At 34.9% G+C, this 72,089-nt stretch overlaps 2 non-coding genes across 2 annotated transcripts; one reads left to right on the forward strand and one right to left on the reverse strand.

Annotated features, from left to right (window-relative positions):
* Positions 1-3,866: 3,866 nt before the first annotated feature.
* Positions 3,867-3,972, forward strand: LOC121219762 (small nucleolar RNA R71). Its single transcript, XR_005916653.1, has one exon. It is a non-coding gene; the product is annotated as a small nucleolar RNA R71 (small nucleolar RNA).
* A 20,621-nt stretch (positions 3,973-24,593) lies between these two features.
* Positions 24,594-24,700, reverse strand: LOC121219721 (small nucleolar RNA R71). The gene has a single exon (XR_005916612.1). It is a non-coding gene; the product is annotated as a small nucleolar RNA R71 (small nucleolar RNA).
* Positions 24,701-72,089: the final 47,389 nt, after the last annotated feature.

Consider the following 72,089-nt stretch of genomic DNA (forward strand, 5'->3'; position numbering starts at 1 on the left):
AACCTTTTGACATCGATCACAACTCTTTACGTAAGCATATGCGTCTTTGAATAGTGTTGGCCAAAAGAATCCAACTTGCAATACTTTGGCTGTAGTACATGTACCTCCGAAGTGTCCCCCACTCGGAGCTGAGTGGCAATGATATAGAATCTTATGTACTTCATCTTCTGCCATGCATCTCCTGATCATTTGATCTGTACACTATTTAAACAAGTACGGTTCTTCCAAAAAATAACACTTCACATCGTGAAGAAAATTTTTCTTTTGATGATACATCTTATCAATCGACATCAAACCACAAGCTAAATAGTTAGCAATATCAGCAAACCAATGGGTATTATGGACATGATTTACCTTCAGTATGTGTTCATTTGGAAATGTCTCCTGAATGGGTATAAGTGGATAATTCCCTTCTTGCAGCACCATTCTGGACAAGTGGTCTACTACTTGGTTTTCTACCCTTTTTCAATCTTAAATTTCTAGATCAAACTCTTGAATAGAAGTACCCATTGAATCAGTCTCGGCTTAGCATCTTTCTTGGCAAGTAAATACTTAATTGCCGAATAGTCCATATAGATAGTAACTTTGGTACCTACAAGATAGGATCGAAACTTGTCAAAAGCAAACGCAATAGCAAGTAACTCTTTCTCTGTTACCATATAATTCAACTGAGCTCCCATCAGAGTCCTACTTGCATAATAGCTGGGATGAAAAAATTTGTTCCTTCGCTGGCCTATGACAGCCCTTATCATGAAGTCACTTGCGTCTCACATCAATTCAAATGGCAAATCGCAATCTGATGTGACGATTATCGGTGCCAAAACTAACCAAATCTTCAAATCTTTGAAAGCTCTTAAGCACTCTTCATCAAATTTGAACGTCGTGTCCTTCTCCAATAATTTGCATAAGGGTTTAGCAATTTTGGAGAAGTCCTTGATAAATTTTCGATAGAAACTGGCATGGCCCAAAAAGCTCCTGACACTCTTTACAGATGTTGGAGGTGGGAGTTTCTCAATAATGTCTACCTTTTCTTTATTTAGCTCGATTCCATGTCTCGTTATGTGATGCCCTAGAACAATACCTTCTCGTACCATGAAATGACACTTTTCCAAGTTGAGTACGAGGTTTGTCTCTTTGCATCGCCTTAGTACTTTGGCTAGGTTGGCTAGGCAATCATCATATGTATCTCCGAATACTGAAAAATCATCCATAAAGACTTCCAAGTGTTTCTCAACCATGTCAGCAAAAATAGACATATACATATTTGAAATGTAGTAGGTGCATTACATAAACCAAATGGCATGCTTCTAAATGCAAATGTACCGTACGGACAGGTAAATGTTGTTTTGTGTTGATCATTCGGTGCTACTGTAATCTGATTATACATCGAGTATCCATCGAGAAAATAGTAATAGTCTCGCCTTGCGAGTCTATCCAGCATCTGTTCCAAAAACGACAAAGGAAAGTGATCTTTCCTAGTCGCCTTGTTCAGCTTCCGGAAATCGATATAAATTCTCCATCCCGTAACTATTCTAGTTGGTATCAACTCATAATTCTCATTTTCAATGACTGTAATACCTCCTTTCTTCGGCACGTACTGGACCAGAATTACCCACAAACTGTCTAAGATGGGGTAAATTATGCCCACACCTAACCACTTGATGATATCTTTCTTTACCATGTCCTTCATGATGGGGTTCAGTCTTCGTTGTCCTTCAATCATCCCTTTTTTGCCATCTTCCAGAATGATATTGTGCATGCATACAGATGGGCTAATATTGCGAATATCGATTATGGTCCATCTAATAGCCTTTTTGAGTTGCTTCAATACTAGGATGAGTTTTTCTTCTTGCTCAACAGTTAATTCCGCTGAAACAATCACATGCAAAATAGAAGCGTTACCTAAATAAACATTTTTTAAATGTGAGGGAAGTACCTTTAGTTCTAATTTAGGTGGCTCTTTGACTGACGCTTTTGGTTGGGCATAATCTCTATTTTCTAACTCCAAAGATTCAAAACGGGATTACAGATTAAATCCCTTTTGATTAGCTTCTAGCAAAGCTAAGTATTCATCCTCCTCTTCATCATTTGGAAGGTCTAATGTCAAAATTTGTTCCAATAGGTCCTCAACATAGTTGAGTTCCTTTTCCATGATTAATTCCTCTAAATCAGACACTACAGAACAATCATCAATTGTGTGAGGAAATTACATAGACTTAAAAACATTTAATGTTACTTGATCGTCCTGAACACACATAGTAAGCTCGCCCTTCTGCACATCAATAAGGGTCCTTCCAGTTGCTAGGAAAGGCCTTCCTAGGATGATTGGCACTTCTTTGTTTGCTTCAAAGTCTAGAATAACAAAGACAGTAGGAAAAATAAATTTGTCTACACGTGCCAATAAGTCCTCGATTTTTCCTTCTGAATGTGCTAAGGATAGATCTGCTAATTGAAGTGTAATCATAGTAGGTCTAACTTCACCTATCCCCAACTTCCTAAATATTGACATCGGCATCAAGTTGATACTTGCAACCAAATCACCTAGTGCCTTACCACAATATGTTGCTCCAATGTTGCAAGGTATGGTAAAACATCCAGGATCCTTCAACTTTGGGGATAGTTTTTCTTGAAGATAAGCACTGCATTCCTTTGTTAGGGCTACCGTATCAAATTCTCCAAGTCTTCGTTTTTTAGGCAGGATATCCTTCATGAATTTGACGTAGTTCAGCATTTTTTCAACTGCTTCAACCAACGGAATATTGATATGAAGTTGCTTGAGTATGTCTAGGAACTTCTTGAATTGAACTTTCTGCTTCTACTTCTAAAGTCTTTGAAGGTAGGGCGGTGGAGGCTTCTTTACTGGAATGGGTTGATTCATCTTTTGCGACAACTCTACATCTATCGAAGTTGTTAGTTTATCAGAATTAGCTGGTTCAGAAGTTACCTTATTGGATTTTGTAGATTCAGATTCCAGTGAAATAGAAATTTCAACACACGGTTGAACTTCCTTTGAGTCCTGAGCATTAGTTGGCTCCTCTTCAAATTTGACGGTGTTGGGCTCTAATGTCTTTCTACTCCTCAACGTCAACGCTTTGCAATACTCTTTCCTAAGATTCCTCGGATTCTCCATATCATTAGGTAAAACACCTTGTGGTCGGTTTCTGAGTTCAGCTGCAAGCTGGCCCATTTGGTTTTCCAGGTTTTTAAATGTAGCTGCTTGGCTTTGGATTAAGACATCACTCTTGACTATGTATGCCTTCAACAAGTTTTCTAAGCCATTGGATGGTTCAACTTGAGGTTTTTTCTAAACTTTTTGGGAAAAAAATAAGTGGTTGGGTCGATCTAGGTTAGGTGTATGTGTTACTAGGTCCAGCCCCTTGGTTACTCTAGAAGAAATTTAGGTGGTTTCGCCATGATAGGTTATAGGAATTAGATTATAGTACTTGCCTTCCTTTGTTTTTGTTCTGGTTACCCATGTAATACATGAATTCTAGGTTTGATGGACATTATTTGAATAGATGTGCACCCCCAGAATAGGCACAAGCTACATTTTCAAATTGATTCGGTGGTTGTGATGCAAAACTATTAAACCCATCAGTGGCAAAATTTTTAAGCATTGAGGAATTCGATGATACCTGAGATTTGATTAAAGTGAGAGCGTCTACTTCATGTATTCCAGCGACTCGTCTTTCTGACGTTACTCGATTGGTTGGCGATTGATAATTATTGCTGACAATCCTCTTAATGATTTATAAGCCTCATTATAAGACTTAGAAAGGAGAGCACCCTTAGCAGAAGCGTCCACTGCCATCCTTGTGTGAGCATTGAGACCATTATAAAACGTCTCAAGTTGGATGCAATGTAGGATTCCATGATGAGGGCACTTTTATAATAATTCTTTGTACCTTTCCCATGTCTCATACAAGGACTCATCATTCATTTGTTGGAAAGTAGTGATCTGATTCCTCAACTCAGCATTCTTGCTAGGCGGGAAATACTTCATGGGGAATATTTCTCCTAACTCTTACCATGTGGAAATTGAATTTGGTGGCAATGAGTTCAACCAAGCTTAAGCTCAGTTCTTTAGCGAATATGGGAACAACTTCAATCATAGTGCATCTTTGGGTACTCTGGCTAACTTGAAAGAATTGCTCACCTCCATGAACTGTTTGAAGCATCTGGAACATAACGGGCTTTAGCTCTAACTGTTGTGCCTCGATTTCGAGTCTCCTAATATCCGAATTAAGATCATGAAACACTGGCATGACATACTGTCTTATAGCTCTATCCCTATCATCAGTGATAATGATAGGGTTTTGAGCAGGGTTTGCTCCGTTTCCTTGATTTAGAGTTTTGAAGTTCGTCTCTTCGGTCCTTCTTTGACTTCCTTGTCTTCTTCGTTGTCGAAAAGTTTTTTCTATCTCAGGGTCTACGGGGAGTAAATCAATGGTTCAATCAATACTCATAAACACCTCAAATAAACACATAAACATTAATTAAGTTAAAATTGAATAGAAAAATAAACCAAAATGCAAAATTAACAAATTCACAAATAATGACTTTTAAAATAGTCCCTGGCAACGACGCCAAAAACTTGGAATGAAGAAAATTTGCAAGTGTACACAATCGTAACAAGTAATAAACTTACAGGTAAATGTCGAGTTATCGTACCCACAAGGACTGTGAAAAGAATTATTCATGAATGCAATTAAAAACACTTTGGTGAAGAAAAATATTTTGATTCGAGGAGGGGATTAAAAACTAAGATTTTAACTAAGTGAAATAAATAAATATAAAATAAAAAGCACCAATGCACGATTTCAAAAGATGATTTTAATCAAGATGACATAATTGTGCTATATTACTTACATTTCTTAACATAGAATTATTAAACTCATGTTTATGTTGTTACAAATAAATTCACGGCAACTCGATAATTTGCTAACTTATGAACATACTTACCTACTAAAATCCATTTATCTATTGGCTATATCTCTATGTCAATTCAACCGATTAAACAAATTTTAATAAGCAAATGTGTTAACGCACACACATACTTATGAAATTAAAATAATCTCTTGTACATATCACTATGCCAATTCAAACAATTAATTAAATCTCAGAAGCACATAAAAGATTACGTGAGGTAACAATGTATTTATACCTTGAAACAGTTTAATCACAATAATCTTGCAAGTTATGCAAGGCTACTGTATCGTTAGATACCGTTGCTAATTTAACCCTCAGCTACCTTAGATGATTAAACATGCACTGATTAAGTATCATGTCAATTAATTACAATTTCAATCCGTTTAAATAATTAATTCATTAGTTACCTTACAATTGTAATGCAAGAATAACATAGTCATGATTTTACTTAATCAAACATCTTTTTGAGGCCTATAACAACACAAACACAATTTTAATAACTCAAGTAGATGAAATGCAATCAACCTAAAACGAATTAAATTTAAGCCATATTAATTAAATTAAACATATCAACATCACAAATATTCATAGACATGTTCATAACAACAACAATAAAATTAAGATGATAAGGAACAAGAATAAAATCCGGTGTTTCTCCGAGGCTTGACTAGTTTGCTCGACTCCTCCTTCTCAGCTTGTTCTTGTTGACATGAGGCTTCCACGAGCATTTGAATGCTGCTCCAGATGGTGGTTGAAGGACTCTTTTTCAAGAGGTGAAATCGGAAAAGGAATAAGGGAAGAAAATGAAGAACAATGGAAGGGAATGAAGAGAGAGAAGTGAAGAATTAATGGGTTTGAGATGTGTTTGAAGTGAGCAGTTGTAACGCTTAGGTTTGTGCAAGTGTACACAGTCGTTATAAGTAATAAGTAAGTATCAAATTATCGTCTCCACAAGGATTGTATTTGTGCTAAGTCACTTAATTTGTAAAATTATATTAACAATTTGGTAAATAAAAACACAATATAGTTGAGAACTGGTGATTAAAATATATTAAACTAAATGCAATGATGCCTAATGCAAATTATCCTAAGTATGCAAGCTATATGAATGAAATAGATTTTAGTAAAATTAAACACAATTTGCAACAATTATAACATAAATAAACTAGGACAATTACTTTAATTAAACTCAATTTATTATCAACATGCTTAATAACATTCTAAAAAAACATTCTATGACAACTCGATCTTTCATTACTTAGTAAATACGCATTTTAATGATCCTTATTTACTAAGGGTTTCTTAGCATTCGTGTGAGGTAACAGGGACGTGTTAGGTTTGAAACAATTTAATCACACAAATCTAAAAACTATGCAGATAACAGAGCTTGGTTAGAGTTGTTATGCAACCTACAATTTAATCGTGTTAGGATCTAAATTGAGCATGAACATTTCAATTATACGTCCATTAGTCGTCATCTGGTTAGGATCGCTCAGCTAATTCAGGTGTATTTCAATCACGTATGAACGAAATACATACTTGATTTCAACTGAAAACATGATCGATTGAGGCACAAACATTATAAGCATGAATCAAATAAATATTATTTAATCAAAGCAACCATCCTAGCTTAAATAAAATTAAGCTAACATTGTTGTAAACAAGAACAAAGAACACGTAGCAAACATCTTTATATTAAGTTAAAGAAAAGAAACATTAAACCCAATTCAGAGTGGCTGTCACCCAAGACTCTAACTGACGAGACTCCTTCATTCCTTTGCATTGCTCTTTTGCTGATGGTTCTCCAAGGTGGTCGACCAAGGGTTCTTTAAGAGGCTTATTTGCTAAAATATCTATGAAGAGATGATGCTAGGCGTGGGAATGGAAAAGGCTAAGAGAAAAAGAGAGAATGATGATTGATGGATGCTTGAGGGATGATTGAGGGATGAGAGGGTCTTATTTATAGGTGAGGAGAGAGAGATAGTTTGTTAAAAATAGGAGTTTCCATCTTTTGAAGCATCTTCCATGGGTGACCGGCCATAATTTTAGTAAGTTGAGCTAATTTTTCCTTGATTTTTGGTCAATTTGAGTGCCACAACAACTCAGGACTGAGACTCGGTCAAGTGCAAATCTATAGGTAAATCTCTAATTTATTCAAATCTTCAAGGACCTTGTGTAATTAAACTAAAAAATGGCTTATGGACAGCCATGTGCAGCCGCATTTTGGGTTGACTTGATCTCCAATTTGGACGGTTTTGTAATCCAGCAAAGATATCAGACCTGTCCAAAATACATCAACAAGTTAGAGGACCAAAGAATTAAATTTATCCAATTTAATTAATTAATTAAAACCCAAATTATTAATGAAATATTTTAAAATGAATTATTACATGTAATTTTATATTTTATTTTTTAATTTAATCATGCATGGCCCACTTTATGTCTTAAAAAATATAATATATTCAAATTAATATAAAATAAGTCATTTATTGCATGAAAACTATATAATAAAGCATAAAATCACATTTTAATAATTTCTATGTCCTAATTTCATATTTTCACATATTTATTAATTTATTAAACAATTATTTAGTTTTAACAATGGTTTTATGTAAAAAGGTGATAAATTACATAGGAAAAATCCTATATATTTTTCCGTTTACAACACCCAATGGGAATATTTATAGGTTGAGAAGGCTGCTAAAAATAGCCAAAATCAGTAGCCAAAGACTCCCCCCATGGCCGACCACCCATGTGGCATGTTTGAAGATTCCAAACATGCTATTTTTAGGTAGAGAAAAATCTTGAAAGACATGAATAGTGGAAGGGTTTGAATGCAATTTGAAGGAGTTTTGAAGGGACATTTTGCAAGACAAATAATCAGTCAAACAAGCTGATTGGGTCAGCATGTGGGACGGTCTTATGCTGCACAGTGCTCGGTTGGATCGATTTTCTCGATTCAGCTCAACTGGGCCCCTTTTCATAATTAATTAACAATAATTTATTTAACCCAAATTAAATTGGATTAAAATTAAAATTAATTATATTATGAATTAATACACATAATTTGGATCGTCTTAGGCTAAAAAATTGGTTCGCCTTGATGCTTCAAAATTGCTTCTCAGTTTTGTGCTTCTAGCAGTATTTGTTGAGTCGTTTTTCCCCCTTTGTGCAAATCTGTCGAAAATAATAAAAATTAATTATAAAATTAATTAAAATTCAACATGTTAATAATTTAAATAAAATTAATTTTTTTTATAATAATTATATTTTTCGACAAGAATTTTACTAAAACTACATGAATTTGAGTTAAAAAGGGTATGAAAAAGTGTGCATATTTTCGTGTTTTCAGAACCTCAGATCTCTGTTCGAAATAATGGATACTGGCACCCCGTGTAATTTGACAATTTCAGAAACATATAACTCATCTAATCTGTCAAGTGAGAAAACTTTATGTACCGAAATAAAATGTGCAGACTTCGTCAAACGATCAATAATAACCCATATAACATCTTTCCTTTTCGGAGATAAAGGTAACCCCGATACGAAATCCATAGTAACTCTATCCCATTTCTACTTCGGTATCATCACTGGCTGTAACAGTCTTAAAGGTACCTGATGTTCAGCTTTAAGTTGTTGACATATCAAACATCTGGATACAAAGTCAGAAATCTCGAGTTTTATTCCCGGCCACCAGTACTTCTGTCTCAAATCACTGTACATTTTATTGCTCCCTGGATGAATAGACAAGCTACCGCTATGAGCTTCATGCAAAATTTTCTGTATAGCTCTGGATTATTCGGTACACAAACTCTACTCTGAATAACAAACAATCATTAGGTCCTATCTAAAATTCCGAGTCAAAAGTCGACTCACATTGTACGCTTTTAGCTTGCAACTCATGAAACACCAATTTAGCTTTTAACTCAGCTAAGATCAAGCCCTCATCGGATAATGTCAATCGTGTATTCATCGCCTGCAGAGCAAAAAAAGACTTTCTACTCAGAGCATCCGCAACTACGTTTGCTTTTTCCGGATGATAATCAATAACTAAGTCATAACCTTTCAACAGTTCAAGCCATCTACGCTGTCTCAGATTTAGATCTTTCTGCGACATCAGATACTTTAAACTCTTGTGATCGGTAAATATGTGACATTTTTCACCAAACAAATGGTGTCACCAAATTTTCAATGCAAACACAATAGCTGCCAATTCTAAGTCATGTGTCGGAGAGTTTTTCTCATGTGGCTTTAACTGTCTTGAGGCATAAGCTATTACTTTAACTTCCTACATTAAAACACAGCTTAAACCGTTCAGTGATGCATCACTAAAAATCACAAATCTTTTACTCGATTTATGCTGAACTAGAACTGGTGCTTCGATCAACAGTGCTTTTAACTGGTTAAAACTTTGCTGACATTCATCAGACCATTCAAACTTTACGTCTTTCTATAATAATCTCATCATCGGTGTAGCTATCATCGAGAACCCTTTTACAAATTTTCGATAATAACCAGCTAATCCCAGAAAACTTCTTACTTCAGATACATTTCTTGATGGTTTCCAGTCAATAACCGCTGAAATTTTACTCGGATCAACTCTAATGCCTTCAGCTGGTACTATATGTACTAGAAAATCGACTTCTTGGAGCCAGAACTTGCATTTGCTAAATTTAGAAACATTTGTTTATCTCATAGAGTTTGTAGAACAATTCTCAAGTGCTCGGCATGTTCAGACTCGTCTCGAGAATATATGAGAATATCATCAATAAATACTACAACAAATCTGTCTAAATACGGTCTAAAGATTCTATTCATCAAATCCATAAATATTGTAGGTGCATTAGTTAAACCAAATGGCATCACAAGAAATTCATAGTGTCCGTACCTAGTTCTAAATGCAATTTTTGGCACATCCGAATCTTTCACTCATAGCTGATAATAGCCAGAACGAATATCAATCTTCGAGAACACTGTGGCACCTTTCAACTGGTCAAACAAATCGTCAATACGAGGTAGTGGATATTTGTTCTTGATTGTAACTTTGTTGAGTTGACGATAATCAATGCATAATCTCATCAATCTGTCCTTTTTCTTAACAAACAGAACTGGCTCACCCCAAGTTGAAAAACTACGTTGAGCAAAACCCCTATCAGTCAACCCTTGCAACTGTGCTTTCAACTCTTTTAACTCTGTAGGAGCCATTTTGTAAGGTACTATCGATATCGGAGTTGTTCCCGGTACAAGTTCTATAGCAAATTCAACTTGTCTGACTGGTAGTAATCCAGGCAACTCCTTTAGTAACACATCAAAATACTCGCAAACTACTAGCATTAATTCCAGCTTCAGCTCGGACACTTTAGTATCCAATACATAAGCAAGGTAAGCATTACAACCTTTTCTCACATATTTCTGTGCTGACATAGTTGATATCATAATAGGCAACCCATTTGAATTATCTGATTCAATAAGAAGCATCTCACCATGCTGACATTTTAATACGGTAAGCTTTTTTCTACAGTTTACAACAGCATCATGTATAGTTAGCCAATCCTTACATAGAATCACATCGAATTCATCGAACGGTAATAACATCAGATCAGCCGAAAAGTTGTAACCTCGAGTCATCAACGGACAGTTCTTGTAAACCTTATGAACTATAACATATTGACCTAGGGGATTCGATACTTTAACCACGAATTTAGTGGACTCAACAACTAAATTCTTAATAGACACTAAATTTCTGCAAACATATGAATGGGTCGATCTGAGATCAATCAAAGTAGTTACATCAGTATCATAAAGAGAGAAAGTACCGGTAATAACATCTAGTGCAGAAGCATCTTCGTGTGCGCGAATAGCATAGGCCCTACCTGGTGCTCATGCCTCGGATCTCATAGTAGAGTATTTCGTCACACCATGGCTACAACTCATATTTCTAGGATTACGAGGTGGTCTACCTCTCACGGCAGTATTGCTCGGCCTCATGGTCTGAGCTTTCTCTTTCTCGGATTTCCCTGGGCAATCTCAAAGATAGTGGTCAAAAGAACCACATCTGAAACACGCTTCGCTCTTCATTCGGCACTCACCATAATGTGGTTTGTTACAGTGCTTGCACTCTGGTCTGGTGTTTCTAACACTACCTACACTCACTACAGATGTAGCCTGAGGTTTAGTATTGGAGAGTCTGGTATCTCTATCTCTATTAGAATGTCCCATAGGAGTAGTAGAATGGTAGTGATGTTCTTTAAATTTCTTTGATGCTGACTGATGCGACTTTTCTCTCAATTTCTTTCTCGAATCTCTAGCTTCAAATTCAGTGTCTTTTTTCTTTGCTCAGCTCTTCAACTTTATGTGCCCAATCAACTAGTACAACAAGCTCTTTCAACTCAAGGATCTCGAAAAAAATCTTTATATCCTCATTTAAGCTATCTTCAAACCACTTACACATTGTAGTCTCGGTCAGAATACACTCTCGAGCATATTTACTTAATCGAACAAATTCTCGTTCAGATTCAGACACTAACATACGGCCCTGCTTGAGCTCTAGAAATTCTTTACGTTTCTGATTGAGAAACCTTTAACTGATATATTTATTTCGAAACTCGGTTTGAAAGAATTCCCAAGTGACCCGATCTCTTGGTACAACAGAAATCAATGTATTCCACCACTGGTAAGTTGAATCTTTTAGTAGAGATACTACACACTTCATACATTCAATCGGTGAACAAGATAATTCATCAAGAACTCTGATGGTATTCTCTAACCAGAACTCAGCTCTCTTGGGCTCATCTTTGGCGGTAGCTCTAAATTCTTCAACCCCGTACTTACGAATCTTATCAACAGGAGGCTTACTAACTCAGATTGGTTTCGTACCTTGAGGAATAATGGGAACTGATTGGGTAACAAGAGGGGGTTGAGGTTGTCGAGCAGCCGGGTTCGTCCGTACGAACTCGATGAACCACTCATTCATCATCTAGAAGAATTCTTCCTTTACCTCTCCTCTCCGACCCTCAAATACGGGCCTCGTACCACTCAAAGCTACTCCATGAATGGAGGCTTAAGCGTTACTCTCTACTTTATTGGAATTAACTCGGTTGGATGTCATTGTTATTAAAAAACCTTTTAAAAAATGATTAGGAGATATCACACTAGCACAGGTTATATAATGGCATGTATAGCTAGACTCATATATGCTACGTTCAGTCGAAGAATCGACTAAATCGTAGCTCTGATACCAATAAATGTAACACCCCTAACCCATATCCATCGCCGAAACAGGGTTATGGAGCATTACCAAATTTATAGATCAAACACACGAAAATTTCAAAAATTTCATAACATATAGCATTCATGTCAGAAACTAATCATAATCATGCATATTGTTCCTAATACGAGCCCTCGAGGCCCAAAATACACTTTAGAAACAAATCAGGACTAAATTGGAAACTCAAAAAATATTTCGAAAACTTATAAAATTTTCAAAACTGTAAGGGTAACACGGTCGTGTGGCCAGGCCTTGTGACTCACACGGACAAAAGACACGTCCGTGTTTTAGGCCATGTGGGCAATCAAAAGAGGGACACACAGCCGTGTCCATGCCTGTGTAACTCTCTGACTTGTGCCACACGGCTAAGCCACACGCTCGTGTGCTAGGTCGTGTGAGCGTACTACCTTGCACCCTTTAAAAGATACAGGGGACACATGGCCGTGTCACTTGGATATGTGTCACACACAGCTGAGACACATTTTGTGTCTCTGCTCGTGTGGACAAAAATAGACCATTTTTTAAGCCACATTTCTCATTCAATTTGACACCAACCTATATAAAAAATATTGCATATAAACATGTCATATTATATCACCCAAATCAAGCATAATCAAGCATTAAACATATAGCATATTCAGATACAACCAATGTGCCCTTAGGCACCTCAATTGACAAAAGGTAATCATATATATATTTATGTATTCAATTTGACCAAATAGCCAGCAATTTACCAAGCCATTTAGCATAATTTCTTACCAATTCAGTCACCATTCAAAACATACCATTTAGTACCAAATATACTACTTAATCACTAGCATCAAATGACTATATAAGTCATTTCCATCAAAACACCAATCTACCAAAGTATGGCACCATTTATCTAAAGCTACAAACATATAACATGTACATATTCAGCTACCAATTCATTTTTCATTATTCCATCACAAAACAAGTCATTCTTTTATCATATAAGGCAACTTATATACATATCAAAATAAGCCATTATATCATTAAGATACCAAAAACTCAACCACACCAATTGACCATTTCCAACAACCTAACACATGGCTAACATTAGCCCAATTAACCTATACATGCCATTATATCCAAAATTAAATAACTGTAAGTACCAAAAGAGCCGATAGATTGTGTGATTTAGCTTTTACAAGCTTCTAACCCGAACGAGCTTTAGAATCACTATAAAACATGAAAAATAATATAGAGTAAGCATTTAAGCTGAGTAAGTTCGTATAACACAGAATTTAACTTACCATTTAACCACAATTTAGGTAAGTAAACATAGTGTATCCCAACCAATTTGGCCAAAAGCCTAAACACATGTTCATCAACATATTAGCCATGTAAATCACATATAAAATCCAATACACATGGATGATTTTAACAAGTAATCACATTTCATATACATGTATTATTCAATTCATATATCAATGTATCATATATCATCACTTTCATGTGTTTCTTGTAAATACATGTACTAGTTCGTATCGAACTTATATACACTCGTAATAGAACTATGCCTGTTGAACCATTTAGAATATCGTTGGATACGCGGATAGTACACACGAGGTGTACTGAATTGTAATCTGTCAATTCATGTACATGTATGCTCATATGAACGATAAACGGTAAGTTCCTCCAAGTTGAATAACGGTAAGTTTCTCCAAGCTGAATAACGATAAGCTCATACAAGTTTAGTATCAGTAAGCTCATAAGAGCTGAAATCAGTAACCCTAATGACATGTGATTTGTATCCTACGAATTCCTAAGGTTCAAACGGGGCTCGATAATCGTCGTACGTCATCAGATATGCGATCAGTACTCAAATATGATGATAATGCAAATAACATACATTTATTTCAATCAAAGCATATAATTACACAGTTTAATTACACGAAGTCACCGCGACGAGTATAAGTAGATATGAATGTGATTAATTTGAGATTTTTCCTTTGCCTCGCTTTAACTCCGCACGAGGTCTATCTTGATCTATACGGATAAATTTAACTCAATTTAATATTTTTCACATTCAATTTAGTCCAACATGTAATTTTGAAAAAATCACCATTTTGCCCCTATAATTTTAATTTATTACAATTTAGTTCTTATCTCATAAAAATGGAAATTTACGAAATTCTACCACAACCCATCATAGCCGAATATCAATGTAGTCCCTAGCAAGCCCTATATTTCATTTATTTTACAATTTTACCATGTAAAATTTTCTACTTTTCAATTTAATCCCTAAATGACAATTTTATAAAAATCACTTAATAAAATTTGTTTATCTATTAACAACCATTCGTTTTCTATCATCAAACATCAAAAATCAAGCATGGTAATTAATGAAAAAACCCTAATAGTTTAAAAATATTGCAAATTAGTCCCCGGGCTAGCTAGATTAAGCTACAACGATCCTAGAAACATAAAAATCATTAAAAACGGGACAAACATCACCCACCAATCGAGCTTCAAAGTAGCCGAACGCTAGTTGAATAAAAAATGGCTTTCTTCCTTCAATATTCGATTGGAAAAATATGGATAAAGATGATAGAAAATTTGGTTTTATTTTAATTAACCTTAATTTACTAATTTCCAAAATTAACCTTTCAAACATTTAATAATTGCAGCAAATACCAAGCCATTATCATCCAATAACTCAATAATCGAATAATTACCATATAAGGACCTCTACTTTAAAGTTCTATAGCTATTTAATACCTTTACCTAATAGAACTCAACTTTTGCACTTTACGCAATTTATTCCTTTTTATCAAATTGAGCCTGTAAACAGTAAAATTTCTTAACAAAATTTTTATAAGGTAATACTATCATGCTGTAAATCATAAAATAATAATAAAATAAATTTTTGGACTTCGAATTTAGGGTCTCAAAATCGCAGTTCCGATTTCACTGAAAACGGGCTATTACATATTGGCTTATTGATTACCTAACATTTAACTAATATTAAGTTGCATTTTTTGGTAAGACCATAACTGATACGATAACTTATATTAGCAAGTGATCTAAATGGTTTATAATCTAATTGAAATTGAACAAATTGATTAAAATACTATTATGTTGCCTATGAAGTCCAATTAGGGAGTACCTTGTATTGGTATCAGAATGGATGACTCCTCAAAGGTAGAGCTTAAACTAGATCTTAATGAAGGTGTAATAGAGCTTGTACACCTTCCGGCCATAGTTGGGAAGATGCCAACCGAAGGAGTAGATGAGTTTGCTCCGTTCTCATTCGATGATGGAGGCAAAGCTCATGAGACTAGAGCCTCATGTGACATTAGGGTGAGGATGCTTAAGGGAATAATACTCTGGAATATCGTATAGGGTTGGCTTGAATTTGGCATCAAATGGCTCATAGTGCGGATGTCGCGTTGGGTAAAGATAAGGCATTGCCAGTGGATTTGATTGAGGAGTCTAGTTTGTATTTCTCGACGGGAGAACAAGCGATGAATCAAAGTGTCGAGGAATAACTGGAAGTTCTTCTACGGTGGCGATATGGACCGTCTGGTCCGGACTTTGAAAGGATTTTTATGATTTTCTTTCTTTGTTGTTTTAATTTTTTTCTTTTTAATTTTTCTTTTTTGTTTATTTTACTTATAATAATCATGTTAGTTTTTTTTATTTATTTATTTTTTAGAACAAGGTCGATATCGTGGAGTAATAGAATTGAAAAAATTGAAGAAGCTAGAAATTGGACTTAATGTCACGACAAGGAAGGCTTAGAGTCGTGACTTTCAAGTTAGTATTCTACAGCATGATGAGGTAGGTTGGGCGTCGCAATGAGCTACCTCGATGTTGCGACTACATTAATTGATGTCGTAAAAACCATTGAAGGGCCAAGTTTCTTCTGAAATTATTTATTTTGACATTCTGTTATTCATTGTCAACACTTCTTTTAACTATTTTTTTTATTTTACTATTTATATTATTATTTTGCATGTTATTTGGTTGTAGTGTTTTCTTTTTCGTTTGATACTTTTTCATCAACTTGGAGCACACGGTATCCTAATATTAGTACGACAACAAGGATTCATCCTTTTTTAGGGAAGTTTTCTTATTTGCACTTTAGTTCTTTTACATTAAAGACAATGTAGGTTTTAAAGTTTGTGTGGGGGGGGGAGTACATAGATTTTAGGTTGTGTTTTCTTCGTTATTTATATTATGATATATATTGAAAAAAATTATTTTTGTTTGAATCGCAAGGTGTTCAAGTTATGTTAATACTAAGAATATTGATTGTGAATAATGAAATAATGCGTTGATTTTTTTGTCAAGCATGCAATTTTTTATTGATATTTGATAATTTGTTTAGTTTTAAGGTAGATTAATTAGTTTACATAGTTAAATTGCATTATAAACTAGGAGTACTTATGTAAAAATGTTTGATTGTGTGCCATAAGATAAATAAGCATTACAGATATTTGTAGAAGCATGATGGTTGATTTGATTATTATTCCTTGGTTTAATTAAAAGCATGAAAGAAATTGTTTGTTGTGGAATGCTTAGGGATAACTTAATGTAGTATTTGAATAGCCAATGCTTAAATGACCATACCCTTATGCTTTGTATCCATAGTTACCATATTTGACCCTAATAACTCCTTGATAAACCATTAATATTAAAACCATGAGCCGAAAATAAATTAAAACTTGAACCTTTCCCTATCTTTGGTCCTTTATTACTTTATGAAATAAATGTCAGGCCATGGATATTGTGGGTTTGGGTAGAGACCTCTCGGTGGTTTCAAAATAATTAAATGGAAAAAGTAAGAAACAATACAATATAGTGAGTATAGGACTCTTACAAAATTATGCTAAAAATAAACAATTAGTTGAGTGAACAAAAGAATTTTGAGGTTTAAAGGCAAAACGAGAGAATAAATGTAACACCTCTTACCCAAGACCGTTGTCAGAGTCAAGCACAAGGCATTACTTAGCTTATCTTACTAATTCGAAGCATAAAAACTTGTTTTGAAAATTAATTTCACTATTTACAGCAATTTGTCCAATCACGCAGCATTTACTAAATTATTTATAACTTGAGCTACGGAACTAGAAATTTAACTCCGTAAATTTTCCCTAAAACTAGACTCATATATATATATTCCATAAAAGTTTTAGAATTTTTGGTTTCTCCAATTAGTACATTTTATTAGTTAAAGTCTCCCCTATTTCACCATTCGACTGTTCTGACCTCTTTTAATAAAAAAAAAGACTGTTCTGACCTCTTGTTACTAAAAATAAGTTTTCTCATTGTAAGATTTTCATATGGTGTTCCCACTTGTTTTTACAAAAAATAGGCTCAATAATGAATCTATAAATATAAGCTATAACTCAAAACCATTTTTGTACAATTTTTAATGATTTTCTAAACTCAGAACAGGGGACTCCAAAAATAGTTCTGAACCTATCTCACTAAAATTCACATATCTTAAAATATAAATTTCCTTTTGCTACATCATTAATTTTTCATGAAAATAGACTCAACAAGATTTAATTCCATATATCATTAACCCTCTAATTATTTTTATAACATCCTAGGTGATTTTTCAAAGTCACGTCACAGTGCTGCCTAAATTCTTTTTCTTGCAAAATTTTATCCTTTCATGATTTCCATGCATAATGTATCACCAAGACTTTCATAACAACAAATACCTTCATACTTAACCATTTTACTGACCATACATCATCAATACTTACACACCATTCTTTAGAAAAATCATAATTACAAACATACAAAATAACTAAATCCTTATACATGCCATAACTCAACATGTTTCATCATAAAATACCGAGTAGTTGTGGTTGATAGTGTGGACGATCTCTGACTTCTTTAGGATCCTTGAAGTAGCTTTGCTATACTAAAAGAGAAAGAGAAATAAAAGAAGTAAGCATAAAGCTTAGTAAGTTTACTAGCAAATAAATAACAACATTAAATACAATTAATTAAACTCAAGTGTCTATATCTCTAGTTTACTTTTTAGTTAATCTCATTCTAGTTCTCTTGCTTATTTACTTGGAATACTTGTGTGCATAACTTACTCTTCTCTTGCTGCATCGTTGAATATCAATTGATAATATAATAAGTTCTTAACTCTTATAACTTACCTGAGCTTGCCATTTATGTTTTTAACTGAACTTTCCTGAACATGATTCGTTTATTAGCCCGTTGAGCTACATTGGAACAATAAGGATACTCGGGTCTCTTCTGATAATAACATGCCAAAGCCATGTCCCAGACATGGTCTTACATGGGATGTCCTCTTGTCGGTGCCCATGCCATGTCCCAGACATGGTCTTATGGGGGGCCTCTCATCTCGATGCCAACGCCATGTCCCAGACATGGTCTTACATGGGATCTCTCATCTCGGTGCCAATGCCATGTCCCAGACATGGTCTTACATGGGACCTCTCATCTCGGTGCCAATGCCATGTCCTAGACATGGTCTTACATGGGACCTCTTTACCCAAAATGTCATGACATTCGTATCCAGTACCATCCTTATGTATCAATGGGACTTTTTTCAAAACAGCCCTCGACTCTAACTTTTTTCAAAATTACAATTTTTCCCCTAAACTTTTGCATATTTACATTTTGCCCCAAGGCCCGAAAATTAAACTTCATCTCATATTCTTATGTTTTATGACATGCTTAACATTTTTCTCTTCTATGAAAATATCAAATTCTCACTCTAACACTTACTTATGTACATTAGGGATTTTTACCGATTATGTCAACTTACTCGTTTTTGCTTAAAATCGGCTAGCAAAAGTTGTTTAACATAATTTCTAGCTTCATATTCTATCATAAAACATCAAAATAAAAACTTTTCACCTATGGGTATTTTTCCAAATATAAACCCTAGGTTAAATTATTGCTAGAATAAGCTAAATTAAGCTACCGGGACTCCAAAAACGTAAAGAACATTAAAAACGAGGCTTGGGATCACTTACTATGGAGCTTGGAAGCTTGAAAACCCTAAATATGGCTTCCCCCCCTTGCTAATTTCATCCAAATGAAGAAGATGAGCACAATTTTTCATCTTTTTCCCTTTTAATTCATTTTAATTACTAGATTACCAAATTGCCCCTAACTTAAAAATTTCCTATTTCACTTATCTCATGTCCATTTTTGTCTACCAACTTAACCAATGGTCTAATTATCATATAAGGACCTCCAATTTAAAGTTTCATAACAATTGGACACCTCTAACATGTAGAACTCAACTTTTGCACTTTTTACAATTTAGTTCTTTTGACTAAATTGAGTGCCCAAACGTCAAAATTTTTAAACAAAATTTTCATGAAATCATTTTGTGAAATCATAGATCGTAAAAATATAAGAAAAATAAAATTTTCCTCATCGGATTTGTGGTCCCAGAACCACTGTTCCAATAACCTTAAATTTGGGCAATTACAATAAAAGCATGGAACGGGATAAAAGTAGTGTGAGTGAAAAAGGGTCAAACCCTTATAATGTGATCAAATGAAAAATCAGACCTGAGCTTAAGAAAATTTTCATTCACTCAAATGCACTAAAACTTGGTAAGCTTTCTATACTTACGAATATTGTATTGCATCTTTGTATTTTTGTATTTGGAGAGAAAAGGAAGGTGAGAGAAGGAGAAATGAGGAGGTGCGCCTTAAGGATAAAATTGGGGGTGGAAGGGAACAATGTAATGTGCCTAACTATTTGTAGTGTTGGAGCCATTTTGGGCTATACTTTCATTGATCCCATACTATCCTAAGCCTCAGAATGTTACAAACCTTGAAGACCTATGCGACTTAAGCGTTCCCTTTGCATAATTTTCTAGACTTTCTAATAATTAAACTTAGTGAATGTCTTTAATTTCCATTCTTGCCTTTACTATATATTTGTATGACTTAGATTCATGGTAATATGATTGAACATTTGGTCATTTGGATTAATTCTAGGTTTTTTTAGTTATTTAACTTTATAAACTAGAAAAATTTACTTTAAAAGTTTCAAGTTAACAAAGTATCAAGATTAAAGTTGCATGTAAGATAGAGTAAACAAAACTCTAATATTTGCTAACATTTTTTCTTAGTAATTAATATAATCCAAGGGACATATTTATAGCATTTTGGGTGCTTGTTTGCTTGAGGACAAGCAAAGACTTAAGTGTGAGGGAGTTTGATATGCCACAATTTATTGTGGTAAATTAAGTTCTTCTCATTTGTATTCATGTATTTTTACGCATTTTATTTTTGTTTTCAGAATTATTTAGTTTTAAGTATAAATCGAATAAATTAAGCTTTTCTGATGTTTTATGACCTTTTAGGCCTATTTGGGCCTAAAGAAAAACTAACAAGTTGATTGAGTGTGCAGGACAAAAACTTAAGCTAAGGAGTCAATGGACTAGTATGGATGTTGCAACATTCAAGAAGAAAGTCGTGACATTGAATCAAGCCTCAACACTTAGTTGATTTTCCAACTCAAAACCATGAGGCAAGATATTGGAGTCGATGTCACGACATCATAAAAGTAAAGTCACAAAATTCCACCTGAGTCCCAAAAGGCCAAGCATTCTGCTAGCAAAGTCGAGACACATGCTATATAGTGTCACGACATTGGTTCGACAGACTCAACAATTCTACAAGGGTGTTTTCATCCGCACAATCACATTTAACTTGTTAATCATATTGTAATTAGGTATCTTTTTTCATACTTTTATTCATTTATTCAATTTTCAATTCTTAGATTAGGTTTTCATTTTGTTTGCTTAATCAAAATCCTTCTATTTCAAAGTTGAGATGTTACGAGTGAAGATTGTTTTGGATACGTGCATTCATCATTATTTATCAATGAGCATTCTTTGCTTTATTCTCTTATTTATATCTCTTTCGTTAATTTAATTAATTGAAAGTTTGAATAAATATGAGAATAAAATTTGTGTTTCATAAATATCTTGCATAATTGACTACTTAACTAACTACTTAATCAAGTTCTTATTTATTTTAAATTGGATATTTATTCGAGTCTGCTACAATTCGTAGTATACTAGGATTGACAATCCTCGTAGAATAATTAGATAGGTGAGATATAAAAAGGTATCCTGTTGGGTAAGCCTTTAGTAAACTTTTGCTGAATGGTGAGACCGAAAGGATATTTTAGGTAGTAACTCTTAGAAAGGATGAGACCGAAAGAGTATTCTCAATTAAGGGTATCTGTATACCCACATTAATTAAATAAACCTAAATACTCAACATGTTTTAACTCCTACCTTACTATGTCCTACTCCTACATCAAAATTAAATTTAAGTTAAAAATACTAAAAATCAAAATACAAATTTTACAAAAATTAATGAAGTTCAATTCTTTAAATACTAATTTTTGCTACTAGATTCATCCAACAGCCTTTTAGGTCTCCTCATTGACTTATTATCTTGAGTACGATCATCCTGATCTATCTAATGCTCTTCCTTCCATGTATCCCTTTCTCGTGACCCTATCCGCTTTCGTGCACATATAAGATAGCAAGCATACCTTTGATCAAGGTTATTAGTGGTACAATAACATAGTGCATTACAATTCTCCACTAAGTACCCTACTTGTTCCTTATCCTTTGAAGGACTACTGTATTTAAACACTTCCACTTCCCTATTGATTTTCATTATCAATTCATTCTTCTTTACATTGATGGTGGACTTGGATATGGCTAAAAACGGTTTTCCCAATAGGATGGGAATCTCATGATCTTACTCAAAGTCAATGACAACAAAATCTACAGAAAATATGAATTGCCTTACTTTGACCAATACATCTTCTAATACACCTTTAGGCTGTACCAAAGACCTATCAACCAATTATAGTGTTATCAGTGTGTGAGTTTCCCTAATTCAAGTTTTCTGTAAATAGGTAGGGGTATTAAATTTATATTGGCCCTTAAATCACATAGGACCTTACCAAAGTTTATATCCCCTATCTCTATCGGAATTTTAAAGGTACCTGGATCTTTTAACATAGGGGGTATCTTTTTAGTGATGATATCACTGCATGACGTATTAACATTTATTTGTTCCCCTTTTGTAATTTTCCTATGCCTAGACATAACTTCTTTTAAAATTTTGACATATTATGGATTTTTTTTTCTATTAGTTCTAGTAGTGGTAGATTTACATTTAGGGATTTAAAAAAGTTAAGAAAAGTTACAAAGTTAGCCTCGTACCTTTTCCTCTTGTCCACAAGCCTTGATCGGAATGATACGCTTTTGAAAATTAAGCCAGCACCTTATTTCGTTTCTAGCTCAACTACTTTTTCAGCTTTCTGAGTCTCATCATCACATGGGGAGTCATCCGCCGGATTGTCTAGTTCATCTTCATTAAACTCCTTTGGATCTGAAACACTTGGGTTTTCCAAGACTGTACCTGAATGGAGCGTAATAGCTTTCACATGCTTATTCCCATCTCTTTAAGGGTTTTTTTTAGTGTTACTCGGAATGCCCGTGCCAACTTGCCTTTACATCATATCCATCATCTGGCTAAGTTAGGCATGGATGTTAGTGACCTACCGTAATTAGGTGTAGCAGATAAAACTAGGTTTCACACTTAAGGAGCTTGGATAAAAGCATTTTTGTTATATTTAATAAAAGGTGCAAATTGAGTCTTTTATTAACCTTAAGGGCCAAATGAGGCCTAAGGGAGAGCTAACGTACTTCGTGAGTGTGCAGAAGACCATTAGAAGGCATTCTAGGCTGATATTGGATGCTATGTCACAACATAGTAGGTCCGATGTTGCAACAGACAGAGCAAAATGGAGAAAGTACGAAACTGCCTTTGATGTCGCGACACAGACTGAGGGTGTCGCAACATACCCTTGAAGACATCCCTAGGAGGAGCATACTGACTTCCATGTCGCCACACAGGTTCTGGTGTGTCGCGACATCGACTCTGGGATAAAAATTAAACACGAAGTTGGGGCGTTTTGGTCTGCACATTCGAACTTAAATCTCAGGAACGTCAGCTGACCTAGGGTTTAGAACAATGACCACCTGAAGGCTATAAATATGTTCCTTTGGCACATGTTATAGACACCATTCCATTAGCCTAGATTATTTTTTTAGATTTATTTTTGTTTTCTTGCTTTCTTAGGTTTTTCAAAGTTTAGTTTATTTATCTTTGTTTTGTTTCAAGACATCTGAACTGTGAGGAGATCAACTTCTGTGGATTCGCAATTATTATCAATATCAATTAGGCTTTTCTTAAACTCTTCAATTCATTCATTATGACTAGTTCTTCTATCTATTCTATGTTGTTTATGAAAGCCATGAGAAACTAATACCTCTAAGGGATTAGCAAGTGGAGGTATGATATGTTAATTATTTTTTAGTGTTTCTAAACAGATCAACTATTTCAAAAAGGAAGAACGTGAAACAAACCATGGGCCTGATAATCCCGGGAAGTCATCAAGGTGGGAATTAGCCCAAAATTTGTATTGCCCATTCATGAACACCTTCATCCCAAGCCAGTATGGATTGTGAGGTCGGAAGATAAGAATTTCTTGCTGACTCATTATGTTAGTGGAAGATCGACAGATCCTGCTAGGTAGAGACTAGTTGATTGATAAGGAACCCCAAGCAACAAATGATAGGGATTATCGAAGCGAGCTCATCAACCATAATCGAAATTTGATTTACTCTACTCTTCTATCTTTCTATCTCTTGAGTTTTATTTATTTTATGTTATTTTAGTATTATTATTATTATAAAATCCATAAAAACTCATTTTTTCTCTCGTACTATAATATATTTAAAAGTACTAATTAGATATTTTAGTGTTTAGGTTAAAATAGATATAGCACTCACCTCTTTTGGGTACAATCCTTAGAGTACTCACCTATTTCGTTGTAAAACTATATTAGAACTTGACCCGTATACTTAGAGATACCGCCTTCTCATTCCATATTTTATTGCAATATTCACACTCTGGATGTTAGAACCCCCAGAGGAGATCAAGTTGTTGGCGTCGTTTCTTGGGAGGCAATGTCACTAGGTTAATTTTAATTTTTTCACGTAAGAGAATAGATAGTATAGAAAAGGCCGACGATTACATCTAATAATTTTGAGATAAAATCGCTGATGATTTAAAATAATCTGCATTTTAGGGGAACTATGGTAGAGGACCCTAACCAGCATTTAAAACGGTTTCTCAAACTTTGTGATCCTTTTAAATATAATGGGGTCACTGATGACATTATTCGCCTTTCGCTATTCTCCTTCTCCTTGATTGATAATGCCTTTTCTTGCTTAGACTCGCAGGCACTAGGATCTATCACAACATGGGATGAACTCGCTAGAAAATTCTTACAAAATTTATTCTTGATTAGCAAAGCAGTTCTACTGAGACGATAAATTGTTGTCTTTAGGAAGATGGAGGGAGAAATTTTCTATAAGGCGTGGGAATGTTTCAAAATGTTGATTAAAAAATACCCACACCACAGATTTCCTAAGTGGATGCAACTGCACGTATTTTATAATTGGTTGGATGCAAATGCATGATCTGGATTAGACAGAACAGTAGAAGGAGCCTTTATGAATAGAATATACGAGGATGTGTACGAAATCATTGAGAACATGGCATTAAAATCTTACCAGTGGCCAATTGAACGATTCACATATGGTTAGAAACCCGCTACGATAAAAGCTATCCAAGAGGATGATAAGTATCAACAGCTAGTGGATAGACTCAACCGTATCAAATATGCTTCTACACCGTCTATACATGGGTGAGACAAACCACTCTTCTACTATATCAACAATCTAGTTGAAGATGTAAATTACATTGGGAATAGGGGTGGAAATCCTTATTCGAATACATATAATCCTGGCTGGAGAGATTACTCGAATCTAAAATGGAGGGGAAACCAAGGAGTAGGTAATAATTTAAATAAAATTAAAAACACTAATTACCAACCTCTTTATTTAATTATCAACCTCTTTATTTGCAGATCAAATGAGCCAATTGATGAGCATGATGGGTGACATCAAAAGACAAACTGGCATAGGTATTCCTAGCAATACAGGAAACAATCTACCAAGGGAAGGCAAGGAGCATGTGAAGGCGATAGCACTTTGATCAGGCAAAGTACTGAGTAGCCCAGAAAACCCTACTCCGGAGGTTGTTATGGAGAATATCGATGATACTCAAGAGGAATTCCTAAAAGCTGAAAAAGAAGCAAGGCAAGAAGAGATAAAGACACCATCAGCTGAATCAGAAAAAGAAGCACCGAAAGATGCGTAAATCAAAAAAATCTCGTTCCGTGCAAGACTTGAAAAAAAATAGGGGGATGAGGACGAATTTCTATGTTTCTTAAACCTATTTAAAACATTAAATGATAATCTAACTTTAGTTGAGTTAATTTGAGAAGGTTCCCAAGTATGCCAACTTTTTAAAGGAAATGATGGTGACACATAATAAAATTAAGGTAGGAGAACAAGTTAATTTAAGTGCTTGTAGTGTAATTATTCCCATTGAGATAGGGATCATTTACTTTAATAGAGCTCTATGTAATTTAGAAGCTAGTATTAATTTAATGCATTTATCAATTTTTGTAAAACTCGGGTTAAAAGATCTTAAAACTACTCAGATAACGCTATAGTTAGTTGATAGGTCTTTAGTACATCCAAAAGGGGTATTGGAAGATGTGTTGGTCAAGGTACGAAGTTTCATTGTCCTTTCAAAATTTGTGGTTCTTGATTTTGATGAAAATCGTGAGATACCGATCTTATTAGAAAGACTGTTTCTGGCAACTTCTATGTCCACTATTGACATAGAAAAGAATGAGTTAACTATGAAAATTAATGGTGAGATGAAAATGTTTAAATGTGGCCATCAACTAAGTAATAAGGACATCAGGAGGGTGCTAAGAGAGCAATGTAAAAATTTATATGTTTCTAATGTTCCCAGATCAAGGGATACTCTTCCTTTTATGCATTCAGAAAGGATAAACAAGTTGAAAGAACGAGATAAATAGGCAAAGGTGGAATGGCACAACGGACGGTGGACTAATACTGATAGTTCGAGACAGTTCTCCATCTGTGAACTAACAATACTGCTAGATGAATCTAGTAGTAAAAATTAAAATATATTTGTTGCATTATATTTGTAAATTACTGTATATTTAACTAATCACATAACTTAGATTCTAACTTTTATTTGATGCATGTTTATCTCTAGTCTGAATCCTCCTTAAGATGGACCTTTGGGGTGAAACAAAGTCAGTGTCGCGAGATGGACTAAGCGTGCCGCGACGAAGCAGATAGGTTTCTCAAGATCTCCAAACTAATGGATGTCTTGCAAGATGGAAACCCTATGTTGCAACATAATAAAACTGTCAGGGTTGTTGTGACATGGAACCCTTGTGTCGCAACATCGCTACAATTTTCTGAAGGGCTAACCTGACCTGCTTGCATAACCCGGTGGTCTAACCCTTAATTTACCCAGTTTTAACCCTTTAAAACACCTATTTTCTAACTTAAAAAACATATTAACTCTATTACTAAACCCAGTCTAACCTCTTTTACATTTCTAACATCCCTAGTCCGTATCCGTCGCTGAATTTGGGCTATAGAGTATTATCGAAGCATAACATCATATATTGAACATTTTATTATCATGAAAAAATCACATTGTAGATCATAGCAACATCAACCAAAATCATACATACAGTCCCTTTTACGATCCCTCGAAGCCCTAAAAACACATTGGAAATGAATCAGGACTAAATCGAAAACATATGATATTTTTTAGAAAAAGGCAAAAATTTTCAAACTGCAGAGGTCACACGGCCAAGAGACATGCCCATGTCTTAGACCATGTGGGCATTTGAAATAGGGACACATGGTCGTGTCCCAGCTCGTGTCTGTACCCGTGTAACTCAGTGACTTGGGTCACACGGGCAAGCCACATGCCCGCGTGCCAGGGCGTGTACCTTTCGAAATAACCCCAAACGCCTGTGTGCTAGGCAGTGTAACAACCTAGCTTGCAACCCTTTTAAAGTTACAGGGGACACACAAAAATAGGTCATTTCCAAGCCATTTTTCACACCCATTCAAACATGAACCTATAATCACTTTTGCACATATGAACAAGCATTCAAATTGCATTAAAAACAAGAATAAATAAGCAATCCCAATATCGTATATAAACATCAAACCAATATGCCCAAAGGGCATCGTAATTACAACATTAATACATGTACAACCATATGATTAAATTTGCCATAATGTTCGCTAACTTCAAAACTAAGTTTGCATCAACATATGCCATTTAAATTATCTAACAACCAAACACCAAAAAGGTACCCATTGTATCATTCCACTACTAGCACCAATAAACTTATATGCCATTCATAGCAAAGATACCAAATCACCACATTTTAAACATATCACAAAACACTTATAACATGCATTTTTAAACTAATCTTACATCTGTATTTATTCAAACACCTATCCAAGATATAAATGCTAGCATAACAACTTAATTCATCAACATTAAACCATTCACAAGTGATTGCATCCATATAATTTTATAAAAGGAAAAAGATACATATATACAACCTAGAAAACAAAGTGACCAAACACATAACTTAGTGGTTCATTATTATAACAAAATTAACTAGACACGCATATACATATATACTTATATAGCCCCACATACAAGCTACAATCCCAAAAGAGTTCAAAAACTACTAACAATGATGGATAGTGTGAGCCAAAGTTTCAATCCGTCCGAACTCAACAAAAGTAATCTACAAAACGACACACAAACACGTATAAGCTTATAAAGCTTAGTAAGTACATATCACTTTATTTAACTTAAAATTAAATGAATGAAACTCTTATATTACTTTATTGATATTAACGAAACGTAAACATGACATGAAACTGCTATCAGGAGTACCGAAGTACAAAAAGGGCACGTAATTGCGATCACGAGTATCGAAGCACAACAGGGGCACGTAAGTGCGATTAGGGGAACTGAAGTACAACAGGGGCATGTATGTGTGATTAGGGGTACCAAAGTACAATAGTTGTCTACTAAATTATTAAGTACAAATTCGTAACGAAATTTAATTAAGCAATTTACTACTATGAGCTTACTTCGGCACTAATGTGAAGGAGTACTATTTACTAACCTACGACTTTCACCTTCCCTCGATTTAAATCCGGTTGAGATATATCTTGATCTTGATAAATAAATTCAACCAATTTCGATAACTATTCCATCAATTCAATCCAAATTCACATGTTTGCAAAATTACACTTTTGCCCCTATACTTTTGATTTCTTTTCAATTAAGACCCTAGTTCACAAAATGGAAATTCATGCAATTCAACTCCAATCTATCATAAACGAATACTAGTTAAGTCCCTAGAAAGCTCTATATTTCCTTTATTTCACAATTTCACCATGTATAATTTTCTATTTTTCAATTAATCCTTATTTGACAATTTCATGAAAAATTACTTAACAAAATTTCTTTAACTATCAACAACTAACCATTTTCTTTAATAAAACATAAAAAATATTAAACATTCATTAATGGGTAAACCCTAATAGTTTGACAGTTTCACAAATTAGTCCTCGGGCTAGGTAGATTAAGCTACAACGATCCCAAAAATATAAATACCATTAAAAACGAGACAAAAATATATACCAATCTAGCAATAATTAGTTACCGAATGCTCAAGCTCAAAAATTGCTTCTCAAGCCCTAACTTTCGGTTCTAAAATGAAGAAATAAATCTAATACTTGCTTTTGTTTTATTTAAATATCATTTATTTACTAATTTACTTTTATAACCTTTTAAATTATCAAAAATTTCAACAATACCAAGTAATCGTATTCCACTATCAATATTTATGGTCTAATTACCACATAGGGACTCATATTTTAAGGTTTCACAACTATTTAATACCTTTAGCTACTAGAACTTCACCTTTGCCCTTTACGCGATTTAGTATTTTTTATCGAATTGAGCACAGAAACGGTAAAATTTCTTAACGAAATTTTTATACGATGCTATTGTCATGCTGTAAACATTAAAATATTACTAAAATTAAAATTTCAACCTTAGATTTTTGGTCCCAAAATCACTGCTCGAATTTCACTGAAAACGGGCTATTACAGCTCTTCCCCACTAAAGGAATTTTCGTTCCCAAAAATCTTACCAGAAAAGAGGTTCAGATATTGCTTTCTCATAGCTTCCTCGGCTTCCCAAGTAATATCTTCTATCCCGTGTCATTGCCAAAGAAATTTTACTAAAGCTATGTTCTTTTTTCTCAATTCTTTCACCTCTCGTGCCAAAATCCTGATCGGTTCCTCACTATCTGACATATTAGGCTGAATCTCGACATCCGCCAGGGAGATAACATGTGAAGGGTCAGATCGGTATCGTTGTAACATAGACATGTAAAAGATATTATGAATCTTTTCTAATCCTGACGGTAAAGCTAATCGATATACAATAGGTCTGATTCTTTCAATAATCTTATACGGCCCGATAAATCACGGACTTAGCTTTCCTTTGTGACCGAATAGAAGAACTTTTTTCCAGGGCGATGCTTTCAAGATTTCTCTATTGCCAACTTGAAATTCTATGTCTTTACATTTAAGATCCGCATATGATTTCTGACGATCTGAAGTTGCTTTCAAGCTATCTCGAATCTCCTTTACTTTTTCTGCAGTCTAACGAATCAAATCAACTCCATGTATCTTTTTCTCAATGAGCTTAGTCTAGTATAATGGAGTTATGCATTATGACCATACAAAGCTTCATACGGTGCCATTTTTATGCTCGATTGAAAACTATTATTACACGTGAATTTAACTGACAATAAATATTTTTCCCTATTGCCTTCAAACTCTAATACATAGCAACAGAGCATATCCTAGAGAATTTGAATTATTCACTCCGACTGAACATCGGTCTGAGGGTGAAATGCAGTGCAAAAATCCAACCGCGTACTTAGAGCTTCTTGTAACTTCCTCCAAAATTGTGATGTAAACCGCATATCTATATCCGAGATGATGGAAACTGGCACCCTGTGTAATCTGACAATCTCAAAAACATATACCTCAACTAATTTCTCAAGGGAGTAATATGTACGTACCAGATAAAATGTGTTGACTTCGTCAAATGATCAACGACAACCCAAATAGCATCTTTCTTTCTCAGAGATAGGGATAAACCTAATACGAAGTCTATAGTAACTCGAACCTAGTTCCATTCTGGTATTATCACTAGTTATAACAAACCATAAGGTACTTGATGTCCAGCTTTAACTTGCTGACATACTAAACACCTCGATACGAAGTCTAAAATCTCTTGCTTCATACCTGGCCACCATTACATCTGTTTCAAATCATTGTACATTTTAGTGCTACCAGGGTGAATGGACAAACTACCACAATGAGCTTCATACAAAATCTTCTGAATTAAATCTGAATCCCTCAATACACAAACTCTGCCACTAAAAATTACGCAATCATCGAACCCAATTTGAAAATCTGAATCATGAGTCGACTCACAAAACTTTCGTTTAGCTACCAATGCATCATCGCATTTGTGAGCCTCACAAGTCTATTATAAGAACAATGGTTTATCTTTTAACTCAGCTAAAATAGAACCATCAACAGGCCATGACAACCACGCATTCAACGCTTTCAAAGCAAATAGAGATTTTCTACTCAGACCATCAGCCACTACATTTGCTTTTCCAGGATGATAATTAATAATTAAATCATAGTCCTTCAACAACTCGAGCCATCTGCACTGTCTCAGGTTCAAATCTTTCTGCAACATTAAATACTTCAAACTCTTATGATCGGTAAAAATGTGACATATTTCACGGAAAAAATAGTGTCGCCAAATTTTCAACTCAAACACAATAGTTGTGAACTCTAAGTCATGTGTCAGATAATTCTTTTCGTGCGGCTTTCATTGTCGGGAAGCATAAGCTATTACTTTTCCTTCCTACATCAAAACACAGCCTAATCCATTTAAAGATACATCATTAAAAATCACAAATTATTTACCCAATTCAAGCTGAACTAGAACGAGAACCTCGGTCAACAGTGCTTTTAACTGATCGAAACTTTGCTGACATGTCTCGGACCATTCATAATTCACATCTTTCTGTAGTAGTCGCATCATTGGTGTAGCTATCATCGAGAATCCTTTGACGAATCTTCTGTAATATCTAGCTAGTCCTAGAAAACTTCTAATCTCAGATATATCTCTTAAAGGCTTCCAATCAAAAATAGCTAATTTTTTTCTCGGATCTACTCCGATGCCATCTGCAGACACAACATGTCCCACAAAACAAACTTCTCATAGCTAGAATTTACATTTTCTAAACTTACCAAATAATTATTTTTCACGTAAAGCTTGCAACACAATTCGTAGGTGTTCAACATGCTTGGATTCATCCCGTGAATAAACCAAAATATCATCGATGAAAACCACAACAATTCGATCTAGATACGATCTGAAAATTTTGTTCATCAGATCCATAAATACTGTAGGGGCATTAGTTAAACCAAACGACATCACTAAAAATTTATAATATCTCTACTTGGTTCTGAATGTAGCTTTTAGCACATCTGAATCTTTAACTCACAACTAATAGTAGTCAGAATGAAGATCATTCTTCGAGTATACTGTTGCACCTTTCAACTTATAATGACCCAAATTTCACGGACATCGAAAAAGTGTAGTATCAAGCCTCCATCTTAGAAAATTGAACCTATAGATAATTATTAAAAATATTTATGAGTCTAGTAGTGTGTTTAATTAGATTTTAATTAAGTGAATTTAGTTTAATTAAGAGAAAATAGGAAAAAGGACTAAAGTGAATAAAGGGTAAAAGTTTAATTATAGATCAAAATAAAATAAAGGGGACTAAATAGGCAATTGTGCCCATTTTAATAGGTGAGGTGGTATATGTTTAAAATATCAGAGATTTTTACATAATATTTATTAGAGTAATTATATTATTATTACTATTATTATTAAATAAATTAAAATAAAGACAAATGTATGATGATAAAATTGTACATGTGTGATATATGTATTTGTACACTTGTAATATAATTGTATATTTTCTTGAGTTGTAAGTAAATGATATTTTATATATTAAATTATTATATTGATAAAATATTTTATTAATTAGCTAAAAAGTAAGTATTATTATTAAGTTGAACGAAATATAAGGTAAGTATTATTATTAAGTTGAACGAAATTCAATTGAATGATGAATATATGTGTGGAATTGAAATGAATATTGACTTGAAAATGGAAAAGTGAAATTTGAATTGAATTGTGATTGAAAGTGAAAAAGTGAAATTAAATTGAAATGTGAATTTGGAGACCCTATTAACTAATCGGGTTGAGTCGGATATAGTTGGCATGCCATAGTATTGGAAGAGTTCAGGGATACTTCGACCTCGGGTTGATGAGACACTAGGTGTCACTATATTTCTTCGGATATATTTGATGAGGTACTGGGTACCAACTTTCTTCAGCTTTGCCGATGAGACCCTGGGTGTCAACTATAGCTTCGAAGTGTCTGATGAGGCACTAGGTGCCATACTGGAGTGTTTGGTTGGATCCGTGTATTCGCCAAAGTCTGAATTTTGTTAATAGGGTAAATAATGAAATGATAAATGGAATGACTTGATCAATTGAGCTACTGAAATGGTATGAAAAATTTAAATTGCGAATTCAAATGTGATATGAAATTGAGCAATGAACCTAAGGTTCATGATGTTACAAGTTTAAAATTGTGGATATATGATATTAATTGATGAATTGTTATTGTTGAAATATGAAATTTGAATTTAAATTTGTATGTATGATTTATGCATTACATGTTTATTATTGTTATAATTTGAATTATGGTAATACCACTAAGTATGAAATACTCAGCGTACGGTTGTTTCCGTGCGCAGGTCGATAGAAGTCAAAGGTCCCGGTTGAGCATCCAGATCAATCCCGACTTCATCATAACTTTGGTGATGTATTTTTCCTTTGGTAAATGTGGCATGTACTTCGATCTTATTAAAGAGTCTTGTAAGTTTTGGTTGTAAAGAATTGGTCTCTAATGTTTGAATGATAAATGAAACGTTAAGTTATAAAATGGTATGTTTGGTGCTAAAACTGAAATTGAATGAATGAAGTTTATTTATTTAAACAATATATGTGAATATTTATTTAGTAAGTTACTAAGTTAATGTTTAAGATATGTTTAGGTTACTTGAACATGAAATTGTATGAATTGTGAATTGGTTGCAGTTTGAAATTGTAGGGAAGGTTAACTATTTATAAAGGGGTTATAATGAGTTTTTTTGTAATCACTTAAAATAAAAAAATAAAAAAATAAAGTCAATTAGTAAAATAAATATTTATATGAATTTATGATTATATTATAATATTTTTGTTATTTATATACGACGGATTAGGGTTAAGGGGTGTTACACAACTGGTCAAACAGATCATCAATACGTGACAATGGATATTTTTTCTTTATTGTCACTTTGTTGAGTTGCCGATAATCGATACATCACCGCATAGTTCCATCTTTCTTCCTGACGAATACAACAGAATCACCCTAAGGAGAAAATTTGGGCCGAGCAAAGCCTCTATCTGTCAACTCTTGCAACTGTACTTTCAACTCTTTCAATTTTGCAGGTGCGATTCTGTATGGTGCTATAGATATCGAGGATGTTATTGGCATTAATTTAATTCCAAACTAAACCTCCCGGGTTAGAGGTAGCCCAGGAAACTCTTTTCGAAATACATCTGAGAATTCACATACCACTGGAACCGATGCTAGTTTCATTTTCAAAGCTCTGGAGTCAACTATATAAGCGAGATATGCTTCACAACCCTTTTTAACATATTTTTGTGTCGTCGTAACAAAGATTATATTGGACGTATCGTCAAATCTATTTAATTCAATTAGGACCCACTTGCCATTCTGACATTTTAACACAATATATTTTCTTTTACAATTCACAATAGCATTATGTTGTGTTAACCAGTCCATTCCCAGAATCACATCGAATTCATCAAAAGGTAACAACATCAAACTAGCGAGAAAGTCATAACCCCTAATTTTCACTGGATTTGTGACCTTAATAGTATATTCAGTGAATTCAACAGGTATTTTCTTTTTGTCTACTAATGTAGTGCATATTTACGAATGAGTTGGTCCAGGATCAATCAATGCATATACATTAATATCAAAGAGAGAAAAAGTACCCGCAATAACATTTGGAGCAGTAGCTTTTTCTCAAGCTAGAATTTCATACACTCTAGTAGGTGTTATTGCTTTTGATCGTTCATTCATCTCATTATTCTTTCCTCGATTGGAAGTAGTATTCTCATCATTTCTAGATCTTCTACCCCTATGAGGGGTTGCTTCGAGCTTATATGATTGATTCCCAAAATCCCTTTGCTTCTCGGGATAGTTACGAAGAAAGTGGTCTGTAGCTCCACAACAGAAACAAGCTCCCAATTTCGATCGGTACTAACCAAAATGTCTTTTATTACAGTCATCAGACATTGGAATGATTCTCACCACATTTCTTACACTTCCAACACTCACCGCTAGCGCAATGACTAACTGGAAATTGTTTTGTCTTGGTTTCTCTCGGTTAACAAACTTTGAAGGAGCAACTAACCAACTTGTGTCATTCCTAACTTTCTTTGAGGGAGACGACTGAGCAGGCTTGAATGATCCTATCTTGTTATAGTCTTTGAATCTTGAATCTAATTGTAGTTTACTTTTACAAATTTCTTCAATCTTTTATGCTCGCTCGGACAGTTCTACAAATTCCCATAACTTTAATGCTGCTACTGCCAACTGGATCTCATCGTTCAACCCATCTTCAAATATGATACACATTTCCTCCTCAGTCGATACGATGTTACGAGCATACTTGCTTAATTGCAAAAATTCTCATTCATACTCAGTTACAGTCCGATTTTTTTACTTTAATTCGAGAAATTCTCTCTTTTTTAAATCGATAAACAATCAGCTAACATACTTTTTCTTGAATTCATTTTGGAAGAAATCCCAATTAATTCGATCATCCAATACCATTATGCTCAAGGTATCCCACCACAAATATGCCTCCTCCTTCAGCAAAGACATCGTGCATCTCAAGCAATCCTTAGGGGTGCACAATAATTCTGTAAAACTTTTTTTTTATTTAATAGCTAGTACTCAACTTTTGACAGATCATCATTTATCATACCTCTGAACTCTTCCGCTCTATATTTTTGAACTTTATCTACAGATACCCGAGTAACCAACACCGGTACAGGGGTGGTAGTATTCAAGGGTGCCGAAGGAGGCACAACAAGGGGGGAGGAGGCGGAGTGGCCATATTTGCTTGCTTAAACTCGTTGAAGCATTGGTTCATCATTCCCATAAACATATTTTTTTATTTCATCACCAACAGATTGAGGAATAGGAGCACTATTACTTGCCTCAGGATTCAAAGCTTGAACATTACTTTTAGCTTTATTAACTATAACTCGATTTGATTTTGCTAACATCTTGAATCTATAAGAAACAAACTGATGGACTGGATCAAACGCATCACACTATCGCGGGGTATATGTGGTATGTATGGACTAATTATTATTTCACTATGTTAGCTCGAGAATTGACTAAACCGTCGCTCTGATACCAATAAATGTAACACCCCTATCCTATATATGTTGCTGGATTTGAGCTACAGAGTACTACCGGAGCATAATATCATATACTGAACATTTTATTATCATTAACAAATCACATTGTAAGTAATAGCAACATCAACCAAAATCATACATATGATCCCTTTTACGAGCCCTCGAGGCCCTTAAAAGACATTGGAAACGAATCGGGACTAAATAAAAAATATATGAACATTTTCAGAAAAAGGCAAAAATTTTAAAAATTGCAAGGGTCACATGGCCGTGTGACTTACATGGCCAAGAGACATGCCCATGCCTTAGGCCGTGTGGGCATTCGAAATAGGGACACACGGTTGTGTCCCAGCCCATGTTTGTACCCGTGTAACTCACTGACTTGGGTCACACGGGAAGCCACGCACCCGTGTGCCAGGGTGTGTACCCTACAAAATAACTCCACACGCTCATGTGCAAGGTAGCTGCTAGGCCGTGTAACAGCCTATGTTCAACCCATTTAAAGTTACAGGGGACACATGCCGGTGTCTCTGTCCGCGTGGACGAAAAATAGGCCATTTTCAAGCTTTTTTTGCACCCATTCAAGCATGAACCTATAATCACTTTTGCACATATGAACAAGCATTCAAATTGCATTAAAACCAAGCATAAATAAGCAATCCCAATGTGGTATATAGACATCAAACCAATATGCCCAAAGGGCACCTCAATTACAACATCAGTACATGTACAACCATATGCTTAAATTTACCATAATGTTCACTAAGTTCAAAACTAAGTTTGCATCAACATATGCCATTTAAATTACCTAACAACCAAACACCAAAAAGGTACCAATTGTATCATTTCATTACTAGCACCAATAGACTTATATGCCATTGATTGCAAAGATACCAAATCACCACATTTTAAACATATTACAAAACATTTATAACATGCATTTTTAAACTAATATTTCATCTTTATTTATTCAAACACCTATCCAAGATATAAATGCTAGCATAACAACTTAATTCATCAACATTAAACCATTCACAATGGATTTCATCCATATAATTTTATAAAAGGCAAAAGATACATATATACAACCTAGAAAATAAAATGTCCAAACACATAACTTAGTAGTTCATTATTATAACCAAATTAACTAGACACGCATATACATATATACTTATATAGCCACATATACAAGCTACAATCCCAAAAGAGTTCAAAAACTACTAACAATGATGGATAGTGTGAGCTGAAGTTTCGATCCGTCCAAACTCAACAGAAGTAATCTACAAAACAACACACAACCACGTATAAGCTTATAAAGCTTAGTAAGTGCATAGAAATTTATTTAAATTAACATTAAATGAATGAAACTCTTATATTACTTGATGGATATTATCGAAATGTAAACATGGCATGAAAGTGCTATCAAGAGTACCGAAGTACAACAGGGGCACGTAAGTGCAATTAGTGGTACCGAAGTACAATAGGGGCACTTAAGTGCGATCAGGGGTACCTAAGTACAACAGTTATATACTAAATTATCAAGTACAAATACATAAAGAAATTTAATTAAGCAATTTACTACTATGAACTTACTTCGACACCAATGCGAAGGAGTACGATCGGCTAATCTACGACTTTTGCCTTCCCTCGATTTAAATCTGGTTGAGATATATATTGATCTAATTAAATAAATTCAACCAATTTAATAACTATTCTATTTAGTTTAGTCCAAATTCACATGTGTGCAAAATCACACTTTTACCCCTATACTTTTGATTTCTTTTCAATTAAGTCTCTAGTTCACAAAAATAGAAATTCATGCAATTCAACCCCAATTTATCATAGTCGAATATCAATTAGGTCCCTAGCAAGCTCTATATTTCCTTTATTTCACAATTTCACCATTTATAGTTTTCCATTTTTCAATTAAATCCCAATTTTGCAATTTCATCAAAAATCACTTAATAAAATTTGATTAACTATCAACAACTAACCATTTTCTTCCATAAAACATCAAAAATCCTGCACATTAATTAATGGGTAAACCCTAATAGTTTGACAGTTTCACAAATTAGTCCCCGGGCTAGCTAGATTAAGTTATAATGATCCCAAAAACATAAAAATCATTAAAAACGGGAAAAAATACATTCCAATCTAACAAGAATTAGTTGCTAAATGCTCAAGCTCAACAATGGCTTCTCAAGCCCTAACTTTTGGTTCTAAAATGAAAAAACAAAGATGATACTTTCTTTTTGTTTATTTATTAACAAAAATTCATTTTCTTCTGTCAAACATCAAAAATCACATGCATACATTCATGACAAAACCCTAACCTTTTAATAGTTTTTCAAATTAGTCCCTAGAATAGCTATATTAAGCTACAACGACTTCAAAAAATACAAATTATTAAAAATGAGACAAAATTACACTTACATGCAACGATAGACGATGGCCGAATGGAAAAACCCTAAAAATGGCTTCTCATTCTTCTAATTTTTGGTGGAATAAACCAAGGTTGAAGATGATACAACATTTTACTTAATTTAATTATGATATATTTATTTAATTACTTATTTAGCCTTTTGTTTTTAACTTCAAATTCACTTAATTCATGCACATAAATGTCCACTCATATTAAAAATAGTCTAATTACCATTTAAATCCTTTAAATATTTAATTCCATAACCATTTGGTACCTTTAACTTATATAACTATAATTTTGCATATTTATGATTTAGTCCTTTTCACCAAATCAAACATGCAAACAATAAAATTTCTTAACAAAATTTTGATACGACAATGCTATCATATCGTACACATTAAAATAATATTAAAATAAATATTTTCATATCGACTTTGTGGTCCCAAAACCACTATTCTGATTTCACTAAAAATGGGTTGTTACAAATGGTTTGTTGATTCTGAGTATCCAAAGGTGGTTTAATGTAATTTTGTGGTTCTTGAACTTCTTCGAGTTGTTTCTTGCTCCCATTGGTTCCTTCAGTAATAAATTCCATTTCTAGGAAAACACCATTCTGAGTGACAAACACTTTATTCTCAGTGGTATTGTACAAATGGAATCCCTTAGTTTCTCTAGGATATCCCACAAAAAGACATTTTTCTAATTTGGGATCCAATTTAATAGAACCTAAACATTTCATATAAGCCTCACAACCCCAAATCTTAAGAAACACAAGCTAGGCTTCTTACCAGTCCACATCTTATATTGTGTCTTTTCAATTGCTTTGGAAGGAACTTGATTTAGTGTGAATGCAGCTATTTCAAGTGCATAACCTGAAAAGGTAAGCGAAAGAACTATCAAACGCATCAAAGATTGAACCATATCTAATAAGGTTTGATTCCTCCTTTTCGACACACTATTCTATTGTGGTGTTCCATGGGGAGTTAATTTTGAAATAATTCCATAATTTCTAAAATGGTCATCAAACTCTTGGCTCAATATTCTCCACTTCGATCAGACCGAAGGGCTTTTATTGTCTTACCATTTTGATGATGGTTGAGTTGTGCCATTTTAGTACTTATGATGCATGAATGGTATGACTCAAATGGCATGTTTATGTTAAAATGCTAATGGTCATAATTATGGTATGTTTTGAGATGGTATTGAGCTAGATGTGTATGTTTGTAATGTGGTAAACTATACATGTTTTGGTAAGTTTGAATGGTTGCAATTGAGGTGCCTTGTATGGCATATTGGTTGAATGATCTTGGACTATTGAATTGATCATGTCATGTTATTTTTCATCATGTTTTGATGCCTTGGTATGTGCACAAAAGGCCTATAGGTGGTTTCTTGAATTGGTGATGAAAATGGCCTATTTTCGGCCAAATTCATGTCCAAATGACCTGAAACATAGGCATGTGACTTAATTGTTTATGACACACGGTCTGGCAACACGATTGTGTGTCTCCTGTAGGTTTTAATGCATGCAAGTCAGGCTATTACACGGCCTAAAACACGCATTGGCACAGGGTGTGTGGCTTGGTCGTGTGACCCAACTAAGAGAGTTACAATGGTGAGGACATGGGCTAGGACAAGGTCGTGTGTCCCTATTTTGATTGTTAAACGACCTGAGACACGGAGCTGTGTCTCAGCCATGTAAGGCACAAGGCCTGGCCACACGGTCGTGTTACCCCTATAGTCAAATTTTTTAACTTTTCTTATACATTCTAGTTCTTTCCAATTTGGTCTCGAATTGTTTCTAAGGTATTTCTATGACCTCGAGGGCTCGATTAAGGGATGTTATGTATGTCATTGAATGTAATTAGATTATGTTTACATTGATGTATGAAATGAATGTTTTAATGTTCTGTTTGTACGGTGTTTTAATGTTCTGTTTGTACGGTAATGCTTTGTAACCCTATTCTAACGACGAATACGAGTTAAGGGTGTTACATTTAGTGGTATTAGAGTTACGATTTTATGGGTTCTTGAACTGAACATAGCATTATGAGTCTAGAAATACATACCATTATATAACCTGGGACAGTGTGATAACTTCTAACTTAAATTGAAATATGTTTTCATATAGATATAATGTCATCCAACCAAGCTGATTCTAATGAAGTAGAAAGTAACGTGCAAGCCTCCATTCATAGAGCAGCGTCTAGTGGAAGTAGGCCCGTAATTGAGGGCCGAGTAGGAGAGACTAAGGAAGCTTTCTTCCAGATCATGAATGAATGGTTCTCTGAGTTCGTGTGAATGAACCCAATAGCTCAACAGCCTCCAACCCACCTGTACCTCAATTGGTCTCCGTAATTCTTCAGGGTTTGGAACCAATACTAGCGAGAAAGCCTCTAGTTGAAAAAATCCATAAATATGGGGTTGAAGAGATTAGTGGTACAACCAAAGATGATCTAGAGAGTGTCGAGTGCTAGTTAGAAAACACGGTGAGAGTTTTCAACGAATTATCATGTACTCTTGTGGAATGCTTGAAATGTGTTGTTTCATTGTTCAAACATTCGGCTTATCAGTGGTGGAAAATTATGGTTGTGATAGTACTGAGAGATCTAATTAACTGGGAATTCTTTCAGACTGAATTCTAAAAGAAATATATAAGTCAGAGATTCCTAGACAAGAAGCATAAAGAATTTATTGAGCTGAAAAAAGGCCAGATAACAGTTTCTAAATATGAGAGAGAATTTGTTAGACTCAGCAAGCATACTCGAGAATGTATATCGACAGAGGTTGCTATGTGCACACGGTTTAAAGATAGGTTAAACGAAGACATTAAGCTGTTACTCAAGACCCTTCAGTTGAAAGAATTTATAGTTCTGGTTGACAAAGCGCACAAAGTCGAGAAACTGAGTAAAGCAAAGAGAAAAAATTGATTCTGAGTTTCGTGATTCAGGAAAGAGATATATGGGAAAGTCATACCAATCACCTTTAAAGAATTCAAAAGAGTATTATGGATGTTCATCAGCTTCGGTGGGTTATTCTAGGAAAGACTGATGAAAACAACATTCGAGCTCGAAACATTAGTCTACATCTATAGCGAGTGTGGGCAATGTTAGAAACAAGAAGCCCGAATGTCAGCAACGTAATAGATGATAAGGAGCATTCATGTTTCAAAGTGGTTCATATGAACATTATCTCAAAGATTGCCTTGAAATATTTGACAAAAAAGGCTCAGACTACTCGACCAAGTAATACAGCTGCGAGAGGGAGACCACCTTGAAACACTAGAAATACGTGTAATAGTCGTAATGGGACAAAAGACTTTGCTGTAAGGTCTAAGGCACGAGCACCAACTAGAGAATACGTAATCCGTGCTTAAGGGGAAGCTTTAGCACCTGATGTTATCACTGGTACATTTTCTATCTTTGATACTAATGTTATTGCTTTGATTGAATCAGGGTCAACGCACTCTTATGTATACATGGCTTTAGTGTCAGATAAAAAAATACCTTTTGAATCTACTGAGTTTGTGGTTAAAGGAACGAACTCCCAAGGTTAGTATGTTTTAGTTTATAAACTCCAAACAAATCTGTCCTTTGATGATTTGGGGTTGCAACTTTCCAGCTGATTTGATGTTACTACCCTTTGATGAGTTTGATGTGATTCTTGGTATGGACTGGTTAAATTTGCATAATGCTATTGTGAATTGTAGACAAAAACATATTGTGTTAAAGTGTCAGAATGGTGAAAAGCTTCAAATTGAATTAGATAAACCGAATAGTATGTCTAATGTTATTTCGGTTATGTCATCATAGAAGTATGTTAGAAAAGGCTATGAAGCGTATCTCGCTTATCTATTTGATTCCAGAATTTCAAAATTGAAGTTAGAATCAATTCAAGTACTATGCGAGTATTCAAATGTGTTTCCAGAGGAGTTACCAGTGTTACCATTGATCAGAGAGGTTGAGTTTATTGAGTTAATGTCGGGAACATCTCCAATATTGATAGCTACGTATAGAATGGCGCCTACAAAATTGAAATATTTGAAAGCTTAGTTACAAGAGTTGACAGATAAGGGATTTGCTTGGCCTACCTTTTCTTCTTGGGGTGCTTTTGTGTTGTTTGTTAAGAAAAAGGACAGATTCATGCAACTATGTATCAATTATCGACAGCTCAACAAAGTCATGATCAAGAACAATTATCCATCGCCACGTATTTATGATCTGTTTAATCAGTTGAAAGTTTTATTAACAAAGGCACCTATGTTGGTTTAGCTAAAGTCCAGTAAAGAATTTGTGATTTACAGCGATGCTTCATTGAATGGTTTGGGTTGTGTTTTAATGCAAGAAGGAAAAGTGATAGCATATGCTTCTCGACAATTGAAACCATACGAAAAGAATTATTCGACTCACGATTTAAAGGTTGCAACTATTGTGTTTGCTTTAAAAATTTGGCGAAACCATTTGTATGGAGAAAAATGTCACATCTCCATAGATCACAAAAGCTTAAAATATTTGATGTCACAAAAAAACTTGAATTTGAGACAGCATAGATGGCTTGAGTTATTGAAAGATTACGACTTGGTCATTTATTATCATCTGGGAAAGTCAATGTTGTTGCTGATGCTTTGAGTAGAAAATCACTATTTACATAACGAGCGTTGAACACGCAATTGACGTTGATTGATGATGGTTCAATTTTAGCTGAATTGAAAGCTAAACCGACATTTTTGCCACAGATTTGCGAGGCTAAAAAATGTGATGTTGTTTTGGTCGCTAAATGAAAATAGATTAAGACGACATCTAATTCAGATTTTCATGTTGGTTCCAATGACAGTTTGTATTTCAAAGACAGACTTTGTGTTTTGAGAAATTCTGATCTTGTTTAGAAGATCTTATAAGGAGCTCACAGTAGTAACTTGTCGATTCATCCTGGTAACAATAAAATGTACGGCGATTTGAAACAGATGTACTGGTGGCCAGGTATGAAACGAGAGATCTCAGAGTTCATATCGAAATGTTTGATTTGACAGCAAGTTAAAGTTGAGCATTAGGTACCTTTTGGTTTATTACAGCTAGTGATGATTCCAGAGTGAAAATGGGAACGTATCACGATGTATTTTGTATCGAGATTGTCTCTATCTTTGAGAAAGAAAGATGATGTTTAGGTCATTATTTTTTGATGGTCGAAATCTGCGTATTTCATTCCAATGCGTATGGATTTTTCACTCAAGAGTTTTGCAGAGTTCTATGTTGTTAAGATCATTAAATTGCACGGTGTGCCACTTTCTATTATTTTTGACAAAGATCCACAGTTTACGTCTTGGTTCTGGAGCCAATTACATGAAGCTCTAGGTACTCGATTGTATTTTAGCACAGCGTTTCATCCACAGACCGATGGTCATTCTGAGCAAGTAATTAAGACACTTGAGGATATGCTTCAATGTTGTGTTTTAGAGTTCAAAGGTAACTGGGAGAGATTTCTACTGTTGGTTGAATTTGCATACAACAACAGTTATCAATCAAGCATTATGATGACACCGTACGAAGCTTTGTACGGTTGAAAGTGTTGAAATCCGTTATACTGGACTGAGATGAGTGAGAAAAATTTATTTGGTATTGATTTGATTTGAGAATCTGAATAAAAGGTTAAAGTGATATGTGACGGTTTGAAAGTAGCTTCTAATTGACAGAAATCTTACGCAAATCAGAAAAGGAAAGACATTGAATTTCAAGTCCAAGATAAAGTGTTTTTGAAAGTGTCACCTTGGAAGAAAGTCCTACGTTTTGGTCGAAAAGGAAAGCTTAGTCCGCTATTTATCGGGCCATACGAGATCATTGAGAGGATTGGGCCAGTAGCTTACAAATTAGCTTTGCTGTCAAAGTTAGAAAACATTAAAAATGTATTCCATGTATCTATGCTACGACGGTATCGATCAGATCCTTCACATGTGATTTCACCTATTGATGTTGAGATTCAGCCAGATATGACGTACAGTGAAGAACCGTTCAAAATTCTAGCTCGAAAAGTTAATGAATTAATAAATAAGAAAATAGCTCTAGTAAAAGTTCTCAGCAACATCATGAAATAGAAGAGGCTACTTGGGAACTAGAAGAAGCTATGAAAGTGCAATACTCAAACCACTTTTCTGGTAAGATTTTCGGGGACGAAAATTCCTTTAGGGGAGAGTTGTAATAGCCCATTTTCACTGAAATCAGAACAGTGGTTTCAGAACCACAAATCTGATAAGTAAATTATTATTTTAATGTCTATGGAATGTTAGTAAGGTAGTATAAAAATTTTTGTTAAGAAATTTTGACATTTGCATGTTTAATTACGTAAAAAGGACTAAATCATAAAAGGTGTAAAAATGGAGTTATGTTTGTTAAAAGGGTTAAATGGCTATGAAACTTAAATATGAGTGGAAAAAGATGCGCATGAATTAATTTTTTTATATAGTTAATTAACAAGGTTAATTATTAAATTAAAAATCAAGTTAAAGTAAAATAACATAAACAAAAGTATCATATTCTTTAGTTGATTTTTCCACCCAAATTTTAAGGAGAGAACTATTTTTAGGTTTTCTTGGTTTGGCAAGCTTAGGTGGTGCATGTAAGTGATTTTTTATTACGTTTTGAATGAATTCTATAGTTTTGAAGTCGTTGTAGCTTAACCTAGCTAGCCCGAGGATCAATTTGTAAAACTGTTAAAGATTTAAGATTCTGCCATGAATATTCTTACCTGATTCTTGATTTTTAATGATAGATTATTAGTCCTTGTTGATAAATAAACAAGTTTTGTAAAGTGAATTTTGATGAAAATTGTGTTTAGGGACTTATTTGTAAAAATTAAAGAAGTTCATGGTAAATATGTGAAATGATGGTTTGTATGAGTTCATATAGGTCCCTGGAAAAATCTACTAGATTAAGAAAAGGATGAAAATGTTTAGATTTCAATTTATGAGCTTAAGGACTAAATTGTAAAAAGTTAAAATGTTAGGGGCAAAATAGTAATTTTGCAAAAATATGAAATGTCGACTAAATTGAATGCTAGAGTTATTAAATAAATTAAATTTGTCTATTTAGATCAAGATAGACCATGAACGGATTTAGATCAGGGAAAAGCTAAAGCCTCGAACTTGTCGATTTTGTTTCTACGCACTAATTGTCGAGGTAAGTTCGTATGAATAAATATTGTTTTAATGCTATTTTCAATTATATTTTAATATGTTAGTTAGAATGTAATTGATTGATGAGTATCCAACAATTCCATGATGGTTATTGAGTCCCGGTTGAACCTTAGGAATTTGTAGGATACAAATGACATGTCATTAGGGTTTTCCTGTTTTGGGTGCTGGTCTTAAATGACCTACCGATGGCTGAGGTCCTGCAGTTTTTGTAAATACTCCATAGCTCATGTGAGCAGCATCGTGTATCTTACATTCTGACTCATAGCTCGTTTGAGAAGTCCCATTTCACAGCTCGTGTGAGCAATGATGTAAAGCAAAGGTTATGGTTAGAGCAACTGGAGCAAAGAATGTTGCTATTCGAAATTCAGCAATATCAAATTGGTTAGAGAAACTGCCAAATAACAGCAGGCATTCTATTGGTCCTATGCGAAGGATCACGATATTGCTCCCAAGAGGTCCTTGCAGAAGAGTTTCACTAAGCCAATGCCTGAATTTCCTAATTTCCCCAAGGCTTGGTAACCAATATCCGAGGCTGGATGTGCTGAGGAGGAACCAATAGAAGTGCAGTCTAACAAAGAAAAATATGCCAATCCTGAAAAAGAGAAAGCAGCTGAGAAGGAACCAGAGAAAATAGAATCTCTGCATACTGAGGGCGAGGAAGATTAGCAAAATGAAACCAACTCTATAGCTACAGCGAATGAAAAGGGCAAAGAGCCTGTCCCACCTACGCCACCTAAAGACGTGTCCACACAAGACTGAGAAATCAACCATATAATTTATGAGATCACTGAATCCAAAAAAGAAGAGGAGGAACCACACATTCAATCACTTAAAAGAAAGATGAGATACAAGAGTGCAACAAGGAAATCAACCCACGGGTGGTGAATTACAATCACCACCAGTCAAGCTTTTCGACAGGGGAGTTTCTTTTACCCTCTGTTTAATCAATCATACAACATGTTGTTAATTTTAGGTCTCATGCATTGAGGACAACACATCCTTTAGGTTTAGGGGTCCAACATGAATTTTAGATTCTAATTCAGCATAACATTTCATTCATTGTCATATTTTATCCATATAGACATAATTGCCATAGCATTTCATGCATTTAGTTGAAGATAGAATTTCATGCATTATGATAAGAAATAAAGAATCGTTTGCTATAGCATTATTGAGTTGATTGCATGACAGCTAATTGTCCAATGTTGAAAATAATCCTTAAAATTTTTGCGAGATATAAAAGAAAATGAATAGAATCGACCCTTAAGGTTAGGATTCTCTATCATATTTATGACACTTAGACTGAATTCATTCAATCCTTAATGACCTTAGGAATTTTTGAAATAAAAATCACGGTTTCTTATAGAAGTCATTAAGCTGAATTGTACAAATCTAGCAAATGAAAAGCTAAATTTAAACTCCCAGAAGAATAAACTGCTAAGTTAAGTTTTGTAGCAAAGACTCCAATATCTTTCTCATTGAGGAGCCCAAGAGTTTGGTGTTTTCTCTATCTTTACTTTTGGGTAGAAAGAGTTTTAAATAAGAGTGCCTTAAATTTTTTTAGGACACTCCACTGTGGAAGATTACTAAGTAGCTTGGGAGTTTGGTGTTTGCTCCATCTTCGCTTTCAAGTAGAAAGGTAGTTGGAAACATGAGTGAAGAAATTAAATTCAAATCATGATTGCGCTAAGTAGCTTAGGAGTTTGGTGTTTGCTCCATCTTCACTTCCAAGTAGAAAGGCATGTGTGATGAGATGAATTCCCAAAAAAGAATAGTGAAATAATAAATTGGAGAAATAATAGCTAAAGTCAAATTGAAAAGCAATAACAAGTGAGATAGACTAGGAATTCATAAGTTCCTTAAGAATTGACTAAATACAACCGAATGCACACAACTACAGTTAAAGAGATCATGATTTTAGGGAAGGGTTCTTGCATTTTTGGATTTGATGAGCTTTTTGTGGAAAAATTGCATATACTCTTGATATTCTGATGATTGAAAATTAGCAAGGCTTAATCAACTCGATAATGTAAGTGCAAGTAATTAAGAGCATTAGAGCATGCATTAGTTGTTAGGTAGTATGGCATTGCATTGCATTACTTTAGGACAAGAAATAATTCAAGTTTGGGGGTGTGATAACTCTTGAAAAGAGTTATAACTCATACTCTTAGACTTAGTTAATTACTTGTACTTAAGTAAAATTTGCTTCATTTTAGGTAATTACATGATCATTTTTTGTCAATTGAGCACTACATTAGGAGCATAAGATGGTGATTACTTTATTACATCTTTACTTTTAATTGCTTGCGGAAGCATCTTATAGTGGCTGAATGGCAAGTTTAAAGAAGAAGGATTGCAGAGGATGGAGGTTTGCCGATGCATTATGAGAAGTTGCCATGGCAATGCTAGTGAAGAAAACGACAACCACCCAGTTAACAATGAGAGCACTAGCAGTTAGTCCCCTCACATGCACGTGTAATGGAAAATATCCATCACAAAATTAGGAAAAAACAATCATTGGCTAATGAATTTAACCCTAAAGGAGGACCCAAGTATAAATGACAAAAAGAAAGAACGAGAAAAATGGAGACGAAAAAGAAAAAATATGAGAAAAAAATTGGCAAACACACTTGAGGTCTGCCATTAATGAGATTTGAAGGTACTACAAAATGAAATTTTCTGAGCTTCGACAGAGGTCTCATTGTAGCAAGGAGTGCAAATTGAGCTACTAGGAGCATTGGTGAAGCCAAGCAACAAGACACTGAGTGTGAAATTCATGTTTCGAGCCCAGAATTATTTCTCTACATTTGGTTTCCATTATTTGGTTCTAAACTGTTATTTGGGATGTTGGTGATACGAACAAACTTAGATTTACGTAGTCCAGCCATGAGCTAACTTCATATGGCTGAGGATTTCTTTGGATGATGTTTAAACTTTGACAAATGTTTGTGGATTAACATGGTTCACTTTGCTATTATCCAATGGTTTTATTTGTTTAAATGCTTGTTATGGTATTGATGAATGCTTGTTAAGTGTTAAGGCAGCTTGATACCAACAGGGTTAGGCTACCTGGATCGATGTTGGGTAAAATAAGTGTTGAGTGAAGCACTCTTGTAAAATCTAGACATAGAGTCTTACCTTATATGATTTAGAGGATTATGCTTAGTAGTGGTTGTTACTCCCAAGCCTATAGACATATGGTGCCTTATGGGTGAATAACCTTTGTTCTTGCTTTCGATATAGGTAAACCACATTAGTACCCAATTGAACAGTAAGTTACCAATAGTTTTTCCATGACACTATTCATAGGTTAGAATTGATCCCTTACTAATCTCAGCCTTTACGACCAATATTCCAATCTTACTAAAGTTTTTAGTACTCCTGTTTGAAGTGTTGCATTGTAATCTCTACTAGTATACTCCATTACTCTTATTTTTAATGTCTTAACCCCATTTTAATTCCATTTAAATAATGTTTAATAAAATTATCTTTTCTATTAAATTGTGTTAACTTAAACAAGGAACACCCATCCAATCCTCGTGGGAATGATACTCACTCATCACTTTATTACTTGATTCAACGTGTATACTTGCACAATTCACACATCATATTCACACATGACAACTATCCATATCTATGTCTCTAAAATATTCTAAGTCAGTTTCATCAATGAAATCATTCTCATAATATAGAGCATTATAGAAATCACAAATTATTCGAGGGTTTACTTGTACCTCTTTCCCTCGCACAAGTATTGTATCCCATATATGACCTTCAGTATTTCTAGACTCATGATCCCATAAAAATGCGTAGAATTCTTGTACAATGGGGACCATGACATTATCCTTTGGGATCGTCCAAAAATGTTCCCATCTATGATACCTTACCAGGGGCCATATTTCTTTACACAAGATCATTGATGGATCAAATCCCCGCTCCTGAATGAATGTTTTTCCTTGAAGTTCATTGAAATACTTTTCAACATTCGGATTTGGAAAATTAAAGGGAGTTTGAACCATTGATGGCTCTATTTCCTTGGTTCACATAACTTTCCTAAGAGGCATTGTGTTTCAATCTAAACAATGAATTCAATGGAATAGTAAAAAAATTTACATTTAGGAACCCTTAACATTGAATGTATAGTTGAGGTTTGTTCGAATTCCTTGCTTTCTCGTGATGTCATTGTTCCTTTTTGCACCAAGTTTGTGAAAGGGAATTTGGGTTTAGGGTTTAAGGAATGTTGATAGATTTGAGAGATTTTGAGGAAATAAAGGTTAAATGGGGTTTTCATTAGTAGTAGATATTGTTTTGGGTTATAAAATAGGGTTTTAAGGGTTAAAAATCAGGTAAAGTTAGTCTTTAAGCCATCGGGTTGCGCAGTGGGTCGATTCAACCCTGTAAAAATTTGTAGTGATGTTGCGACACAGGGGTTCTGTGTCATGACATCCCTAGCAAGCTACCGATGTCTCGACACAGGGGTTCCATGTTGCGACACATCCATCAGTTTGGAGATTCTCAGGGACTGTCTACTATGTCGTGACTCTCTAGTGCAATGTCGCAACAACGACTCCAATTCGGTCTAAAATTCCACCTCAAGGACGTTTCGGTCTAAAACATGAACATACATCAAATGATAGTTAGAGTTTAAATTATGGGCTTAGTTAAATATACAATAATTTACAAAAAAATCATGCAGTAATTCCAATAGTTTAATTTATACTGTTGGATTTATCCAGTAATATTGTCGATTCACCCGTGGACGATTCCTTTATTCTATCAGTATTAGTACATCGACCGTCATGTCACTCCACCTTTGTCTGCTTGTCCCATTCTTTGAACCTATTTATTCTTTCTGTATTCATAAAGGGAATCATTCCCCTTGATTAGGGAATGTTAGAGATGAATATTTTTTTGCAATGCTCCCCTAATTTCCTCCGTTCTTCCATATACAGCTAATAACCACATTTCAAGATTTCAGTCTCACCACTAATTTTCATAGTTAATGTAATACCCCAAACCGACCTATGAGTTATGGCTGAATTTGGCAGTGTCACATTGAGGTGTGTAGCGAAAATTGAACTTGTTGGTAAAAATTCATTTCTAGGTTTAAAAACCCCTTTATTATTATTTAACAAATCACCTAGTCAAAAACGTTTACCTTGTTATCTGCTATTGTTATAAAAGGTTGATCTAAAATTTCAGAAGCTTTTGAAAACTCTAATGTTTAAATTTCTGTCTTTTAATACAGTAATTATTTTGAAAATTCGTCTTCTGCTAAACTAGCAGTTTAAAATAAGTAAGCAAAAGCTCAATTAAAAATTTAAACAAACATAAATAGACTTATTACATAAACAAAACCCAACACAAACTTTAATTTTAAATAAAAGCAAGTGTAGAACAATTGCAGTTGTGTGCCCACCTCTGAGTCCCTCGCAGCACCGACCCACCTACAACTGAGGATTACCTGTACAGTTAAACAGAGGGGTGAGCTTACGAAAAACACTTCAACGTGACATGCCATATTCGGGCCTAACTTCTAGGTCGGGTTTAGTGTTAAGTTCAATTTTTAGCTTGATTTATTCAACTAAATTATTTAAATTATTGATTAATCTTTGAGCAATTGAATTTTAATTTAGTCTAAGTTACATCAAGTACATTCCATGCCGTAATAATGTATTTTTGTTCCAATTCAATAATTTAATGTTAAATTTAGTCTGGGACATTTGGATGTCCGTATGGGCTCAATTTAGAATTTAATTTGCATGAATGAAGCTGCTGGATGAGGATGATCATATGCTGGTTTTGAAGAAATTAAATTGACATTGGAACAAAAGAAGAAAATTCGGTCCAATTGAAGAGCAACAGGCCGAATGTACAACCGGTCGGCAAGGGAATTATTATTAACTCTCCAAATTTCCTTCTTGCTAGCGGTGGCCGACTCTAATCGAATCAAGGGAATCAAATCAGCCTTGAGAAGTTTAATTAAAGTAAAACTCTAGTAGGCTGGAGCTATTTTTATGCGATGGGTTCAGCTAGGATCAAGGGGGATAAGATCAAATTTTGTTTTGAATTGTTGGAGGTTATTATTATTCCATAAATAGAGGTGACCAGCAACTAAAAAAAGGAGTCGAAAAAATAGAGAAGAATAGAGCAGAAAGGTGTGGAACTCGTGCAAGCAAAATCTCTAATTGAACCAGTGAAAGCCAATCAAGCAGTTGGAGTAGCAGTCCAAAATTTCAGCTCATTGAGAGAAGCGAAGCTCGACGATTTAAGGAAGTTTTTTTTCCTTTCCAAGATTCAATTTGTAATTCATGTTGTTTACAATTGATTTTGGTTTTGTTTTACTTGCTATGAGTGGCTAAATTACTTATGCTTAGTTAGACACTTATGAAACCTAGCACAAGGAATTTGAAATTTTATTTTGTTTTAAACTCTTATTTGGCATTCTTGAATTGCTTGTTTTATCATTCAAGGAATTTTTCTAAATCAATTTGATTGATCAGCTATTTAATTTAGGAATTTTCTTATAATTATCTAAGTGAAAATTGAGTAATCGAATTTCTTAATTAGACTTAGAGTTGGTGATGATTAATTGGCCTACAGCTAATTAGAGCAATTACGGATTGAATTTTGGAAGCCGCTGGAGGATTTTTCTTTGATTAATGCAAGGTGAAGTCTCTAAAATACTAAATGCACCTTTAATTAGTTAACGAAGAGATAATTAAAGGTAGATTCTTAATTATGAATGTTTTCTAATTGAATAAAATTTACTAGAGATAGGAAGTCGCTTCGTAAGTGATTTTTCAGCCTTGCTGCTGATTTAGTCTATGAAAATAATTTAAAGTCGCAAAGGACTTGTCCTAGGTGGATTAAGGCATCGATAACTAAGCATTCTTTCTCTTTAATTTGATAATTTTTTCAGTATTCACAATTTGAGCTAAAACTTATTCGCTATTTTAGATTATTTTTAGCAAACGTAGAAACACAAACCCCCATTTTTTTCTTTCTCGCATGCATTTTACATTACCTTAATTACAACTCTCTTCAAATAGATTTAACGCAAGCTTCTTCGTGGGACGATTCCCTATTTACCCTATATTACCTATTTACCCTATATTACAGCTACCAAATTTTGGCGCCATTGCCGGGGAAGCAACATAGTCAAATCTATTTAATTTTCAGAACTTATTTTGTTTTCTTATTTTTGTCTATGCAGGTAGATTAATTCCCTTAGTATATGTTATTAAGGAGTGGACGACGAACATCGAAGTTTCCTGTTAACATCACTGATCAGCAAGCCAAATCTCACAATCTCCACGTTGAACCTAACGATTTAGAGGACATCGACATGGCCAACCAGATGTTGAAGCAATTGGCTGCACCTAACTTGGCTACACAACCACCATTTATCACTTATCCTGCCCTTGATAGGCCATTAAAACTCAATTCGGGATTCCTGAATTTGTTGCTGAAATTCAATGGACTACTAGGTGAGGACCCTTATCGACATATTAATGAATTTATAATTACCGGTTTAAATATATAGCCAAATGGCATTAAAGAGGAACAAATCAAGCTCCGAGCCTTTCCTTTCTCGTTACAAGGTTTGGCAAAGGATTGGTTATATTATATGCCGCCGGGTTCATTCACAACTTGGACAGGGTTACATAAAGCTTTTCTTAAGAAGTTTTTTCTGGCATCAAGGATAGGGTCAATTAGGAAAGAAATTTGTGGCATTAAGCAACTGGTAGGTGAGTCACTATATGAGTATTGGGAAAGATTTAAACGGTTATGTGCAAGCTGTCCGCAGCATCAGATTAGTGAGCAACTCTTAGTGCAATATTTTTATGAGGGGTTGACACCACAAGATCGAGGAATGATCGATGCAGTGATTGGAGGTGTACTGGTTGATAAAACACCGGAGCAAGCCCAAAATTTGTTTGCTAATATGGCACAAAATACACAGCAATTCGATCTCAGGAGGTCCGACTTGGGTAAACGAATGGATAAGGGTCAATCGAGCATGATGGAGGCTCAATTAGCTAATTTAACAGCTATGGTAAGCAAGTTGATGACTAGAAGTAATTCGAAAGCTTCACTATGTGGTGTTGTTTAGAAGGACTTACCACAAATATGTGTCTGACATTACAGGGAGGGGAAGCTAACATCGTCTTTCCAAATTAGAGAAGGTATGATCCATACTTGGCTACTTAAAATGAGGGATGGAGAGATCACCCTAATTTTAGATATCAAAATCGAACCACATCCCCGGGATTTGAGTAGCAAAATTCTCGACCATATAATATGTCACAACCAAACCATCAAAACCTTAGTGTCGAAACCAAGACCCATACCATGCTTGAACAAATGATGAAATTGATGTCTAACCAAAAGAAGGAGACCAATGGTAGATTCCAAGCTTTAGAAATAGGCATGAAGCAACTGCAAACTAGAGTCTCATCAACCGACGTTAACCTTGGGAATTTGCATGCACAAGTGAATAACCGGTTGCCCTCTTAGTCAGTTGCGAATCCAAGGGATATTGTTAGTGCCGTAACTTTGCGATGTGGGAAGGAATTAAGACCTATACTAAAAAAGGTCCAAAACAGCAATGAGGAGAGTGAGACTGAGGTAAAAGGGGTTTGATTTGGTAATAGAACAGAGGAGAATTTAGCCATGCCAAAGGCTGATTCACAATCATCACAAGCTGACCCAAGAGAGGCAGAAAAATCGCACCTACCACAATCTACTGTTTCGCGCAATGCAGCAAATCTTGAGTAGGAAGCGTAAACCTTCAAGCATCAAATAGAAGGAAGTTTACACGCTAATGACCAGCAGCGATCTTATGTGCCGAAAGCTCCGTTTCCACAACGCTTGAGGAACGAAAAATCAGACGACGTTAATGCCGAAATCCTTGAGACGTTTCGTAAGGTACAATTTAATATTCCATTGATTGATGCAATTAAACAGGTGCCTAGATATGCTAAGTTTTTGAAAGAATTATGCACATCTAAAAGGAAATTAATTGGAAATGAGAAGATTAGCTTAGGCGAAAATGTATCTGCGGTATTTCAAAAGAAACTTCCAACTAAATGTAAAGATCCGAGAACATTTTCGATACCTTGTAAGATAGGAGACCTTAAACTTGATAGAGCTATGCTTGATTTAGGAGCTTCTATAAATGTCATGCCTAGGAGCATCTACGATAAGGTACAGTTAGGTTCATTAAAAGGAACGGGATTGATAATTCAACTCGCTGATAGGAGTAATGCATATCCTGATGGCGTCTTAGAAGATGTTCTAGTACAAGTAAATGAGTTAGTCTTTCCTGGTGATTTTTATGTTTTAGACATGGGGCCTAATGATAATTCGATTGATGTACCTTTACTTTTAGGCAGACCTTTCCTGAAGACCATTAGAACAAAAATTGATGTTCATAAATGGAATTTAACTATGGAATTTGATGGTGAGATAATAAAATTTAATATATTTGATGCTATGAGATATCCCACTGATATTAATTTTGTGTTTGCCCTTGATGTAATTGATAATTTTGTTCAAGATGTTTATGAATTAGGCGGGGATGATGAGTTAAAAAGTGCTCTAGTTAAAAGCATTTTTGATATCAATGAGCATGAATGCATCATTTCTGATTCCTTAATTAATTCAGTTTGTGCATTAGACTCGCCTACATTGACATGCTTCAAGCCGGTTCTCCCTAGCCTTACGGTGACTGATAAGCAGACTCCCTCACTGATTTCACCACCTAAATTGGAGTTAAAAGAGCTGCCCGAAAATTTAAAGTACATCTTTTTAAGTGAAAATCAAACCTTGCCATTAATAGTGTCGAATGCCTTAACCGAAATCCAAGAATCCAAGCTGCTTAGAGTTCTTAGAGAACATAGATAAGCCTTCGGTTGGACACTAGCTGATATTAAGGGACTTAGTACGACTATATGCACTCACAAGATAGCCTTAAAACCAAACTCAGTCCCTAAAAGAGACCCCCAACGCCGATTGAATCCACCGATGATGGAGGTGGTTAAGACTGAAATTTTAAAATGGTTAGAAGCTGATGTTATTTATCCTATAGCCGATTCAGAATGGGTCAGTCTGATTCATGTTGTCCTTAAGAAAGGAGGAACTACAATAGTTACCAACGCAGAAGGGTTAGAAATTCCTACAAGAGTGCAAAACGGTTGGCGGGTTTGTATAGACTATAGGAAGTTGAACAAAGCCACTAAAAAAGACCACTACCCCATCCCATTCATGGATAAAATGTTAGAAAGGCTAGCTGGTCGCTCACATTTTTGTTTCTTAGATGGCGATTCAGGTTATTTACAGGTACCCATCGCACCTAAAGATCAAGAGAAGACCACTTTCACTTGCCTATTTGGAACTTATGCCTTCAAGAGAATGCCCTTCGGATTGTGCAATGCACCAGCCACGTTCCAACGAGGTATAACGAGTATCTTTTCAGATTTTATTTCACATTTAATGGAAGTATTTATGGATGACTTTACTATTTATGGTGATTCATTTGATCAATGTTTGCATCATCTTGTGTTAGTGCTTAGGCGTTGCATTGAGACTAAACTGATTTTGAATTTTGAGAAATGCCATCTTATGGTTGAGAAGGGTGTAGTGTTGGGGTATGTCGTCTCAGCTAAAGGTTTAGAAGTCGACCAAGCCAAAGTCGAGGTGATTAAAAATCTGCCTTATCCGAGTACTGTGAAAGGAATTCGATCCTTCTTGGGGCATGTAGGTTTTTACCATCGGTTCATCAAGAATTTTTCGCAAATATCTTCATATTTATGTGCATTTCTAGGTAAGGATGTCACATTAGAATTTAATGAGAATTGTAAAAAAATCTTTTGATGAATTGAAACAAAAGTTGATCACGGCACCTATCATTCAATGACCAAATTATGCATTACCCTTCAAGATTCTATGTGATGCTAGTGATAAGGCTGTTGGTGTGGCACTAGGACAAAGAAATGGTAGGGAGTCTTATATTATTAGGTCTGCTAGCGAGCTATTAAACCCAACTCAGTGCAATTACACCACAACCGAGAAAGAACTTTATGTCATAGTCTTTACCTTAGAAAAATTTAGAGCATATTTGTTAGGAGTCAAAGTCGTTGTTTTTTCTGATCATAGTGCTCTTAAATATTTGTTGCATAAAAAAGAAGTCAAGCCTAGATTGATTAGGTGGATTTTTCTCTTGCAAGAATTTGACCTGGAAATTAAAGATAAGAAAGGTAAAGAGAACCTTGTGGCTAATCATTTGAGTAGCATAGAGACTGGAGTTTTGAGGAATGAGTCGAGCGATTTATTTCCCGATGAGAACTTTATAGTGTGTCTAGTGTTTTGCCATAATATGCCGACATAGTGAACTACTTAGTGACTAAAGAGTTTCCCGCGAATGCACCTAGGCAATTAAGAGAAAAAATTAGAAGTCAAGCCCGATTTTACTTATGGGACGAGCCTTACCTTTGGCGATTTTGTAGTGACCAAATAATTAGGCGTTGTGTCGATGATAGTGAGATGGAATCAGTGCTTAATTTTTGTCATAGTCAAGAAGGTGGGGGACATTTTGGGCCTAAGAGAATAGCTCATAAGATACTTGAGTGTGGGTTATTCTGGCGGACTATTCATAAGGATTCATACGCATTTTGCAAAAATTGTGCCTCATGTCAAAAAACTGGCAATTTAAGTAACAGAAATCAAATGCCATTACATAATTTTTATGTTTGTGATATATTTGATGTATGGGGTATTGATTTTATGGGGCCTTTTCCTTCTTCTTTCGGTTATCTATACATTCTTGTGTCTGTTGATTACTTGTTGAAATGGGTAGAAGCATTTCCAACTAGGGCCGATGATGCTAAAATTGTGGTGAAATATCTTAAGACTAACATCTTAAATAGATACGGGGTACCAAGGGCTATAATTAATGACAAGGGTACACATTTCTATAATAGAACCTTGAGAGCCTTATTTGTACAATTTGGTGTCACCCATAAAGTATCGACTGCTTATCACCCTCAAACCAATGGGCAAGCCGAGAGTATTAACAAGGAAATTAAGGGAATTTTGGAGAAAATTGTTAAACCCAATAGGAAAGATTGGAGCCAACGGTTAGATGAAGCGTTATGGGCCGTTCGAACGGCTTACAAAACGCCAATAAGGATGTCGCCTTATAGGATTGTTTTTGGAAAGGCATGTCATCTTCCCGTAAAGCTTGAACATAGGTCATTTTGGGCTGTTAAGCAATACAATTTGGATTATAGTTTGGCAGGTGAAGAGCGCAAGTTTAAGCTGCAAGAATTAGAGGAGTTGCGCTTAGAGGCATATGACAATTCGGCCATCTACAAGGGTAAGTCAAAGGCATTTCATGACTCAAAGCTAGTTCGCAAGGAATTTAAAGTGGGGGAAAAGGTACTACTATTTAATTCTAAGCTTAAACTGTTTCTCGGTTAGTTAAAATCAAGGTGGCTTGGACTATTTATAAGAACCGAGGTGCATCATCATGGGGCAATCAAAATTAAAAGCCTCGAAACTAATAAAATTTTCAAGGTGAATGGTCACAGGTTGAAACATTTTCATGAAGGGGAGCAAGCATCTTGGTTGGAGGAGATCAATCTTGAGGATCCATGAGAAATTGCAATGTCGAGCCAACGACTTAAAACAAAGGCGCTTGTGGGAGGCAACCCACGTATTTAGGGAAGTTTTCTTTTATCTTTTCCATTATTATTGTTTCTTTCCATTGGTAATTTTTAATTTTCTTTTGCAATAGGGGCAATGCAAACATTAAGTATGGGGGAGAATCAATTCATTGATTTTCTAACATATTTTATGCTTGTTTTAATTTAGCAAATTTCATAAATTTTGTTAAAATTTCTTTAAATATTAAAATAAAAGAATGAAGGTGTATTTTATGAATTCAAGATTGATTGTGATTGATGTATGCCGATTGGTTGGGATTAATTTTGTTTTCAATTGACTGATTTTGGTTCGGGAAAAGAAGAAAAACAAACTTGATTTTGTACTTTAAAATTTAAGAGGTTTTTTTTTTAAAAAAAAGGGAAAACTTTTTTAGTCTGCTTAATTTATCAGTTATGTGGTCCTTGTGAGGAGTTTGATCCTAGAGAGTAAGTTGGGACATCCATGCCAACTTGAGAGGTTACTATTAGTTCATGTGTGTTTATTGTTATCGACTGTCAATTACTCTAGAACTTGCTTTAGATCTTATTGCGGCTAGTAATACAGTTGATTTCCATTAATATGATTTAAGAAGCAGTAGGAATTAAGCCACGATTACTTATAAAAGCCGACCTTCACATTATTCCAATTAGTTAGCAAATTTGAAGCCTTAATTTCCCATTTTTTATGCACCTCTACAAATTGAACCAAAGCCTGGATCAACTCACCTTCTTAGGCTAGTTAATTCAGTTTGGAAGTTCAACTTAATTTCGACATATGTTGGCCAAATTGGGGTGGTTTTAGCCGAAAATTAAGGGCTGATTTTCTTAAGGAAAAATCAGTAAGTTGCAGCCTTCCTATTGAATTCAATGAACGAAGCATTATGTGATCACAATGAAGTGGATCGGCTGAATCAAATGGTATGGAAATGAAAATGATGAAAGGCTGATTGAATTAGCCATCTGCTCTTGAAAAGAAAAGAAAAAAAAAAGAAAAAAAGAGAAATAAGAGAATTGATGACTTCCGAACGGTTTTACTAGCCTAAGAGAACTAGCTCCACCATTCAAATAAATTCCTCCCGTCCATCGTACATTACCTCGTCCCCATTACAAACTTTATTTAGCCTCGATTATATTTATGAAATTTTTTGTGTTATGTTAAAGGTAAGATGGACAAGCAAGCCTATGGTAGTTAATTACGGTTGAATTCAACTTGAGAACATTTTACTAGCCTAAACACATTGAGTGATGAGTGTTACTAAATGTTCCGGTAAGGATTGATCAAAGAAGCATTCGTGAATTTCTTTTGTACAACATTTATTTAAAGCAGATTTTCTTTTCTTGAATAAACCAAAATCTAGGACTGTGATTTCAAATTTCATCCCAAGCATGAGTGATACAACAACTCGTGTTTAGTCTTGATTTTCTTGAAATTTTTCTTGATTCTTTTCAACTTGATTGCTCAGGGACGATCAATAGCTTAAGTATGGGGGATTTTGTTAAGTTTAATTTTTGGCTTGATTTATTCAACTAAATTATTTAAATTATTGATTAATCTTTGAGCAATTGAATTTTAATTTAGTCTAAATTACATCAAGTACATTCCATGCCGTAATAATGTATTTTTGTTCCAATTCAATAATTTAATGTTAAATTTAGTCTGGGACATTTGGATGTCCGTATGGGCTCAATTTAGAATTTAATTTGCATGAATAAAGCTGCTGGATGAGGATGATCATATGCTGGTTTTGAAGAAATTAAATTGACATTGGAACAAAAGAAGAAAATTTGGTCCAATAGAAGAGCAGCAGGCCGAATGTACAACTGGTCGGCAAGGGAATTATTATTAACTCTCCAAATTTCCTTCTTGCTAGCGGTGGCCGACTCTAATCGAATCAAGGGAATCAAATCAGCCTTGAGAAGTTTAATTAAAGTAAAACTCTAGTAGGCTGGAGCTATTTTTATGCGACGGGTTCAGCTAGGATCAAGGGGGATAAGATCAAATTTTGTTTTGAATTGTTGGAGGTTATTATTATTCCAGAAATAGAGGTGACCAGCAGCTAAAAAAAGGAGTCGAAAAAACAGAGAAGAACAGAGCAGAAAGGTGTGGAACTCGTGCAAGCAAAATCTCTAATTGAACTAGCGAGAGCCAATCAAGCAGTTGGAGCAGCAGCCCAAAATTTCAGCTAATTGAGAGAAGGGACGCTCGACGATTTGAGGAAGTTTTTTTTTCCTTTCCAAGAGTCAATTTGTAATTCATGTTGTTTACAATTGATTTTGGTTTTGTTTTACTTGCTATGAGTGGCTACATTACTTACGCTTAGTTAGACACTTATGAAACCTAGCACAAGGAATTTGAAATTTTATTTTGTTTTAAACTCGTATTTGGCATTCTTGAATTGCTTGTTTTATTGTTCAGGGAATTTTTCTAAATCAATTAGATTGATCAGGTATTTAATTTAGGAATTTTCTTATAATCATCTAAGTGAAAATTGAGTAATCGAATTTCTTAATTAGACTTAGAGTTGGTGATGATTAATTGGCCTGCAGCTAATTAGAGCAATTACGGATTTAATTTTAGAAGCCGCTGGAGGATTTTTCTTTGATTAATGCAAGGTGAAGTCTCTAAAATACTAAATGCACCTTTAATTAGTTAACGAAGAGATAATTAAAGGTAGATTCTCAATTATGAATGTTTTCTAATTGAATAAAATTTACTAGAGATAGGAAGTCGCTTCGTAAGTGATTTTTCAGCCTTGCTGCTGATTTAGTCTATTAAAATAATTTAAAGTCGCAAAGGATTTGTGCTAGGTGGATTAAGGCGTCGATACCTAAGCATTCTTTCTCTTTAATTTGATAATTTTTTCAGCATTCACAATTTGAGCTAAAACTTATTCGCTACTTTAGATTATTTTTAGCAAACGTAGAAACATAAAGCCCCATTTTTTTTTCTTTCTCGCATGCATTTTACGTTACCTTAATTACAACTCTCTTCAAATAGATTTAACGCAAGCTTCTTCGTGGGACGATTCCCTATTTACCCTATATTACCAGTTATTGTTGGTTGAATAGCGAATTTAATTCGGTAGTCGTAAACGACAGCTACCATTTAGGGTGTTACATTTAGTGGTATTAGAGCCAAGTTGCAAAACTCGGCTGTGGAATGGGTTTTGAAAATATTTAGAATTTCTGGAAAACTATTTTTGAAGTGTTTTGGAAGGTTTACAAGTGTGGCACACTGAGTCTCCAGCGCCGAATCCGTAAGTTTTCTTTATACTGTAGACTGCTTAAACTAAAATACACTGAGAGACTACTATCGATAGTAGGACTGTTCTGAAACTCATTAGTTAGAGTAAACTGAGGCTGTAGGAAACTGGAAACTGTAGGGAGACCTTGATTTGCGAAAACAAAACTCTGATTACTGCTTTTCATAAGACATCTGTTAATAATTACTGGAATTACAAATTGATACATAAAACTTCTTAAACTGATAATACGTTATTTGATATGAGCACAAGAGGTACACACGGATGAGGTACAAGAGGCCATGGTAGAGGCCGTAGAAGTGTTCGAGTTGGGTCCTCGTCGTTTGGCCATATACCTAATTTGGAACTAGAGTGCACAGCAGAAGCGTAGTGGTGGAGTCTGTGTTATGTGACTGATCTGATAATTGGAAATTTCGAGGACGAAATTTCTTTAAGGAGGGGTGAATTGTAACACCCCAAATTTTGGGCCTAGAAGAAATAGGTTTAGAACAAGGGAATAGTTAAGATACTGCACATAAATATTTAGTTGTGCAAGGAAGTGACATAAATGAATGTCTGCTTCAGTGGTTAAGTGATTTAGGAGTGTTTGGAAGTGTCTGAGAGGTTAAGGGTTCAAGCCTTGGCTTATGCAAAATTTTTATTTTAATTGAATAAAATCCTTGGATCTAGATAGTAGGTTCTTAAATTATTATGGTTAAAATATGATACAAAGGAGTTGTTGGTCTAGTGGTAAGGGGTGTGTGAAGTGTACATGGGATCTAAGGTTCGAGTGGTGGCGCATCAAAAAGGGAGTATTTATTTTGCTGCTAAATGGAGTTTGAACTAGTTATAGAGAGAATTGAGGAGGGATATTTGGAGAGATTTGAAGAGAGAATATTGGGATTTGAGGAGGTTTTTGTTGTGGAGAGATATATATCATCTCATTTTTTCCTTGTTCTCGGTAGGAGATCGGCGAGGTTTTCAAGGTTTCCGTCGCTTTCTCCAACCTGCATTGCTTCCATTCCTAACCGGTGGTGGTTGAGGTTGATTGGCACATTGCCTAGGAACCAAGGGTGCGATGATCATTGATTTTCAGAATAAGAGTGTTCGGAACGAAGGGAAGCTGCAAATCGCATCAGGTGTGTAAACACCCCACTGTAACTGTAGAACGACAAAAGTCGAAAAGCCAAAAATACGGCGTTTGAGACCACACGAGCGTGCGATCGCTCGTGTGGTAAGCCAAACCCACGAATCATGGGCGATAGACTGTGGAGGCCTCCATGAGCATTTTCATAGGTTTAGACCGTAATGGGCCACATTGGGCCGAAATGGGCCGTGTGAGCTCATTGGGCTCGTGGGCCCCACACAGATTAAATCCACGATTTGTGGCAAATACTAAACTGGGCTATGTAGATCTCATAGCAGTGGCGAAATCTAGGCTGAATGGGCCACACGAGTATGTGGGTCCACTTGTGCTGAGTAATGGGCCTTGGGCCCATTTACACTATTATGACCATTTAGGTACCTGAGTCGTTCGAGGCGACTGTGGACCTTTCGGGAGGTCGATATCTGCACGGAGACCCAAAAATAAGGTAAGATGACTAAAATACCCTCGAAGGGTAAAATGACCAAAATACCCCTAAAGGGTAAAATGATCGAAATACCCTCAAAGGGTAAAATGACCGAAATACCCCCAAAGGGTAAAATGACATAAACACCTCCGAAAGGTAAATCACAGAAATACCCCTGTAAGGTAAAACGACTTTAATGCCCCTAGAGGGTAAAATGACCGTAATGCCCCTGGAGGGTAAATGACTATTTTGCCCCTCGAGGTTAAATGATTGATTTGTCCATGATGAAAATGACTGATTTGACTGTGATTTAAATGACTGTTTTGTCTGTGAATTGTATGACTGATTCTGAGCATGGCATTGCGCATACACAACATACTACATGGGGTTGGGATACTGTTATGGAGGAGGTACTGTACTAGTGGCTCTGCCACAATCACTGTTACTGGTGGCTTGGCCACATATTCTGATTACTGCCAGCTTTGCTGTGATACTTTTGCTGCCAGATTTGCTGCGATGATGTTGATGGCTTTGTGCTGATCATATTACCGTCACTGATGGCTGTGTACCGATCATATCACTGCTACTGATGGCTTTCTGCCTATCATATTACCGTTACTGATGGATGTGTGCCGGTCATATCACTACTACTGATGGCTTTGTGCCAATCATATTACTATATTTATGGCTTGTAGCCATTCTGTTTATAGCTTATAACTATCTTGTTTACAGCTCTTAGACATTTTGATTAATTGCAGCTTTATTGCGACACTGATTAGTGCCGCAACCGGTGCTGATATTGGTGTGATGGCCAGGTGGGTCGATTTTATACAAGTTTTTAATAAACCTCGATTGAAAATAAGCAAACGCAAACTGAGGTTTTATACAAGTTTTAAATGGCAAGAAGTTTGAAATTTCAAGAAGGATTTTAATGAAAACATGGTTTTCGAAAAACATTTCAATGTGACACTTCAGATTCGGGCCTAACTTCTAAGCCAGGTTTGGGCTGTTACAGTTAACTCATTTTTTTTATAAATCAATGATGGATCTAGAACTGTCTAGGAAATGTCTTCCTAGTAAAATCGGAGATAACTCTTGAAAAGAGTTATATTTCATGCCTTTAGACTTAGTTAAGTGCATGTACTTAAGTGTTGTTATTTTCATTTTAGGATATTAAAGAGCTTAGATTGTGTTTAATTGTGATTACATGCTGCTTTTAACCACTTGTGGGAGGGATTTATTTGGCAGTATAGAGAAAAGGTTGATGGTTTGCCATAGAAAAGTATGGATAGTTTACCAACATAAATACCATGAAAATGTCGAGAAGATGCTTAGTCAGCACTTAACACGTATTGCTCTTTGTCCCATATATATATCTACCAAGAAATTAGAGGAAAGATCGTAGGTTGATAGACCAACCCTAATGAAAGAGTAGCCTTCAGATGATATAGAGCAACCTTGAGCAGCCAAAAAAACTGGGACAGCAACCTTAAATGAAATAAAAAAATATCGGGTAGCAACCAAGAACAAGAGCTGCAAAAGAAGGAGAAAACGGCTGCAATCATCTTGGGAAACTACAAGACATTGCATTCCTTGTGTGATAAGTGAAAGTTGTCATCTCAGATTTCCTCCTTTGTTTCTTATTGTGCTTTCCTATAAAGCTTATCAGTTATTGAAGATTGTTACGTGTAAAATAACTAATGCAATTGTGCAAGTGTTCTCTTTATTCAAGTAATAAAGTGATAAGTAAGTATCATCTCTACAAGGATCAGAAATTGGTAAGAAATTGAATGTGTTATTATAATACTGTTCATTATACTAAAATAGCAGGAAATAATCTCAGTGTCAATAAGAAACTAAAATAATGAATTACTAAAATTAAATGATAAAAAATAAAGAATTGATATGGCAAGTAAAACGATGTGGCAATTCACAAAGAATATCAAGAGTATCTCTATTGTTGAATGAATAGGGTTGGAATTATTCAGGAGAAATGTTAATATCAAGATAATGCCAGGGCAAAATATTGCCTAATCTACTGCCCAGAGATTCGCTACTATGACCTGCCTCATTCGATAGCTAGATCTTAAGCTAAAAATCTAAGTTAGTGTACATCTATAGAACTTGGGATTGATAACTGCAATAAATGTCCTCTTTGTACAACTTGCAACATCTATGTCTAGAGTGCTACAAATATTCTGTCGAGTACTTGCTTGCATCAAACGATTCAAGATTCAGTATTCTTAACCTTTTTAGAATTAAAAACACCATGAATTGAATGTATTTAAAATAACGATTCAAGATCCAGTATCCAAGATACATTTCACTATGTCTAGAGCTTTCATTCATGTATTTAAAATAACCATGAATTGAATGTAACAGTGATATAAACAATCTAAAATCCTAGGCATTAAAGATGATAAACACATTCACCCAAACAACTCCAACATAGAAAAGATTTAGTTCATGGGTGGAAAAGTAAACATCAAAATAGAATTATTCATCAACATTTCTCAATTAATTTCAAATCACATAAAATTCAATCTAGAAAAATAAAAGCTGAACTGTAGGAAGTTAGTTCCACACTTCAGCTTCTCTTTTATCTTTCGATTGTACGTGAATCCAGGATAGATTTCTCTCCCCCTTCCGCACAATGTATTCTGCTCTCTTCTAAGATGCTACCCTTTCTTTCTCTAGAATTTTCTAATAGAGTTCGTCTTTGCGCAGGGAGAGAGAATTGATATCACCAATCCCTTTCTCATGCTAATTCTCCTCTCCTTTTTTTCTTTTTCTCTCTCCTTCTTTTATTGGGTAGATCCATCTCACCTCAGCACACATTTTTCATTTCTCTTTTTAGGTTGGTTTTTCTGTTGGCAATCAATCTTACCAATTTCCATGGCAATGTTTCACTTCCTTTATTTTCTTTCTATATCCTCTTAGCCCTCTTCTTCTACCTGCACCTGTGTTCACATAGAACCACACCTTTTCTCTCCAAGTGATAAAAGTAACAAATAATGGCCAATGTAGCGCACTCAAAGCTTTATTATGCAATGTTCTACAATTATCCTAGAAATCCAGATGTGTTTATTTAATTTCATACAATTAATTCCATCTAAAGGCCTAAAATATAACTATTTTAAAGAGTTATCACACCCCCAAACCTAAATTCTTGCTTGTCCTCAATCAAATAATGCATGAATATGCATGAATGCATGGAATTGCCAAGAAAATCAGTCACCAATTATACTGCCAAATCATAATGAGCATAATGTGTACCTCTATTCTCAGCATTCTTCTACTAAAACAAAGAAAAATTGCTTACAGTTCTTGTAAACCTGTTTAGCAAATAAAGTGTAGAAAATGGTTCCTAAAAGTAAATGTTTCTAAATATTTCAGGAATTAAAATTATATCAGATTTCTTCTGAATATACCTAGTTTATCTCTCTCCTAAACTCATTTTTTTTTTATTTTTTTAAACATTTATTCAATTTCCAACACAAAATTTTTCTAGGGAATTCATATTGTCATATGATTTTATACTTCACAACCTCAATGATGCACACACTAGACTAACATGTATTATATCATGTAACACCCCGAACCCGAGACCGTCACCGGAGTCGAATACGAGGTGCTGACAAACTTTAAAAAAAAATTTTCCAGACACTGCCCAGTCTGAGTACTAGTCGCTTCAAAAATCATATCTTGAGTTTCACAACTCGAAAATTGGTTTTGTGATTTTTCCCTGAAACTAGACTCATGTCCCCACCTATGTATTTTTTTCTAGAATTTTTGGTCGGGCCAATTAGTACAGTTTATTAGTCAAAGTCTCCCATGTTACAGGGGTCGACTACACTGACCTTTTCCCATTACGACTGGGATATCTCTCTGCACAGAGCTTCAATACTAATGACGTTTGTTTCTATGGAAACTAGACTCAGAGAGGAATCCATACATATATGGTATGACCCCTAATTATCTCTGGTCAATTTATAGTGAATTTCCAAAGGCGGAACAGTGAATCCAGAAACTGTTCTGGCCCTGTTCCACAAGAACCCGAATATCTCTTTCTGTACTGTTCCTATAATTGTTTCGTTACTTCCATATGAAAGTAGATTCATCAAGGTTCGATTACATAATTTATTCACTATTTAATTCCACTCCTACGAATTTATGTGATTTTTCAATTCTACACCACTGTTGCTGTCAAAATCTGTTTTCAAGATAAACTTTACCTATTTTGTGGTTACCATGGACCAACTAGGGTTTTGCCCTACATAGGTCCACATGTGATCATATTTAGCCATTCCAATGGCTGATCATTAGCCCAACACTTCCATTTCAAACCATAGTCACATCGTGAAACCATATATATACATACATAAACACAAATGGTCTAATGCCATACTCCACTTTTACAAGCCATTTTCGCATGGCTTTACACACATACATCACAAAAGAACTTAAACAACAGGGGTAGTCCTATACATGCCATATCCAGAGTTCAACTAAAAGAGTACCAAAAGAGCTTGATAGTGTAGATGACTTCGACTTCGCTGATCCCGAATCTGATAGCTAACGAACAAAATCTATAAAACAGAGAGCCAAAGCAACCGGGTAAGCATTTTAAGCTTAGTAAGTCTCAAGTAATGAAATCGGCTTTGACTACAGTATTACATTCACATAGCTAACTAAATCACTTTATTAACACACATTCTCATACTCATACTTACTTCACACTTCATCAACATAGATACACAAGGTATCAACCTTTCTAAAAGCCGAAAATTCGTTAGCCGATCGCACGAATACTATTTAAAACGAACCGACTTTCCAATGCACATGCAAACATACCTTATCATTCGGGTTGGTCAAGCATAATTATTAAATTAGTTACAGCACAAAACGCTCACATTCAAACCCAAGTTTCTTCGGTATTTAACCGAATACAGCCGCAAACACATTTGCCTTCGGGTCTTAACCCGGACATATCAACTCGCATAATTGCCTTCGGGTCTTAGCCCGGATATATCATCTCGCATAATTGCCTTCGGGTCATAGCCCGGATATATCAACTCGCATAATTGCCTTCGGGTCTTAGCCCGGATATATCAACTCGCATAATTGCCTTCGGGTCTTAGCCCGGATATATCAACTCGCATAATTGCCTTCGGGTCTTAGCCCGGATATATCAACTCGCATAATTGCCTTCGGGTCTTAGCCCGGATATATCAACTCGCATAATTGCCTTCGGGTCTTAGCCCGGGTATAATCCAATGCTCATGCACACATATATCAATAATCATAACACATCCATATCATTTCTTCGTTACTAAGGCTCAAACACAAAACATTTATTAAACCTTTCAATTTTCGGCTCAGTAGCCACACACAAAGAGCATGATTTCAATTGGCTTTATAAGATAGTCTCTAAGCACATACGACTATCCGTCATAGTATGACTATTCATTTCAATATAATTCAAGTAGGGTCATTACTCGAAGACTTACCTCAAATGTCGTCGAACGACTTCAACGGCTATTCAATTACTTTTTCCTTCCCTTTATCGGATCTAGTTCCCCTTTGCTCTTGAGCTTAAGTTCAACAAAATTTAAAATAGTCATTAATCGACTATTCAAGTATTATTTTCAGAATAATATATATATTGATCCGACTTTCACACACATAGATTATAGTAGCTTTATAATAATCAATAAATAATTCATCGGCAAACTTTCATTAATGTTTACAACAAAATCACATATTCACTACGAGCTGTTTTCCTGAGCAGTAGTTACTAAATTACTTATAACTCCAAATCACTTGCCGTTAATTTTCCCTGAATATAGACTCGTATATCTTCCATCCATAAAATTTTCAGAATTTTAGGCTTGGCCAATCAATACCAGATTTTTCTTAAAGTTTCCCCTATTTCACTGTTTGACTATTCTGACCACTCTTCACTACGAATCCAATTTCTCACTTTACAGAATTCCAAATGTGTTGTATTTAATCTCATTTGAAACTAGACTCATTAAGGAGTCTAAGCATATAAATTTTATCTTATAATCATTTTTGTACAATTTATAATGATTTTCTAAAAACAGAACAGGGAATCCAGCAGTCATTTTGACTCAGCCCCACAATACTTCAAATATCTCTAGATCGGTAACTCTTTTGTTTCTATAGTTTCTTTTGTAAGAAAATAGACCCTTGAAGCTTTAATGACATAATTCACTCAGCTTCTAATTCAACTCCTACAAATTATGGCGAATTTCGAAAATCACCTTACTACTGCTGTCCCAAGTAGATTACTACCAATTCACCATATATCAACAATTTCATATAGGTTTCTTCTAAGCTAATAATAACCGAACCATTTAGTCAAGCTTAAGGCTGATTCTATTTTGTTCATGTTAAGGTCACACCTCCCTTAAAAGAAATTCCAGCCTTCTTAACTTTAATTAGCTACTACCTATTCTTTAAACATTAAATACAATGCACTTAACATTTAAACCTTTATACCGAATTTGCTCACACAATAGTCCTTGACCGAAAGTTCTTAGACTCTAGCTACCCTAATGTCATTCCTTGAAACACATCCGAATATCACGTTCAACACCTCCCATCAACAAGTTAAAATTTTCTCAAATTCAATTACTAGTGCTTTTATAAAACATAAACAAAAATACATTAAACATTATCTCCCCAAGAATCAATAGCATAACCGAATACATATATTTTTCTTTCTCTCTAAACTAGATTCGGCAATCCCATAAGCCATATTAACCTTAACTTTCAAGCTAAAACAATTAACAATTTAACACATCCAACCTAACTATCCATCTAATGTCATCAAAACTTCTACTAAAAATTTTAGCTCCTAGGCCGAAATTCAACCCTCATAAATAACCTAATTTCAATCCAAGATTCAAGTAGCTTTTAAACCAATCCTCCAAATTATGCATACATTTTCAAGAGTGGCATAAAACATACCTTTTTGTATCAAAACACCTTAGCCGAAATTCAACAAGAGTTTTTCTTCTTTCTTTCTTCTAGTTTCGGCAATGGAGAAGTAAAGATGAAACACTTTGGTTTCTCCTCCCACTTCTCATTATATTATTTCCTTTAATACTATAATTCCTTTAATATCAATTATTAAATCATTTGTTAATACAAAATTATTTTAATTTTTGAATTAGTGGAGCATATTCCTTCCTTGGCCGGCCACCATGTTTATCATGGGTAAATTGACATGCAAAACCACTCCTTTCAATGCATGTACTATTAGACCATTGTAAAATTAACCTCTCACTTTCCAACAAAGTTTCATATAAGTCCATATTAATAAATTCACATAAAGATGATCAAATTAATGCATGAAACTTTCACACATGCATTTACTCACATCATAAACACAGAATATAGCTTTTAATTATTTATAAGACTCGGTTTAGCAGTCCCGAAACCACTTCCCGACTAGGGTCAGTTTTGGGCTGTCACATATCATGTCACAATTTGAATATAAATCACTTATGAAACAAAAGCTTTTACCTAAAAAGATGGATAGAACAAACAACTACCTTCTTAGAAATTTAGCCTTAAGGTTTAATGGAGTGTCCCTAAAATATGTACACTATTTTTTAAACAAACACTCATATCTTATAAAACCCATAACCCGTATCCGTCCCCAGGATAAGGTTACGGAGCATTATCGTAAAAACATAACTTAAAAACATTTATTTCCAAACATTTCATAAATCATATCATAATCCATTCAAACACATGCATATCGTCCCTTGTTCGAGCCCTCGAGGCCTTAGAAACACTTTGGGAATATTTAGGACTAAATCAAGAATATATAAAACCTTAAGGAAAAAGTTAGAAAAATTCACACTGTAGGGGTCACATGGCCGTGTGGTCAGACCATGTGACTCACACGGCTGAGACACACACATGTGTCTCAGGCTGTGTAACATTCAAAATAGGGACATATGGCCGTGTCTCAGCCCGTGTCTGTGTCCGTGTAACTCTCTGGCATAGGTCACAGAGCCAAGCCACACGCCTGTGTGCTAGGTCATATAACACTCGAAATGGCCTCACACGCCCATGTTCTAGGCCGTGTAACTTTCAAAAAGCAACATTTAAAATCTACAAGGGACACACGGTCGTGTCACATGGCCGTGTGTCACACATAGCTGAGACACACACCCTTGTCTTAAGCCATGTGGACAAGAAATAGGTCAAATTCAAGCCATTTCTTTCACCCAATTCAAACATGAACCTATAAGCAACTTGCACATATAATTACGACCTTAAAACATACCTAAATCATGCATAATAAGACCAATTCAATAAGCCATTTAACTATCCAAACAATATGCAATATAGGCACCTCAAACACAATTCATCAAAACTATCCAAACATGTGTATATTTATCCATTCATCAACCATTCATAACTAACCTATTTCCATACCAAACTTACCATATTTGACCACACTTATACCAATACAAATAGCCCATAACTACCTGAAAGCATAACCCAACTTGGCCATATTATAAACATACCAACACATACCAAATTTGGTCATTCAAAACATATATCAACCTAGCCATATTAACATCAACCATAAAGGCATCAAAATACCATAAGTACCACAAATTCAAAGCAACATTACATGTCATAAACATCAACTAAACATTAGACACAAGTCCACCTATACATGTCATTAAAACCAAGACTAAAACATCAAAATCTACCAATATAATCTCTGGATAGTGTGATAGATCTCCGACGAGCTTCCAAACTGATCGAGCTTCTAATAATCTATAAAACATAGGAAAGAAAACAACGTAAGCATATAATGCTTAGTAAGTTTGTAAATCATGAACATAGCTTACCATTTCAACGCAAAATCTTATAAAATAGGAATGAATCAATCCAACATAACTTGACACAAGCCTAAGCATCATCAATAACATAAGTTAGTGATTAAACACA

This window comes from Gossypium hirsutum, chromosome D07 (genome assembly GCF_007990345.1).
Source record: "Gossypium hirsutum isolate 1008001.06 chromosome D07, Gossypium_hirsutum_v2.1, whole genome shotgun sequence".
In the NCBI taxonomy this organism is placed as follows: Eukaryota; Viridiplantae; Streptophyta; class Magnoliopsida; order Malvales; family Malvaceae; genus Gossypium; species Gossypium hirsutum.